The 67,955-nt window shown below is 46.6% G+C and overlaps 1 protein-coding gene across 6 annotated transcripts; it reads left to right on the top strand.

The window, feature by feature from the left end:
• The first annotated feature begins 7,650 nt into the window (after window positions 1–7,650).
• PDE9A (phosphodiesterase 9A) lies at window positions 7,651–60,324 on the top strand. Of its 6 annotated transcripts, XM_063344938.1 has the most exons (18): window positions 7,651–8,035; window positions 20,833–20,903; window positions 24,828–24,905; window positions 25,246–25,289; window positions 32,631–32,685; window positions 33,642–33,712; window positions 38,392–38,476; window positions 42,549–42,630; window positions 44,953–45,027; window positions 48,106–48,192; window positions 51,342–51,446; window positions 52,590–52,672; window positions 53,549–53,705; window positions 54,891–55,004; window positions 55,680–55,784; window positions 57,245–57,373; window positions 57,563–57,658; window positions 59,388–60,324. In XM_063344938.1, exons 1-18 carry the CDS (start codon window positions 7,967–7,969, stop codon window positions 59,436–59,438), a joined length of 1,557 nt encoding a protein of 518 aa, XP_063201008.1. In that variant the 5' UTR covers window positions 7,651–7,966; the 3' UTR covers window positions 59,439–60,324. The 6 variants fall into 6 exon arrangements, with proteins under 6 accessions (XP_063201008.1, XP_063201034.1, XP_063201053.1 ...); XM_063344955.1 differs by lacking the exons at window positions 7,651–8,035; window positions 20,833–20,903; window positions 24,828–24,905; window positions 25,246–25,289 and adding exons at window positions 30,348–30,791; window positions 30,874–30,989; XM_063344964.1 differs by lacking the exons at window positions 7,651–8,035; window positions 20,833–20,903; window positions 24,828–24,905; window positions 25,246–25,289 and adding an exon at window positions 30,210–30,314.
• The last annotated feature ends 7,631 nt before the right edge of the window (window positions 60,325–67,955 follow it).

The following is a 67,955-nucleotide window of genomic DNA, read 5'->3' as shown; positions in this document are numbered from 1 at the left end:
AGGGAGGTATGGGCTGAGACCCAGCACCCTGGTGTAAGCCTGGGCTGTGCAGGGCAAAAATCGGTGGAAGGTGGAGAAAGGGTAGTGAAAAATCTTTACCAAAAAAAAATAAATACAACTTTCATGTGAGGCACTCCTTCCCCCTGTAAGCTACTTCCAATTTAATTTTTTGTAACACTTCATTGCTGCCCTTTCTCCTGACCATGCTGTTAATTTATGATATTTACTGTTTTCCTCAGGAAATGGAGTCCTATTATTACATGAAAATCTCAGTTCAATTTTGTTTCTTGATGAAAGTTTCTGGCTTTCAAAGTTGTAGAGGAAAGCTCACGTACGTGACCTGAACGAACAGTCAAGTTCAGAAGATAGGAGACAAGTAAAAAGAAAAAGCAGAAATGTGTTATTTGAAAGCAAACGCTAATGATTTCTCATCCAATCTTTTGAGTTTCTTTGGTCATGACCTGTGATTTTTAGAAACGGTGACCATGCTAATAGAGAGACGTGTGATGGGTGATCGTCTAAGTAACGCTCCTGGGGAAAAGCATCACTGAACTCAACGTAATTTTGGAAACTGCAGGAATAGTTAAAAGTTTCCCCGTTTCATGCAGCCTTCAGTATTCTGGTAGAGCGGATCAGGCACGCTCAGTGCTACCTGAGGCTTTTGTCATCCTTTTCACACAGTATCTGTGGCTCTGTTCTGGCCTTCCATCCTAAGAGATGAGACTCTTTAATCTCTTTATTGAGAAAATGCGTTTCTGCCCATTAATGGAAACGGGACTGAATGATCTGTGCAAACAGAACAAATATGAGAAAATATGTACGTTATAGAAAAATGTTGTGTATTTGAGGTATTATCTAGCCACCTATGAAGGTCTGTATTTTAATAATCATGTTAAAATAGGTCTAATATTTTATGCACTGCAAAGAACTATGCAAAGTCCCTTCATGTTGACACCCACCCCCTCCCCCCCCGGAATTCACGTGGCTAGCTCTGATTTTTATGGGACGCAGGCGTGATGCGGTTGAGGTACAATCTCCCCACCCAGGGTCTGAACTTTGCCGATGCACCTAGCCTGCATCAGAGAGAAGGCCGTGAAACGTTTCGTAGCCATTCCTGCTGAGGTGACGGTGGGTCGGCGTTGTAAGGAGGGGGCGAGCGGCAGCAGCGCGCAGACGAGGCGGCACCCAGGGATGAGTCACGGATGCGGCAGTGATTGCCTCCTGCTCTGCCCATGTCAGGTCCTCGGCCCAGACACAAATTCCCCAGGCCCCACATCTCGTGAACGTGTGAAATACGTTAGGCCAGGCTGGCACCAGTATTAGCAGCCCTGCGTTAAGCTTCGGGTTGCCAAGACTTTAGGGTGTCTGGTGGCTGCTTGTCAGAAAGCTGGAAATAGCTGATTGTACAGTGAGTCACTGAACAGCTCTGAGCTGCTCAGATGGCAGTCTCCCAAAACAGGCATCTGAAGTTACTTCGCTTTCCTGCACCACATAAAATGCCAGGCAGTTTTCTTCAAGTCGAGCCATGTATCGCTTCCCTCCCGTTTGGGAGCTGGGGCTGTGGCCCCCGCTCAAGCTTCCCTGCCAAGAGCATGAGCCAGCCTTGTCCAGGAGAGGGAATTGACTTTTCCACTTCTTGGCTATCACCCCTCTGAGTGATCTAGCGGGTGACTTCAGACACAGTTAATTTAATTTTTTTATTTATTTTTTTTTTCCTCATCAGCTCTTGAAAGTTCCAATTGGGTCTGCTAATTTCTTCCATAACCTTATGAAAAAGCAGCTTTTTATAGCTGGGCTTTCCCAGAAGCTCTATACCAGGGATCCAGCAACGCTGACTGCGTGTGTCGTTAGCAGCTAGTTAGAGTCTGTGTGCGTACGTATGTATTGCAGGCTTCATACCGTGTGTACATATGTATTGCAGGCTTCATACCGTATACAGCAGTGCCTTGGGCAAGATTGCAAGGCACTCTGCTACTCCTGGCTCCATGCTGATACTTTAAATTAAGGCCTAGGAGCAGATAGCTGGGTTGCAGAGATGGGAGGAGAGTGAGAAATGCAGGGAAGAGGTGGAAAAGGGAGAGCAGAGAGGGAAGGGAGCCTGAAAATCAAGCAGAGAGGTTGCAAGGGAAGAGAGTGCAGCCAAGGCTCTCCGTAGGCAGCCGACAGCACACCGCAGCGGGGCATGGGCCACGGCGATGCCCGAGGTCCTGCTGGCTCCTGGCGGGGAGAAGAGGTCGCCTGGGGAGGTGATGCAAAGCGCTCTCAGCAAAACCAGGACACAGGCGTTGCAGGGCCTGTGCCAAGGACCCGATGCTGGCCCGGCAATGAAAAGAAAGGCTTGCGGAGGCTGAGCTTCCTCCACACCCGGCGGGGAGCAGGGAAAGGCGACGGGTTTGCAGCGCTGGGAGACCTTCAGGAAATCAACTTGGGGAGCTGCCAGGTGTTGCGAGTGCTTTAGAAAACAGATTACTAAAAAAAATGTTGCTAATGTAGAGCTGGAGAAAGAAGGTTTTTACTTCAGTTAGACAAAAGAGGAAAGTCAAGAAATGCCAGATGCTGTAATGGACACATGCTTTCATTAAGTGGAAGGATCGCCTGTGGCTTGAGACTGCTCCTTCTCCAAGCCAGTACTGCACACACGGACAACTATGTGTGAGTTAACAGGGTTTGCTGGTTTTATTTTCCCAAGATTTGAGCCTATTAACTGGTATGTGCGAGTGTTGAGGCACAAGCAAGAACTACTGGTACCAGAATTCTAACAACAATTGTAAACAGAATAAAGGCAGTATTATTGCCGCGGTGGCCAGCATTGTGGGATTAAAGAGCAGGTTCCCGGGTGAGTAATACTACGTCTTCAGCCCACGGGGCTCTGTATCTGCACTCAGGTGCCCCGGACCAACCATCTTGGGAGATGCCGCAGCTCTCTTCCAGCCCACGTTCCTGGCGGTTTGCCATGGAAACCGGGATGTGGGTGATTACGGCTGCAGCACGTGGATTGGGGATGGGGATGGGGTGAGCTATGGATCCAGAAACGGGGCTGGAGCCAGGAGCAAGCTGGGGAGCTGCGCTGCTGCGCGGTGAAGGGCCAAATGCAGGCTTTTAGGGCCCTTATAGACAAATCATATAAAGGTCTCAGTATTAATAATTGGTTGCTCTGTAATTAGCATTAAATGTGATCATTTCCAGGACCAGTCATGTGGAAACCTGGCACTGTATAAAAGAAATGTGCGAAGAAACGAGCTAAAATTTCCATATACAGCAAGCCATATACTTTCCATAGGCTTTTGGAAAGGAGTGAGAGCTGGACTGAAAATGTCGGTCATGCTCTCCAACGGGCACGATGGAGGAGCTTACACTGGCATGGCCATCGGTTCAGCTGTTAACAGCGTAACCGCCATGAAAAGTTAATTCCTGCATAGGCTTGACCCTGACTTACATGTTTCTGGGAGAGAAAGATCTAGAAGCAAGAGTGGTGAAACACCAAAGACGGTGAAAGGAGGGAGAGAAGACTGAGTGAAATAGGGAGGGGAAGAGGAGCTGGGGGAGCGAAGGGGAAACCCTCCCAGCTCCAGGGGCAATCGGGTGTTCCGGTAGGTTTGAGGGAAATGGCATGGAAAGGTAAAGCAGTAAGACAAGGCCCTGTGGGAACGTGGAGACAGACAGACATGTGCAAGAGACCTTCAGCCGAAGGAGGGGACCTGCAAGGGAAGGGATTAGTGGGCAGAGGAAGCAGCTGAGAGACTTAGATATGGAGTAGGTAAGGAAAAAAGTTGATTTATTTAAATTATTATTCTCTGCTTTTTCTTCTAGGCAAAATTTTTTCAAAATGTATCGCCTTCCTTAAAATACTTGGCTTGACTCATACTCCGGCTGCCCATCCCTTCAAAGGCCAGGCTGCACCTTCCCGGTCTCAGTGGACCAGGAAGCATTTCCAAATAAAACCCGAGTCCCTAATTAGCCCCCTTCACAGGCACCAGCGTACTTTCTGTGCTTTGCACAAAACCTAAGGTTTTTCCCTCCCCAGTCTCCACCACGGGCACCTCTCCCTGCCCCTCTGGTGGGGGGGATGAGCTATTTGGTGTTGAGTCCAGCCCTGCGCAGCCTCCCCAGGGCACAGGGCAGGGACAAGCACTGCAGGCAGGGCACCAAGAGGTCCGTCGTGGAGGGCAAGGAGAGCCAAAGTACGGGAGAGAGTCAGGAAACACGGTTCAGTGACGACTGGTGGAAATGCGTTTCTCTGAGGAAAAGTGAATGGGGGATTATTCACTGAAAGGTTTAATTTATCTGGCTTCCCCCCCCATCTAAATCCCTTTGAAGAATACTGCCCCGCACTCCCCCGGTTTGGATGTACATTTGCAAGGAGCACTTGATTTCTTGAGCAAGAAAGCTAGGTTTTAGAGAGGCTAGGGGTCATGATCTGCAGTGGGTGCCACCGCGTGAGCACAGCTACTTCAGGACGGGTGAAGCCATCCCTGGAAACCCCATCCCATGGCTGTAAATAGGTGACTGTTGTTGAGGGGGATGCTTCAGAGAAAGGATGGATTTTGGGAGGCTATTGCAGAAGGATGTTGCCACCTCGAGACGCGTCTGAGAGGGGCAGCTCCTCGGAGGGGCCACACAAGCTGGCAGGCCATGGGAAAGGCAAGCAGAGGCAGCGGCGGTGCTGTCCCTGCCTTGTCCTTGACAGCTCGCTGCCTCTGTCCCTTGCAGCTGTGAGGAGGGGGGAGAGAGCGGAGGGGGATGGTACCATGTCACCCCATGCCAGCCCTGCATGGAGAGTGGCTGGGGCAGCCCTCTTCATCCCTAAAGCTTTACACTCTCCCTGTAACCATGGTTTGCAGCAGGGGGGGATCTCGACCTGTGTAAAGACAGTGTGGGTGTTTCGTGCCTTGACAGCAGTGAGCCCGAGTGCAAACCGCGTGTGATCTGAATATCCTACAGTTACACCTTGGAAACCCTAATAAAGCTGTCTCTGAACCGCATACGTGGAGCAGACACCAGGACCAGGAGACAGAGGCACCTTTTTTACTCCTTGGGAGCAGCCGCTGGCGTAAGTGACATCTGGCTGGGGCACCGCCAGATCGGCGGGCCAAAGGCTCAAGCCCCACAGCCCTCTGAAAGCCACATCTAGTTTTAAGGGTTGTGTGTACAAAGTGGTGTGTGTTGGCCTCAGTAAACAACTTAGCAGAGAAGGCAAAGCAGAGCTGTGCAACACTTGATGTGCCGCCTGCGGTCTGGGAGATAATAGCTTAGTGCTGCCTGTAGCTGGTCAAAATGCTCCTTTAAGGCATTTTTACCAAATGATGGAGACACATCGCCTGGCCGTATTGCCAGGATTTGTCCCAGCTGATGAACTGTCGAAGGGTTGAATAAGATAGGATAATTCTTCCAAGGCATTTTTGTCCCATGTTGCACAGTGTATAATGAAATAAGGAGATTCAGGAGGGTTAAACCAGCTAAAGGAAGGCAGCCATCTCACGGAGGTGCACATCCCCTTTGATGAACACCATCTTTTGTTGCCTTTGAGCTTTTGTAGATTGAATTCTACATGAAAAGTTCTTGAAAAGTGCAGTAGTCAGCCATTTTTCCAACAAGTATTAATGTAATTAAGGGGGGGCGGGATGTGTGCTGGAGCTTAAGAAACACAATTTAAATACACAGGGATAATAGATATGGCAAGAAGGATGGACAGGCAGGAACAGGATCATCACCTGGATTTATGAGCCTGTCTTTTTGCTGGCTGGAGAAGCTGGTCGTTTTTTTAAATAGAAATCAAAAGGTGGATGCTCACCGGTGTGATATTCTGATCGTTAGATGTTTCAGTGATGTGCGATCAAATCCTGCAGTGACCTCGTCTGACTACTCGTGTGAGTGGGTCATCACGGGGGAGATCTCAGCCTCCTCCTCTACAAGACCAAATGCTCCACGTGCATCTCCCAGTGTGAGTGCTTTTGCTGCCTCCTTCTAAATGGCTGCATTTTTGTCGTCATGGCCATCTTCCTCAGGTACCTGCTGCTTGTCAAGGTCAATCAAGTCACTTGGGAGTGAACCATAGTAAAACAGGGTTAAGGCAATGCTTGGCAGAGCAGGGAATGAAATGATCTCTTGCAGAAGTCCCGACCGATGCACAGAAGGAGTGGGGTTGATGTGGAAGGGCTGTTGCAGTGGGAGAGGCTGCGCCCACCTCAGAATAGCCATGGGGATAGCCTAGAGCACAGCCTAGGGGATTAGCCTCCAGGGTAGCTTACAGGATGGCCTATGTGACAGACTGCAAAATAGCCTAGAGGATACCATAGTGGGTAGCCTTCAGGACAGCTTATGGGACAGACCGTAACATAGCCTAGGGCGCTGCTTACGGGATAGCCCCACTGTGGCAAGGGTTCTCTTCTGGAAGACCAAATGCCTGCTCCAAGCTGGCAGAGGAAGGACGTGAAGCAAAGGCTTGCACCTCCCAAAAGAGTCACCTTGCTGCTCGCTGGCTCTGAGGGCATCAGAAGTACCACTCGCTTTGGTCCAAAAGGCCAGCCTGGCTCTTAATTCCACACTGGCTCCGACTTCCAGACTGGCTCCAGGACCTATTCAGCCCTGCCGGCTCTTAGGAATCCTCTTCACCCAGGGAACGAGCCCTGCCCGAGTGTTGCAGGGGGCAGCCGAGGGTGCACATCGTGCTGTGCCATAGCCCATAGGGCCACACTGGCCTCCTCTGCAGGTCAATCGTGCCTCACTCATGTCACAGTGAGGGCCTGGGGTGGGCAGGGAAGGCAGGACCAGCCCCACTGCCAGAAGCCCAGCTCTCCCAGACTGCAGCGCAAAAGAACCCAGGAGATGGTTTTGCAGCTCCTCCATCAGAAGCCGCAGAAAACACCCAGAACTAATGCTCGCAGGACGAGCTGTTTCCAGCCACTGTGCGTGCTTGCAGCCCATCAGGCAGCTTCTCCCCTGCGAGGGCGGAGGAGATGCTGCCTCGAAAGCTCTGTCCCCCTCCGTGACCAAGCGTCACCCGCCGCCGCTGCTTTGGCTCCCCGCAGGCGCAGGCACTGCAGCACGGCACAGACATGCAGCAGATGGCATTTGGCATCCACTCAGAGAATCAACTGTCGGATGATTTGCTCTCCCTCCCAGTTTTTGGCTGTGCCTTCCCATGGGAGATGCCTTTGCCAGGATACTTCACTTACTTAAATAACAAATTCCTTCACTCCGGGGGTGGCACAGAGGGTGTTGGGCAAGAGCATAGGCTTTATGCTTTCTTCATGCTTCTGGAGCTTGCAGAGGAAAAAAAGCCGCTGCTTTTTCTTTCCGTCCTTGTAATGGTAACAGGAGGGATGTGGAAATTAAGCTGCCGAATTTGAGCTGAGACAGTCCAAGCCCCGGCAGCAGCGGGTGTCTGAAAGGACACTCCCAGCACAGGGCACAGCTGGGAGCCTGTCACACCGCTTGCAGGGTGCGGGCAGCTCACCAGAAGGGTCGCCACTAATTAATAATTACGGTCCTATTTCACCACAAAACCAAATGACATCTCTCACCAACCCGATGCAGGAGGTTTCCCCCCACTTCCGGGGGGATAAGTACCACTTGGTGTTGTGTGTAAGAGGAGGTGGTCAGCCCCAGGGTCAGAGCCACAATGCGGATGCCCAGCAGCTCCCAGCCCTAAAGCCAAGAGGGGTTGTTGCTATGGGAATGGAGAGGGCACTTGCAGACAGCATCTGGAGCCCGTGTCTTTCCCTGTCCGAGGCAGCTGGATGTGGAAGGAAGCAAAACTAAAAGGAGGTGGCAGAGAGAGACAGAGGCACAGCAAAATGCATGCATGTTAGAGGAGGGACCTTCCCAGAATGAGAGTACAGTGGGATACAGAAGAGCGGGGACACCAAACTGTCAGGCAGCGGTGGCTCAGCTTGGTAGCATAAACCTTATTTTCTGCTCTGTTTCACACTGGAAAAAGGTCCAGTGAAAGCCCAACAGTAACAAGATGGGATCTGCCTCCTCAACTTACCGGCCCAAGTGTATTTATTTGGATATTGATGGAAGAATTCAAAAGGTACTTTTGCTGTTTTTCACAAAGTAGTGTCTCCGGACGCAGCAGTGGCTGCGGGCTGTGTTTGCTGCACGACCTATTTCTGTAACGCGAGTTAGACGCGTGTTTGCATTCAGCGCTGTGGCGGGCTTCACGTCTCTTTTTAAGGGGAGGGGGGAGATCTTGAGTGGCTTCTGTTTTGTACACGGATGTTTATTTAAAGGGGAAGGGGAGGCTGGCAGCAGGGGAGGGCTGGGCGCTGCCAGCTCTCGCTGCCGGTGTGGGGATCCTTGGTTTAGCAGCCGTGTAGGCTTCCTCTGCGGGAGTAAAGTCGCAACGTGTTTACAAAGTTTTGCCTGTGGAGAGGTTTTCACCCAAGCATTGGGAGCTGGAAAGCACGGCGTGCCGAGTAATTTGGAGATTGCCTGCCGGAGTGGGGTTTAGCGATGGGCATTTTCCTATTGCCAAGCTGACCGGCAGGCAGGTGCCTGGCTGTTGTGCGATGGGGGTGTGCCGACGCATCGCCGGGGGGCTGCAGGGTCCCTTTGCCAAGTTGTCCGTAAACGGCGATAAATGTTAATTAAAACTTTCGCTTCCATTAGCCTGCCTTGTTTGCTTAACCACGGTTCACAGCACAGGGGAAACTGCGGGAGAAATGTGCTCTGGCTGCAAGGGAGAGCTCGCACACTGTCGAGCTGACAGCCCACTGCTTTTGAACAGAAACAATGCCGCTGCATTTTTGCAAGTCGCTTTTTTCTTCTTTTTGTCAGCAACTCTTTGGCCGCAAACCAAGCGCCCTTTTTTTTTTGTAATAGAAAGCCGCTGCGGGGCTGAAGAGCAAGTAAATTCTGACTTGCAGAATTCAAATCTCTCTCTCTCTCTCTCTCTCTTCTTCCTGCTCTAAATTTTAATTTCACCCAGCCTCGCCTTTTGTTTCTGCTTTAAGAAGAAACAGCAAAGATACCCTTTCCCTTCCCTTCCCATTGCTGTATGAGTGACCGCAGAAACGAGGTAAAGGGAGAGCCGATACTTACAGTCCTGTCCCACCACGCACGCCTCCATTGCCTACAGTCCCCTCTGACAATGCCCTGGAGACCCACCGCGACTGCCAGAGTCCTGTCCCAGGAACAAGACCTCGGATAATCCAAATCTGCGCCAGGTCCTCCACAGCAGGCTGCTCCTCTTCATACACCTCGGGGCTTAGATGTGACGGTGGTCCCTCTGCCGCCCTGGGCTCCTCTGTATCGGTGGGCAGAAGCGTGCCGGCTCTACTGAGCTGAAGACGCCGCTTCTCTTTTGCCGGGGCTTAATGAGTTGGTTGCCTGGTAGCCCTCGAAAGCAAGGCTCGTACGGAGCTCTCTGGCACCTTTACTGTTCATTGCGAAAATGTTTCGGTATTTTGAAAGGGTGGCAAATGTTTCCGTACATGTTGGTAAAGCACATCGTCTGTCATCTACTCTGTTTTTTTAAAAAAGTAGCATTTCGCAGAACCAGTCTCTGGAGAGTAATTTTGACACTAAAAACGCAGAAGAGGCACAAACACATGAGCAAGCAAATGCAAACCCAGGCGGCAGTAAGGTTTTTTTGCTAGATAAACGTTATCTGTTTCTTTTGTCAGATGTGAAATTCCATCTGTGCAATGTTTGGAAGGATTCCTGCAGTAAAAATGCCACGTAAATGGGGTTCACCCAGGGGTAAGCAGGGCATAGCTCAGATTCTCATGCCTCCTCAGTAACAACTTCATTAGAAAGAAAAAAAAACAAAAAAACAACCCGTAATCTTCCAAGGAATGCAGTATTGGAAGCTTCTAAAGGGAACTCGTTAAATCAATGCTAAGCTACTCGTCAACCCAGTAATGAGGTATGAGCTTCATTATAACAGCGCTTGTTGAGTTTGAAAGCGCTCAGCTCCAACTCGCAACTGGCTTGCTGGACACCGCGGAGTCATGCAATAGAACTGGGCATCCCCCCATAGCCCCATAGCACTAGCTGCGATGGCAGGTATTCACAGGTGATTCTGTGTGTCCGTGGCCTCATCCTGAATTTCCACCGGTGCGGCCGCAGGGCGTGCTACTGGCTTTGGGAGAAGGCGTCTTGCCTTGGCACTGGGGTAAACGAAGGGGCGCAGCAGGCGCAGAGAGCCACGTGCCACCTCCCCCGGGAACCTGCACGTTGCAGACGAGCACTTGAAAGTGCTCTGCAAACGGGAGCGTTGAATTCAGCGTAAGTAGGTTTGTGTGTCAGCGGGTCCAGAGGGGCACAGCGGGGAGAGCAAAGGAACGCGGTGATCGCCGGAGGAGAGTTTGCTGGCTTTGGAAGCCTTCTCAGCAACTCTTGAAATAAAGGAGGCACCAACAGCAGGGGTTGAACCCAGGACCGTGCCTGAGGCCATCATGTCCCAGAGGAAGGGCTTAGGTCCATACCTGCAAGGCCAGCGCTATGAACACCCAGGAGTCCCGTGGCCTCCTGTGGGAGGCTGGGAGCAGAAGGGATCCCAGCTCGGTGCTGCTGTGCATCACTCCTTCACCACACTGGGGAAGCCTAGTTCTCGCCTCAATAACGTCCTCGGCTCCTGCCCTTTTGCCTCAGCCCCATCCCACCTTCACCCACAAAGGCTCCCAGTCATTTGTCACAGATTGATAAACTGACCTTTCAGAGGCATGGGCAGTCTTCACCAAAGCTGACCACAGGGACGGGCTCTCCTCCAGCGGGCAGAGTTGTCTGAGCATCTCCCCATGCTTGGGCAGCACGGGCTCTGCTTGGGAGGGACATGGAATAACCCACCCTGACCCAGCAGACACCAACCATGGAACCCCCCCACAGGCACCTGAGTTCAAGATCCCCAAAGGGGTGGCTTTTGTGTCCACCAGGGGAAGGCTTCAGGCTGCTGGTACCTGTGTCCTGGCCAAGGGGCAGGTGGCCACCTGCCAAGCTAGTGGAGGTAGAGCCAAAGGTGAGGCAGGAGATGAAGGGAAAAGCTGTGTCAGGGCTGCTGGAGAGGGAAGATCAAAGGCTTTGTAGCATTACAGCTGCATGCTGAACTGGGGCTCTATGCAAACTGGCTTCAAAGAGGTCACTTGTTCTTGGAGCTGGTTGAAAAATGAAGTTATGTGCTTCCTATCTAGCACCTACATAAAGGGGATGCACGCCTGGGGGAAACAAGCACTACTCGGTTTATTTATTTTAAAGGATCCTCTCACCTGGAGACACCCAGCAATTCATTACACGTTTGCCTGGACACACACCTCCCTCTGCACTTCACACGCATGGCTGGGGCTTAGCACACCCGGGAAACACGTCCCTGTCCCACCCCTGCCACAGCCTGGTCTGCTGCCAGGCACAAGAGAAGGTGGTGGGATGGGGGAAGAAGCCATGGCCGTGTTTCATATAGGATAAGGCGATCTTGCAATACCACCGTGGACGAAGTCTCAGTTTTTTCTGGAGTGCCACTAGATGGGGTCAAGCACCCAAACCCCCAACCTGCCGGCAGAGAAGAGAGGTTTGCTCTAACAAACTTAAGCTGGATTTGGAGTCTTATTTTCCTCCATAACATTTTAACCCTTTGGCTGCATTTTTAAGAAAAATTCCTATTGAATCTGTTTCAAATTAAAAATCCACCATCAAGAAAATGTTCCCCAGCCCATGCCCAAATTTTTTCCATGAAGACACTACTGGGGAACGTTTTCTTTTGACCTTTGAGATTTAAATGGTAGCAGACCCAAACCAGCCAGTGGCTATATGCCCAGATGGGTGGCTTCATGCCTCTCGTTTTCAAATGTCACAGGTAGTGGCTTTGCTCACAGAGCTGTAAGGAGTTCCTCTGAGAAAAATGCTTAATTCAAGAGGATTTCTGTTTCCAGTGTCTTACTTAGCATCACATTTGTAAAAAGAATGGAAAGTCCGAGGGGTACAGAGCCTGAGCTGATTGGAAAAAAGAAAAGGACTGCTGCCTTTGTAAAGGATTCAAGGAAATCACTTGGTGGTATTTTCTTTCTCTTCAGAGAGCAAGTAAAGAATTTTGGAGCCATTTTGCTGGCTGACTGAGTCATTTTGGATGCCAAACAGAGAAATGACCTTAGTTTTTTCTCAAAGAAATGTATTGAATTCAACTTTCTGGGGGTCTACTGTACTGACCTGTGGAGCAGGACACTGATCCATCCACCGCCATTGTTCCTCTTAGCCCAAGGCCCACAATGAACAGTACAAAGCTAAGACTGCACTTTGGTGCTGTGGTTATTGCATTGAAATGTCAGCGCATAGAAATCGTTTCTGTCATGTGAGCTTTTATTTTTAATTAGAGCAACAGCAACTGTGGTATAAATGCAAACCCAACAGATTTTTCCAAAGCTCGCCATGCTATTTTTAACACGCCAAACTGGATTCAGATTAAAAACAAAACACAGCAGAAAAATAACGGTATGATGATCAGTTCAAGGAGATTAAATATTTTTGCATCCCCATGACTCTCTTGGCACAGCAGGGCAAACATGCTCTGTGGTGCCCATGGACCCAATTCCCTGTCTGTTTGGACCAGGGATTTAGGGCAATATTCTTTCAGCTGCTGGCCATCGGACGGGTGCACAGAGAGGGGGGTTCACAGGCAGTCAGGACATGGACACCTCCGGGGGCCACTCTGCCTGGCCAGTGTTCGCAGGTTCATCCTGCACATAGAATCATAGAATGGTTTGTGTTGGAAGGCACCTTAAAGATCATCCAGTTCCAACCCCCCTGCCATGGGCAGGGACACCTCCCACTAGACCAGGCTGCTCAAAGCCCCATCCAGCCTGGCCTTGAACACTGCCAGGGATGGGGCATCCACAGCTTCTCTGGGCAACCTGTTCCAGCGTCTCGCTACCCTCACAAAGAAGAATTTCTTCCTAATACCTAATCTAAATCTCCCCTCCTTCAGCTTGAAACCGTTACCCCTCATCCTATCACTACACTCCCTGATAAAGAGTCCCTCCCCGTCTCTCCTGTAGGCCCCCTTCAGGTACTGGAAGGCTGCTCTAAGGTCTCCCTGGAACCTTCTCTTCTCCAGGCTGAACAACCCCAACTCTCTCAGCCTGTCCTCATGGCAGAGGTGCTCCAGCCCTCTCGTTGTCACATGGACAAGCCGATGCCAAAACTCTCTTTAGCATGGTGAGGCACACATATGTTTTTGTGGGATCAAGGCCATTTTCTTAGTGCTGGTAGATCTCTGTGGGCAAGGGAAGGTGCCTGAGTCTGGCCAGTGGTCTCAGCTCACCTTGGCTCTCTGATTTTAGCTGGCCCGGGTGAATTCAAGGCGGCTGCTAGATGTTCTCATTGTAAAGCAGCAAGAAATGGACAGCGGGTTCCTAAAACTCCATCATGTTACAGGACATAAACATTTTAAAGAGTAAAAATGGCTTAAAACCAGACTTTTAAAAAAGTGAGAGAAAATGTCATACTTGAGGCCTTTCTCTCTCCTGCTCCCCCTTCTCCTTCCTCCCCAGCGAGGGCTCTGCAGAGTGTTTAGAGAGCCAAACCATAATCCTAGCACAGCTCTGTAATTCCAGCATAGCTCCATAATTCCCCTGCAGCCATCACCCGAAAAGGCTTGTTTACTGCTGTTTATCTTTCTGAAGTCACATGCAGTCTACTATAATTATTACAGTTTGTGCTCACGTTAGCCAAGACAAAGCGTAGGCCTAACGGTCTCCAGCTAGCCTTACCTATGGATTCAAACAAGCCAACTGTAGCAACCTATGCTCCTCACAGACAAACTCTTCTGTCTTAATACAAACAAGACAAAACCATTTTGTTTCTATCACCTTTCTAGTGAACTGCAAATGGGCCTTTCACAGGCCTCTCACCGTACCTGCTTTTCCTTACTCCCTTAACTGACATTATTACCCTTTTGACAGTCCTGTATTATCAAGCCTGCGGTAATGTCAGGCATTAATTGTGTGAGTAGTTTTGAAACAAGCAGCCCAGCTTCACTCACATTTAGTGAGGACATTTGGTGCTGAAGCATCCTTATTATCGAGTTTACGAAACATTTCAAGCTTAATGCATTTATGTGCTACAGGGTTAATTGCACTTAGTACTCCATTAGCAGCAATCGTGTGCCCTTTTTGTGTTAAGTAAAGCCAGAGTATAAACGTTTCTGTTATTTGTCAAAGCTTGAAATAACTTTTAAGTCATCTACTGCAGAAAATAAGAAACTTTCAGCTCAAGCCTCTCACAACCAGCCTTGCTGGTTCCTGGTTACATTCTGCCACTAATCATTGGTACTGAAAGACTGAATAGTAGCAGTATGTTCCTTAGTATAGTCACCAGGCTGCACAAGGCTCTCTTTAATGTAACCTGGATTCCTCTGCAACCCCAGTGACTCTAAAAAGTAATGAGATCATTCCTTGATCATAGTGACAGAGCCAACCCCTGCCATGCTGTCCCTCTCAATGGGCGTCCAGGATTGCCCCAAGGGTCACACGAATGAGTGTATCGTAGATGTTTTCTCTTTCCTGAAAAAAGAAAAATCACTTTTCCCATAGTGCTCTGTTCAAGGATGTTATAAGGATGGGAACTGCAACTTACCATATAGCCACGTGCTTTGGGATCCTGATACGTTAGCTCTGCCTGGCAGCTTCTGTTTCTCATTTTAGGGTAGTGTATATAATTGGAAACTAATGGGATTCACCCCACTTAACCGTTAACCATAGACATCTAAAAGTTAGTGATGACTGCTCCAAGCTAGTCACACAGTTTCCCTGTAGTCACTGGGGAGGTGGGTGGTACCTTCAGAGGATGATTCATCCCATCTTAAACTGGGTTTTGGAGACGTGTGGGCTGATTTACCCTCTTTCTCTACTGGCAAGAGAGGGAGTCTAGCAGCGCCCCATGCATGAGATGCCAAACTTGTAGATGTTTGAAGTTACGTCAGGTGAATCCCACCCGTACATTTCGCTTAGGTGTCGTGTTGAAATGAATGTTGTTAAGCCACATCACTGCCCAAAGTTTAAGCGTGAATCAGCAGGACTGCAGACCTCTGGCTGTTCGAAGTAAAACATCTACCACACTCCTCATCCTCTAACAGAAGCGGTGTTTGAAGAACTCGGGGGAGCCTTCGTTTTCACTCTCAGCTGAGGGCTCTCACGCTTTCGTCCCCACACATGGCAGATGGCAAATCTGGAGTACTATTTTTAATACTGCTAAACATTTGAAGCTCAGATAAATGGAGTGGTTTTCCTAATATCAGCTGTTAATTGGTGCGAGAAATAAAAAATAGGTATTTTGGATATAGCTGGGCTCATGCTATGCCTGTATCTGAATTCAAAGAATAAGAAACCTGGGAGATGTTTAGATGTGGGGTTCTAGCTAAGACCTCTGTTGGATGTTGGGAACTATGACTGATAAGGTCATTTATCACCCTTTTTTGAGGAAGACCTATTTGACTACGTGTATAGAAATAAGAATTCCTTCCATTGATTTCTACAGAGTGGTATCTAACAGTTCTGGATCCTGCTTCATTTTGATATGGACAACAAAGGCCACTGGAGAGACAGGGAAAATCACAATGAAAAATTTCACATTAGCCTTCTGCCTTAGCAATTCAGAAATCCTCAGTGAAAGCTGCTGTTACAGAAGCAGCAGCATTTTCACAGTCCCTGCAAGATACATAACTGAGTTTTACCAGACTCTTTTCTGACACACTCTCCTCCAGTCTCATTAGTGAAAGATTATCGTTTTAGATTGTTTCAACTCTGCACTTTCAGCCCCGACTCTGAACATTGCTCACTGAGCTGAATCAAAGACATCACCAAGTGCTAAAATTCTTGAACACAGCCAGTTGAGACCAGCAAAAGGAAGTAGGACTGGAAACTGAGGATAGGCTGGCTTTGAAAATATGTCTGCATTATTTATTTAGGAATTTTACTAGGGTGAAAAAAAACCCAAACACGAGTTAAATTCTTGGAAGAAAACCCAACTACCAACAACAGATCAGAACAGGATAACATTTTGGACAGGGTTTATAGTTTACAGAGGGGATTAGCTGTTCTGAGGATCAAATATAGAACAGAAAATGGACTTGTAAGCTGTGTTTTTACCCATCCTATCTGAAAGGAAAATATAATGTGATTAGTTGTAAGCTGGTGGGTTGCAGAGTATATGCACTATAGTCCCTTAGTAATATCTCCATCACAATCCTTAATATTGAACTGCTCCTCTGAGTGCGAAAGTCAGCCACAGTAGCAGGGGTTTTAATCCCTGCTCTTTCTGAGAGGGCTTTTAAAATCCTTGTCCTCAACCAGAGGTGGACACTACGGATTAAGAGACAATGGCCCCTTATTTCAGAGGAAGACGTTTCAAAAAAATGCAGAACTGTCTCCAGGAAAGAAACCAGTCCCACAGAAGTGAGCTCTGGGCCAGGAACCAGGCATCCCCATCGAGTCACGTTGTCCTACTTCGCAGTCACTGCATACTTCATCAAAATATTATTTCCACTCCAAAAAGCCTCAGTTATTATTCATTCTGCTTTTCCCCCCTTTGCTTCATGTTACTTTCTAAGGCAGGCAGGCAGCGTTCCCCACTTAAATCAAATGGCTGCTTCTTGGTCTTGATGGAGAATTATTGAAATGATCAAGCTGAGCACTCAGGGAACATGGTTTCCTGTCATTTTTTTCTACACAGGGTAGAAGTTTTGCTAACAGTAACATGGACAGAAATATGACATAATGTTAACTCTCAAACAAGGGAAATGAATTGTTTGCAGATGCTGCATCATTTTTGAGGAGTACATTCGTCTTCCTCCTGGCACAAATCCAAGGGAAATGCAATTAACAGGGTTTATATGTGGCTGATTTTCTTTGTGGCATTTAGTCATCAATCTGCAGGCTGAAGCAGAGGCCTCTGTTTCGCTTTCCCATGTGGTGTATCACCTCTGTGACTCTGCTTATATGATTTTGGCTCTGCCTTTGCTGTCAGAAATGACGCTGGCAAATGAGTGTCTTGTGTTGTCCAGTCTTCCAGGAGCCTCTCATACCACTGGGCAATAGTGGAGTCCCTGTGTCCACTCTTTCTCACAGGAGTTGTGTCAGGAGCTGCACCTTTGGCTTTTTTGGGCTGTGCTGACCTGCATGACTGTGCACTTTTTTGATGTGTATTATGGGGAAACCTGCCTGTGCCCTATACATGCATGATCTTAGCCCACTACTACAGCTGTAGAAACTGCCGTGGTCTCCTGCCTTTGACCTCTATTATTCTCCATAGCAAGGTCTCAGTCCTGTCCTGTCCTAAGCAGTGATTTCTTCCATTGAGGGGCATTAATGCATAGAATGAGGTGCTGAGACATGTTGCAGCAGTGTCTCAGCTGGGATAGGAACCCAGGGATAGGAACAGGGACGTAAGCAATATGGTGACTGTGGGTCAGAGACAGTTGAGACAGGTTTGAAGGAGGAGCCCCATGGAGACCTGGGCTGAAGAGCAATTGTTTCAGAACATCTGCCCAAGTAAGGACATCTTCACGGGATGGGGTAAGATGCTCACTTCTTCACCCAGTGCCAACAGAGCTGCCTATCCTCAAAGCTGCGGGTCAACCCTCTTCCTTGGTCACAGGAGAAACCATGTGTCCCATCTGTCTGAAGTATGGCTGCAAGCCAAATGTCACTGTATTGCCTTCATGTTGCTAATGTCCCTGCAATGATAATGGACTTTAGGCAAATAGGATTCCTATACTGTGCCAGAAACATCAATAGTGCGCATTACTGTCCTCCTGTCTCTCCAAAACACATTCCAATCATGTTCCATCAGCACAACTGACATCAACTTTATTGGGAACATAAACCTGCAGGCAATAACAGGAACAATTGCATATTGCTGGGAAATGTCTGAGGCTGGCTGCTTTGTTTTAGAACAGAAGGATGTTGGTCAGAAAAGCTCAGCAGGTTGCAATAGAATCAAGAAAACTTTAGTACCATATGCTCTTTGATTAAAAAAAAAACACAACCAGCTGAGAACAACCATCCTGAGATGAGTATTAAAGTGTGGTGGGTGATTCACAAATCCACTTTTAGCAAACTTAAGTAAAAATACCAAGTATGGAAAGCTAAAAACCATGTATGGAGGCAGCTCATAATCTAGAAAATAGTATCTACAGTCTTAGTTTTGCTTCCCACTCTTTCACTATTACATGGAGTAAAGGAAGCATTAAAATTCCTCCTCAATGCATTGAAAGGTCCTGCTGCTTTCTATGAGTCAGGCCGGCTTTCTTCCCTTTAATGTTTTTTAATATTTTTTTTTTAACCTTTTCCTCTCTTATCTGGCCTGGTCAATAATTGATTTCCAGAATAAGAAACCTCAATACCTGAAATAGCACTCCTGGCACATCACAAGCCTTTACCTTCTGTTCAGCCGCAATTAACGTCATCTCCTCAGCTACTGCATGTACCAGTTGTTGTATCCTTCAATACTCTGTCAGCCAATTTTAGCAGCTATCACTCCAGTAGGATGCTGTTCTGCTAGGAGTGGTGTTTCAGCCCCATCTGAACTCAATTGGCTATGTTTTATTGCTTTGTATATTATTACTGCTGTATTTTAATAACCAAGGGTCAATCACTGGGCAAAGCAGGCTTTTAAAACACACACGGGTATTAATCCCACCCATTGCCCTGGTAGCGGTTACTAGCTACCTCAGCAATCACGTGCCTTGATGTTTTATAAAGTAAAGATATCACCTGGTGTAATTTCATCTGGGCCAGAAAACAGGGAAGGTGGGTGTACATGCATGTATCAGCCACAGCCACCTCTTGAGGTGACCAATATCGCCCTCTTCTCTACCACAAAACCCCTGATGCTTCCCTCAAGAGTAAGAGGGCTCTTCACCACCTGTAAAAACTGATGTCTGAAGTCTTCCTTCAGCATCAGTTCTAGTGTCACAGCCCAGGCACAACAGGACACAGCCACTCTGGTCAGATCTTGCCATTTTGTCCTTATGCTCCCATTACTTCAGGCTCGCGGTGTCCTGAGCTGTGAGCAGGCATTAGCAGCTCCTCACTGGCAGAGCGTCCCACAGTCTCTCCCATGGCTTCGCCATTGCCAGTGTCAGAGGTTTGGGTCAGCACCACAAGACAACTCTGAATGAGAGATTTCCCCTGGGGTCTGAAAGGCACCTTAGAAAAGGCTCATGGGAACCGTGTTACTGCAGCGTTATTATGATTGAGGAATTAAAGAGCTCAAAGGCCAAGACTGCTGGAGTGAGGCTGCAGGCTTAATTAACTCCTGGCACCTACGCCTTTCAGAAGAGTCTTTAATTAGATGATGACATGCTATTCCTCTAGCGTGGTCGTCACCTTACAGAACACATGGGGCCTGCTCAACTGGCCAGATCTGGGGAGGGCAGTGGCAGCCCCCGCTGCCTGCAGCCCCCACTGCCCGCAGCCCCTGCCTCCTCCTGGCAGCATGAGGCAAGGCAGTGAAAACAAGCCATTGGAAGGACATCATGGGTGACATGTTCCTCATTTTCTGGGTCAGCAGCATCGAGGATGATCTGTGTGCAGGCACATCCCCTGTGCCCGCCATGGACAGCAACGGAAACCGTGCCTGAGAATATGGGATGATACGGGTGGTTGTGAGGGGTGGAAAACAGTGTTTCTAGTGAGGCACCCACAAGGAGAGGAGACTTTTGACCTTGAAGTCCCTGTGCCTCAGACCTCATCTGCAAAATATAGCTTTCCTGCTCCTCCTGAGTTTTGCCATTAGGTCTCCACAAGTCCCTTTGAGCTGCTGCATCCTGAACCCAGAAGCTCTTTGGCTATTTCTTCTTTGGGAGTGTGAGGGAACTGAGCTCCAGTGCTGGCCAGGAAAGCTGCCCTGCTCCACACCAACACCTCCCCACTGCCTGCAGCCACCCCGTTGACACCAGCAGCCCCCAGACAAATCAGCCCCAACGCTTGCTGTTGTTCCTGGCTTTGAGATGATGAGCCAGGCGCAGCTGCAATGAGGCATTTTATTTCTATGGTGGTTTCAAAACCTCCAATCAAAGGCACACAGAGAGGCTTTCTGTCCTGCACCCTGGCTGCAGAAGAGCTCCTCAGCCATGGATCACCATCATCGATGTGCCCTGAAGGACATCGGAGTCTCAGGGAAAATCGTGGCATGGGGTCACATCATTGAAGGCCACATCGTAACAGGGGTCAAGGGGATGTTGCTCTCCCAGACCCACCACTCAAACAGTCTTCTCCACATAGAGGCTGCCTGGTGTGCATGGAAGGGCAGGGGGATGAAAAGGTGTTTGGGGGTGTGGGAAAGTCACAGTGGCAAATTTTGTAATTCAAGGTCAGAGCTCTGCTCTAAGAGCAGGAATGATATAGCCTGACGGACTGTAGGAAATTTGGCACAACTGGTGGGGCAAAAACCCTCTGTTCTGTTTAAAGCTAGCTTACGCTGGTGTAGTTGAGAAAGCAGTGCCCTTTTATACCATCCAAGGACCTCCCCAGATCTGGGCTGTTTTCTTTGTAGATCTGGGCTCTTACATCTTTAAATTTGCAGCTCTTATCATCCTGCAGCCATACTGCATTATGAGATACCTTTTGCTCTCAGTTCACATACTTTATTGCTCTACTTCTGAACAGTGCAATTAGGTCTCCAGAGCTTGCTTGCTTTATCAAAAAAAGCACAGGTATTACACGGGAGTAGAGAAATATTCCAGCTCACAAGTCAAATCAGATAATTGAAGTAGTAGGATAAGCCTTAAAATTAGCCCAGTTCATGCCTGAATAGAGTTCATATCTCACTGGGAACTAACCGTCCTTTTCTCTTCTTTGTCTTCATTTTTTTATCCCCTGCTGCTGTTCGGTTTGGAAGGTGATTTTTAGTAAATATTGCAACTCCAAAGATATCATGGACCTCTTCTGCATTGCAACAGGGCTACCAAGGTAGGTCTTTCTTTTCATTTGTGACATTCATTTCACTTTTGTTGCTTTACTTCTGGGGACAATTTAAAGATAGGCCCCAAGTGATGCATTTACCTGCTATTCAGGCTTCTTTTTTGTTCCAGTGTATTGGAAGAAGAAATCGGGGCAACCCAGAGAGCACCAGCTACAAATGTGCACAAAGCTCAGGCAGGCATTGAACCACCTCAATGCCTGAGAAACAAGAGTGGAATAGAGTAGAAGAGATGTAGTATAAATAGATATAGAAGAGATAAAGTCCTGCAAGTGCCGAAGCCCAGCACTACATTTTTGCCCATATCGAGTGAAATGCAACCCTATGTTTAGAACCTGGTTTTAAGGGAAAAACTTGGGGCCAATGAGAAGCATTGCCACTAGATGACAAGCTTTGTATTTAGACACAGTACAATCTAATCCCAGGTATGTGATATCCCAGCAGAACCATTTTACAGAAAATAAATATCCCCAAATCCATTGCCCAGGCCAAGCATTTCCCTATTTGTGTTGTCCAGCAAAGTCCATGCATCTCTCCTGCTGTAATTTCCTGTAGGGCTTGCTTACCTTAACCCTCAACCTAGAGAACAGCATCTGACTTAAATTTCTGTGTTGTGAGGGATACAGGGTTGGGTGTTGGTGTATGTCGAGGTGGGAGAGGCCAGTGCGTGGTGGAGGGTGCCATGGCATAGCACCCAGCCAGGTGGTGGTGCAGGGGGAGGGAGGGTCCTTAGTCACAGCTAGAAGGGACCCTCTGCTGTCTGCAGACAGGCCTTGAGCAGCACAGGCCAGATGCACAGCAGCATGCAGTAAGCCATAGTCTTTACTTTTGTATATGCAGGTTTACAATACAGAATAAAAACACAGGAAAAAAATAAGCCAATCCTTTAATCATGGGTTTATTGCATGACTCCACCTCTGGGAATTGAAATATAAAATTGTCTATATTGACTCAGAATTTGCATAAGCTGCTGGACATAATTAATGCCCTTTGCTGTTTATCCTGGCTGTTTCCTCCAGTTTGACATTAGAGAGGTTAATAACTGTCATTTGCATAGGAGAGTCAAATACTTCCACTCCATCACCCAGGAAACTTTGTTTAGCAGTTTTAGTCATTCATGAACAGGGTGTTCACTGCATATTTGTCATTTTATTTTCATCAGAAGACTTCTACAGAACTGTTCATTTCAAGCAAGCTCCTGGAGCCACAGTAAACCTCCAAGGTTTACATCTGCACCTATAAGATCACACCTAGCACAGTATAAAAAAAAAAAATGGCCTCATATTCAGCAAGGAATTTTTTTTGTTTGTTTTGGTAAAGGAATAACTAGAGACATTCATAGCACCGGTAGTCATTTGTATAGTGTGAGTCAATATGCCTTTATACAAATGCACGTAGCATGTCTCTATGCATGATAGCATAAACAGAGTCATAGATGTTCACACGCCTGCAGGGCTATGACCTCATTGGTTTTATGGAGACGTGGTGGCATGGCTTCTATGACTCGAGTGTTGGAATGGAAGGATACAGGCAGGCGAGAGGAGGAGGGGGTGTCACCCTCTACGTCAATGACCAGCTGCAGTGCATGGAGCTCTACCTGGGGATGGATGAGGAGCCGATGGACCAAGAGCTTACAGGTCAGGATTAAAGGGAGGGCAGGGACAGGTGACATTACAGTGGGGGTCTGCTACAGACCACCCGACTAGGAAGACTGAGTGGATGAGGCCCTCTATAGACAGACAGGAGCAGGCTCATGTTCACAAGCCCTGGTCCCCATGGGGGACTTCAGCCACCCCTATATCTGTTGGAGGGACAACACAGCAGGGCAGAAGCAATCCAGGAGGTTCCTGGAATGAATTGATGATAACTTCCTTCTCCAAGTGAAAGAGGAGCCAACAAGGAGTGGTGCTATGCTGGACCTTGTTCTCACTGACAAGGAGGGGCTAGTGGGGAATGTGATGCTCAAGGGCAGCCTTGGCTACAGTGACCATGAAATGGTGGAGTTCAAGATCCTTAGGGCAGTGAGGAGGGCGCACAGTAAGCTCACTACCCTGGACTTTAGGAGACCAGACTTTGACCTCTTCAGGGATCTGGTTGGCAGAGTACTGTGGGATAAAGCCCTGTAGGGAAGAAGGGCCCAAGAAAGCTGAGGTACTCAATGACTTTTTTGCCTCAGTCTTCATCGGTAGGTGCTCTAGCCACACTGTCCATGTTGCAGAAGGCAAAGGTAGGACTGGGACAATGAAGAACCACCCACTGTAGGAGAAGATCAGGCTCAAGACCATCTAAGGAACCTGAAGGTGCACAAGTTCATGGGCCCTGATGAGACAAATCCACAGGTTCCTGAGGGAACTGGCAGATGAAGTTGCTAAGCCACTATCCATCATATTTGAGAAGTTGTGGCAGTCCGGTGAAGTTCCCACTGACTGGAAAAGAGGAAACATAACCCTCATTTTTAAAAGGGGGGAAAAAAGGAAGACCCAGTGAACTACAGGCCGGTCAGCTCACCTCTGTGCCCAGCAAGATCATGGAGCAGAACCTCCATGGAAAGGCACATGGAAAATAGGGAGGTGATAGGTGACAGCCAACATGGCTTCACTAAAGGCAAATTGTGCCTGACAAATCTGGTAGTCTTCTACATCGTTGAAGCGTCTACAAGGTTATAACACTGGTGGATAAGGGAAGAGCAATTAACATTATCTACCTGAGCCTGTGCAAAGTATTTGACACTGTCCAGCATGACATCCTTGTCTCTAAATTGGAGAGTGTCAAGGTTTAACCCCAGGTGGCAGCCAGAACCACACAGCTGTTCACTCACTTCCCCCTCCACCCCCACCCCCTGCAGTGGGACAGGGGAGAGGATCAGAAGAGTAAAAGTGAGGAAAAACTTGTGGGTTGAGATAAAGATAGACTAATAGGTACAGCAAAAGCCACACAGGCAAGCAAAGCAAAACAAGAAATTCATTCACTGCTTCCCATGGGCAGGCAGGCGTTCAGCCATCTCCAGGAACACAGGCATCCATCCCGCATAACAGTTACTTGGGAAGACAAACACCATCACTTCAAACCTCTCCCCCTTCCTTCTTCTTCCCCCAACTTTATATTCTGAGCACATTGTCATATGCATGGAATATCCCTTTGGTCAGATGGGGTCAGCTGTCCCAGCTCTGTCACCCCACAACTTCCCATGCATCCCCAGCCTACTTGCTGGTGGGGCAGTATGAGGAGCAGAAAAAGCCTTGATTGCCTAGCAACAACCAAAACCACCAGTGCACTTTCATCACTGTTTCTCGTTCCAAATCTAAAACATAGCACTACACCAGCTGCTAGCAAAAAAGTTAACTCCATTCCAACTAAAAGCATGACAGAGAGACATGGATTTCATGGATGGACCACTCAGTGGATAAGAAATTGGCTGGAGGGTTGCACTCAAAGAGTTGTAGTCAGCAGCTCAATGTCCAAGTGAAGACCAGTGACAAGTGGCGTTCCTCAGGGGTCAGTATTGGGACCAGCGCTGTTTAACACCTTTGTCAGTGACATAAACAGAGAGACTGAGCGCACCCTCAGCTGCCGAGTCGATGTATCACAAAACATAGCTTTTTAATAGAAATTATTAGTTGATGAGCCAACAGAATACATGAGTTAGCAGGGAGCAAAATCTGCTCTGAGACCAAAGATGATCACTCTTAACATTTTGCCAGAAACATCTCTGGTAATTGAAACAGGTGAAGCATCAAGCCTACCCCGTCCTGTGCTTTGACCCTTTCTGCACCAAGGGAAAATGGGTCCAAGACAGTGCCAGGCCAGGCCAGGAGTGCTGCAGGAGAGAAGGTGGCTACGCACCATATGCAGCAGCACAGAATTTCAGACAGCATTTCTAGGTCAAATAAACCTCTTTGAAACATGCTTTTCAGGAACACAACAATCTCCCTTTTGACGGCAGACAATTGTATGGTATCCATTGATCCGACAATGCCTGCAAACTCAGAGAGGTAAGCCTTGCTGCAACCTGCTCTTTAAAAACGGGGTCAGGCCCAAGGGAAGGGGTGGTCGTTGCCTGCAGATGCCTTTTGTGTGCAGCGGGAGGTGAGAAATTCCCTGAAGGGAGGGAGATGACAGCAAGAATTGCATGCTGGCTTATAACATTAATGTCTGCTGGTTTTGAAGAGTTTTGCTTGTTATTAAAGTAGGAGCAATTGTGTGAGGATAAAATACCGCTTTTAAGTGTTTAATGTAGAACATCTGTTCCCCTCCCACGCTGTTTGCTATCACATGTGAAATACAAACCGCTTTCTGAGTGTTGCAAACATCAACCTTCTCTGACTCTTCCAGGTCTCCATACAAAGTGATACCTGTTGCCACTGGGCAGCTCTCAGGTAAAACGATACTTTTGAACTGAATTTACTAAAGCTGAATCTGCAAACATTTGCCCGTGGAAATTATGTGGCTATGACGCAAGAAAGAAAGATGATGGTGTCACGGTTGTAGCTATGGCAGAATTGGAAGTGTTTGATCACAATGTTCCAGAGGAAAGCTAAGAAAAAGTCCCCAGATTTCAAAGTATTTGAGGATGGTGTGGAATGGCTGGGGTCCAGGGGACTTTCACAGTGCTTAGCTCTGGTCTGAGTCAGCACCACTGATGTCCTGGGGAAAGTCTCACATGGAGCAGCGTTTTTGTTTTTTTTTTCCCAGGCAATGCAGGCAATGTTTGAAAGCCTATCCTGCAGTGTTTTGTTAAACTTGCTTATCTCTCAGCAAAGCTCTGCTGGAAAGCTGAGCACAACATTTGAACCCCATGTTATTTCCAAATGGCTGAGGAGAGAGCATAATTTCTGTTGTGGGCATGGCAGCTCTAAGTGTAATAAATATTTAAATACACTTGACAAAATTAAAGAGGCCTTGATGAAAGAACATGTCTGGAACACATTCCCCAGCGTACAGCACTGTTCTACTCCACAGGCAGGACTGAAGCAGCACTTCTACCATTTCTCTTTGCCTACCAGTGTTACGCTCCAGCTAGTAGCACTCACACACTGGAGCAGAGCACTTGCTTGGGGCAATTCCTGTAGAGCATCTGGCTCACGGTCTCTCTCATCTGTGTAACTGCAGTTATCTCCTGCCACTCGCTCCGAGGCAGCCTGAGCAAGAGTCCTAGCCTGTACGCTGTGGAGCTATGGGGAAAGGTTGGCTGCTGAGGCAGCAGGAGGGTAGGAGACATCAGCTGGGGACGCAGTTTGGAGCGGTAAAATGAGAAGATAGGAGAGACAAGGGGCAAGAGGTTAAGATATCTTGGAAATGTACACTGCACAGAAAGAACAGCAGGGAGCCAGAAAGTCTGTGGCTGGAAAAAGGAGTTCACAGGAATGGGTGAAGCTCTTGGATCTAGGGAAAGGCAGTTTTGCTGGTCCCACCTCATCTTATTGTTAACGCTGATTGCAGGTCCCACCTCTTCTTGCTTAGGCTCCTGTGTTACACAAGAACACACAGGGTCTCACAGCACTGCCTTTTTTTTTGGATGGGGAGGCGGAGGGAACCAAAGCCACTCTCTGAGGTACCCACGTCTGCTGCGGCAAAAACATCTGTGGGAAAAGGGCACAGCAAGGCAGTGCAGCAGGATGTGCGGAGAGGGCAGAGAGGCAACAGCAGGGAGTTTGTGCATGCAGCGAGCAAAGACAAACGGAGAGCAAAAGAACAAAGAAGCTAGGAAACGAGGAAGAATTTTATCACAGTAAGTTTGTTACAAGCCATAACCAGGTCCCATGTCAGCGACTGCCGTTGTTGCCAGAAGGAAGTAGGCAAAGCCGAGGGACATATGCAACTGCCAAGGGAAAAGAAGCTGTCTCCAAAATTATTTCCCTATTGTAACAAACTCTGCTGGAACAGCATCACTCTTCCAGTCCAGGAGTACACTATTTGCATTATCAGATCAGAAAAGGTGGGGTTTTAGCTGCAGCCTGTGTCTCAGTGTAGAAGCTGGCGTGAGTAACCAATAGCCTTTTGGCCCAAGACGGAGGAAGAGCAGTGAATGGAGCCCGTGAGGCTCCACCGGGGAATGCCACTGTGTTATACCAGCTGGGAAGCTGGTCAAAGGGCTTTCTAGAAAATCTGACTTTTTTTTTTCCTAACATGAAGCTAACCGTATATTTTTATAAGACCATGTATGACTTTTCTCACTCTCCCAGGGACCTCATTTTTCACCCCAGCTGACAGCACATGGCTCTGCTTTGTGCAGAGCGCAGCTCACTCTGTCAGCAAGGTCTCTCTTCCCTCCCTGCTTTTTATAAAATAAGGATTTCCAAAGATCTAAGCTGAAAAGGGCAAGAAAAATTCTGGAAGTAGCTTGCCAAAGCATAAGACAGAGTCTGCTATGGAAAGAGGAGGAGAATTGAACCAAGTGTGATGGAACTAATGTTCCTTGGTATCTGTTTCTCTTTCACATGGATTGTCATTAATCTTAAGCATTCCTGACATTTTGCTGAGAGTAGGAAGAATAAACAGAGTGGGAAATTGTTCCTCTTCATTAAAAGAAAAAAAACCAGCTCTGTTCTAGTCTTCACTTCTTAAACAACTGTGCCTTCGTGATTCTGCTTCCCAAAGCAACTCAACCAAATACATGCCAAAAAAGGGGTCACCCCAGTTTTCACAGCAGTGGGAGGTAATGCACCTCTTTTCAGCAGTATCCCAGGCAGCTGGAAAAGAGTGACGCACGCTCCAGCGGAACAAAGGCTGTAAAAGGTGAGACTGGAAAATACGATCCTTTGGGAGGAAAATATAAGCAGTGGCTTTTATCCAGCAGAGCAGATATCCACCGGAGTCCTGTTAAGAAAACGTTCTTCATTTCCTGGCCATAGTCATGGGAGGGGGTTGGAATTAAAAAGAAATTATTATTCCAGTGAGTGTCCATTGGATGCATCAGCGATCGCCGTATCACCACGGGGTCAGCTGTCTGCAAGGCAAAGGCGGGGGCCCAGCTGGCCGGCTCTGAGCCCGTGAGGCCGCTGCATCACGTGCTGTCCCTCCTCCTGCAGCCCCGGACCAGAAGGCGCACGGCTATCTGAGCAGATCATCAAACCCCCAGTGCCAAACCCTTCCTTCTCTCTGGGGTGTTCAAACTCCCACGTCCATCGAACGGGCAGCTTCTCTCTCCCGACAGGGGAATGGCTCTGGTCTGTGTCCTCGCAGTGGAACAGGCTCAAAACTCACAAACTGATGTCTGTGTTGTGTCTGTAATTAGCACAGTTCAGGCACTCTGCAATATTGCTGGAGATGCCAATTAAATGAAAAAATCCTACTGGCAGCACACTCTTGAGAAATACAATTGAAGTCTGTTACGTTTCAGAGAAAGGCGCTGTTGTGGCGCTCAAGTGAGCCTGATCCACCATGGTCCTAAATGGGGGAAAACATGTGCAGGGGCTTTCCTACCACTCCAAAGTTAGAGCAGCAAAGGACACAGGTGGCTGAACGAGCCCTTATGGATCTCACCAGGGATGCGACCTGAGAGAGCATGACATGTGCCAAGCTCAGCCCCAGCTCTGTCTACACCTCTGTCTCCAGCTTGTTCTGGTAGGTCCATCAACACAAGCATCCCCTCATCCCTGATGAAACGGGTGAGGAAACCCAAAGACAGCGGTGACCGATTGGGATGGAGGCCAGCATGCCAGGACAGCTCGCCACTTGCCATTTCTTGCTCAGCAGCTTCAGTGCCGGGGAAGCCCGCCAGTGTCAGAGCTGCTTGGCCAGGCTGAGGCTGTAGGCAGAGACTTCACTTCCCACTTCACCTGCCTTTCAGTTTTTTGCCTCTTCAACTAACAAGCTATCTAGTACAGAATAAATCCCATGGTCCCTACCTAGGGATATTGTCTTGTAGTGGGAGAGCTAGCTCGACCAAGACCTGTGTGGCTACCTGCTAGAAGGCCCATGATCTGAATGGGTGCTAGCCCTGCCTTGCCTGCTGCTGAGCCCACTGGCAATGTGTACAGCTGCGCCAGAGGTCTCCAGGGACTGCTTTTTTTTTTCCTGAATGATTAAATACACAAGATCTTGTGCAGATTGCTATTGGTAAAGTGACAGATGCTTGTCATTATGTCTAAATCTTCTTATTCAGGGATCTCTCTCTTCTCCTTTTGGAGGCATATTCATGCTCATAGCTCAGGGAAGAGGGAAAAAAAACCCTCCTGCCTGCTGCTCCTTACACGCATCCCACATGGATGTGTGCATTGGGATGGGGGCAACTCCGTCTCCTGCTCAACTGCTTCAGGATTACTCACATAAGCAGGGACTTCCATGCGGCAGCCCAAATTAACCTGAGCTGCCAAGCGAATTTGGCGCTTGGTATGACGTGATTCACGGATGTGGGCTTGGACTTGAAGCACCCCCCTTCCTGAGGCTTTTGTCCACCTGGCTGGTTTTTTTGTGTTTTGTTTTTTTTTTTTTTAAATTCCTCTGACTGCCCAGATTCAAACAAATTGCAGAAAGGGAAATACAGACGGGGGCCTGAGCCAGGAGTACAGGCACACGTGAGAAAGAGACCGTGTGTCAGGAATTCACCAGCCTCATGCTGGCAAGGAAAGGCAGACGCCCACGTCCTCACAGCTTTGCTTGGCCACTGCAGAAAAGACGATGGGGGGTGTAGGGGGGGGGTGGAAACCACCCTGCCCCCACAACCCCATACACTCTCTGTTTCCACCTCGTTTAGGTTGGCAGGATGTTGAGGGGAGCCAGGGAGGGTGGGAGGATGGAGGTGTCTCCCCAGCCGTGATCCCGCCGTGTAAGATGGGAGAGGAAGAGTCACCGCCAAGCAGGGCGGTGTGAAGCAGAGGGTGCACGCCAGTGCCATCTGTGTCCGTGCCCACATAACCTGAGCTGCCCCAGCGTGTACCTAGTCCCCGACTGGCAGGGAAGGTGAGCACTCACTGCCAGCTCTCCGATCCGGCTGCAGCAGGAGCCACAGGAAAAAAATGCTGCTGCCCCATTCCCGCGCACCTGCCTGGACCTGCTGGAGATGGGGCTGCCGGGGGGGAGGGCAAAATGGCTCCTTGCTTTGTGATGTCCTGGCCAAGCTCCCTGCTGAGCTCGGCAGGGGCCAGCAGGTGAGGAGCCAAAGTCCCTGTGCCTGCAGCGAGCGCGGGAACAAACCCTGGGAAACCTGGGGACGCCTGAGCTGGCCTGTCCCCTGCCCAGCATTACGCTGTTGCAGCGTCTTCTGGAGGGTTTTTTCCTAATTTTCATTTGTCAGCTCTAAAACACCCTGTGTATTGTGCAAAAATCTGACTTGCTGAACACCTGTATTTGCAAACATTGCACATTCACGGTGACAACAGGGGGTGAAGCTGAGAAGAGGGTTGCTGCTGCGCTGTTGGCTTCTGGCTTGCTGCAGGCAGGAGCTGGCGATCCTCAGCAAGGTGAGCGGATTGCCTCTGCCCATGCTATGTGCAGTAGGATTTCCTTTTCCCAGAGGGAATCGCAGAAAAACCAAAGAAGCAACAGAGGGAAAAGGTAGCTGCGTGCACCTGGGGTATCAGCCCTGCCCAGAGGTATAAAAAAAAAAAAGAAGGCAGAGGGTAATGAAGGGAGCGAAAGGACACCTAGTCTTCCTGTTTTTCAAAGGAGCGGGCAAGCGCAACTGAATGATGTTGGCGTGATGTCTCATTTCTTCAGAATCAGGGGTTAGCAGAGGTCTTCCCCTCAGAAGGGAACAGGGCAAAGAAATGGATCTTTGTCTCTTTAAGATGAGACGAACTGCCACTCTTAGTCATATATCTTTACTGCACCCTAGGGTTATAAAAACATACATCTTCGTTTTGAAAGTCTTTTATTACATCCATAAACATCAGATTGCAGCTGACTGTTCCCTGGATGAGAATGTCCTAGTAGTCCAAGTGAGTTTTGACAGGGGGAGGGAGTGAAAGTAAGATTGGTTGGTTTTTTTTATTGGAACGGTGTTTATAGGGAACTTGTCAGTCTCTGGCATGCTACAGCCACTGTCAGAGAGCTGAGCGGCACCGAAGTGAGAGGACACGGGTTTCTCTGCTTATTCTCACTGTTGGACTCGGGTACCATCCCAGGTGCGGCATACGGTAAGCTTTCCTCCTGTCTTAAATAGGATGCAGTGTTTGCTTTGTTTCAGCGCCTGGGTTTTCAAATGGGTTTTGTGAGAAAACTGAAAAATGGGTCTCTGAAAAGAACTAATCCCTTCATTTGCTCTTCTAGCCGCTCCGCTGGGAGTCGGAGTACAGCAAAAAAAAAATAAAAGAGGGAATTAGATCTGAGACTTTCAGAGCACAGAGTGCTTGCTCCATTTTAGAGACACAGGGGTAACAGCCAAATTGTTTTGACCAGAAAAGTGAATGCTCTTGACAAGTATTTCTGACATCTCTAATGCCTGAGGAATTGCAAATCCTTTCAACAGGTACAAGAGCTATTATTTAGCAATACATTGTAAATGCTGAGCTGTATTTCTGTCTGATATGTTTTGCCTGGGTGATTGCACTCGTGAGACATCATGCTCCCTCAGGCAGGTAGCTTCAGAAATGCCACCGGGGTATTTCTACGTAGGGTATAAATGGGTGTTCTATAACCTGCAGCGTGTATATGAGAGCATGCAACGTTTCCGCTCCTTGAGCATGAGAAACCAAGAGTACATCCACATTGCAAGCATGAGAACGACTGCAGCACAGTGCAGTTTAAATTAGCTGGTGGGGGAAAGTGGGAACAATCTCGAAACAGCAGCTCACAGCTCAGCAAAGGCTGAGTTACGCTTCCCCTGTCTGTGTGAATACAGTCTGGACAGACTGAAAGATGGGAAAACATTGCTATCGTACTTCTTCCTTCCTGAAGTGTACTGTCCCTTGAAATCTGGGACAGTAAAACCCTTAGTTTAAGGACTCGTTTGCTTTTCCCTGCATTAGTGTTTGCAATCCTGTGATGGTCTTGGGAAGGGGCTGGGGCTTCACCAGGCTTGCTTATGCTGGCTGAAGCACCCCAGCACTGGAGTTGGCAGTGGGAGGCGAGGAGCTGCCGATGTGAACGCTCCCACTGCCGCAGCAGCTCAGGCAGCAATGGGATCCCCATGGGATCCCCGCAGTGGGTCTGTCCAAGTTATGTTCTCAAGGAAAAAGGGGTTGGGAAACTTGTGCCCTGCTGCGTCCATCCCACAAACCAGGAAAGGCGGACCTCATTCGGCAAAGGCAGTCACTTTGGCATTTCCCATTTGCCTGAAGTTTATGCATAGCAGTACAATCCTTAAGAATTTGCACCAAAAAATTGGTCTCCAGGATACTGTCCCAGTGTACATCTGAAAGGCAAGCTGGGTTTTCTTTTCAGCATAAGCTGTTGCATTGGTGATGGGCACCCTGGCACAGTGTGCTAATGGTGTAGAGGCAGTCCTTGTGATCCAGACCTTTCAAAAGTGGGCGGCGATTCTGGGTGAAAGGGGTCTCCTTTCCAGAGAGTGCTGCCTTAAAACAAGCCACCTCTCAGAGACCCAGCACCCCCCAAAAAACTTCTGAGAAACCTTGGCTGTAATCTCCAGGCAGAGGAAGGCAGGTGAGAGGAGGAGTCATTCACAAATGCTGTTCACTGTTAAAAGGACCAGAACAACTTTCTGGTTAAATGCCTCACCACCACAGCTGGAAGTCAGGATGTCACTTTGCAGGGGGGTTGAGGGTGTCTTCTTTCCTCTATCATTTTCTGTTATGTCTCCCTCCTATTTCTTTCAGAGAAGGAAGAATTGTTCCAGAATTTATTAGGACAGATTGCCGAGCAGTTCTCGAGGTAAGAAGCTGAACATCATTATTAATTTAAAATGTTATTTCTTTTATCAGCCTGAAGTGAAATTTTCACAGGAGGCAGAGGGGTATTTAATATCTCTTTCAAATCCCGCTCTTCCTGCCAATTTTAGACCTGGTACACACGTTATTTCCTGCTGACAGCAATATCGTAGCTTAAGCCAAAAGTGATTTTGGCAATTATCTTTGATCTAAAAAGGAGAACAAGCAGTAAATATAAATGTTCTTATTGTGCTCCTGCCCTCTTAGGAAGCAAAAGATATGCTTCTTCATTGAACAGTCAAATCATAGAATCATAGAATCATATAATGGTTCAGGTCGGAAGGGACCTTAAAGATCATTTAGTTCCAACCCCCCTGCCATGGGCAGGGGCACCTCCCACTAGACCAGGCTGCTCAAAGCCTCCAATCATCCAATTTGTTTCATTTTTCCCTTTATCACCCAAACATCTCTCTCCTCCAAGAGGATTTCTCAACATCTGTACAACTCCTTAGTTTATTCTAGCTGGTTTCAATAAGTCAGATTCAATCCCACAACAGCTCAGCAAATCACTAGTGTAACTCAAAAGGAGGAGGGCTTCAGAGCGTGCAGACACCAAGATGCTGCTGTTAGGCGAAGCATTATCAATTTAGCTTTGCTTCCCTGGGGGGTACAATAACAAGTCACTGCCGAGAGAGGGGGTGATGAAGTGTTGCAGAGCTACAGTACATTCCCAGGGCCATAACAAAATCATTTGTTGTTAATTTTTCTGAAAATTAAACCCGGGTGTATCTTCTGCACAAATTTTAGCAATTCCACGGAAAATTTTCTTTTCCTTACGGCAACCGCGTTGGACAGATCAGTCCTCTGAAAAATATAGACATTTCTAGCAAAAGTCCTTTGTACCTAGGGTAGGTACGGCACTGAATGTATAACATTAATACATGAGGGTTTTCTTTTCAGGGTTTTTAAAATCAATGAACTGAAAACGGAAGTAGCTAATCACTTGGCAATGCTGGAGAAAAAGGTTGAATGTGAGTGTCCCTTTCTTCATATTGCAGTGGGAACCGGTGTCTCAGACCCCCCTCTCCCCCACCTTGCTGCCCTCCTTGTACCCCGCTTCTGCCCCGCTCCTCACAGCCCCTCCGCTTTCTCCAATCGCTCATAATTTGGCCAGCCTGGAGCCCGAAAGGCCGCAGGCCAGCCTAGGGTGAGGCATGGGGACGGTGGGAGCCCATGGTGGCACCCACCGGCAGGGTGAGGCCGGGGAGGGACCAAGTTGCAGGCATCTGAGCACCTCCCAGCCTCCTCTTTGAGGGGCCGTCGAGCCCTCCGCCAAGCTTTGGGCTCGGGGGCCACATCCTCCTGCTCCCACGTCCCTGCAGCAGAGGGTCTCCACCACCCGCCTCCCCGTCCCCCAACTCTGAGCCCTGCCATGTCCCCGCCACGTCCCCGCCACGTCCCCACCATGCCCCAGCAAGGGGGTGACCCCCCATGCCTCGGCAGGGGCACTGCCCTCACACAGCCAGGCCCTCACCACCATTCCCCCCTCACACGCCCGGGCCCTGGCGCTGGCTCCTGCACCCTGTAATTAGTTATACAGGAGGGTAACGCCGCTGCCTGCCTTCTACTTTAAGTTGGACATTTGTGCAGGTTGAACACGTCTCACAGAGGGACTTTTCTCCCTTCAGACATCTATGCAAGCGGTTGGGTCGGTCCTTTACTGCTGACTGAGGCCCCGCGGCCAGCACCGATACCCGACCGTGTTTCTGCTCAGTGCCAGTCGCACCACCTTCCTCTGCCGGGAAAGGGCCCGCCATGGGGCGAGGCCGCTCCCCGCGGCACAAACAGCGGCGCCAACGCCCAGCCCTCCATGGGCAGGCGACACGTGAGCCAGCGCCTGTGGAAATACAGCCGGGCGGGCCAGGCAGCGGCTCCTGGCTGCAAACGCGGGGTTCACCCCTGTCTGGCCATGTTGCCGGCCGGACTGCTAGGCAGCATCAATTTCCTCGCTTGTTCAGTAACACAACCCTATTCAGTTACTGTGCAACAACCAAGTTCAGTTCATCTGGTCAAAGAGATCCCTTTCTGGTTTTCTGGGGGTTTTTTATTGTTTCCACCCCCCACCACCACCACGCAGCATCTGACTTGCTGCTTCTCAGTATCTTATGCAGAGCACAGGTCCCTGAAAGGCAGGGAGGGGGTGTGGATAAGACAGGGAGGGGGTATGGATAAAGCACTGTCACCCAGCACCATTTTGATACCAGAGGCCACATCCTCACGGATACGCAGCATTTCAGTCAGGATCAGGCAGGATCTTCCCCAGCACTACAGCTGCAGTGACAACTTACTCACTAGAGCTGGTTGGGGGGAAGAAAAAAAAAAAAAACGTTTCTGGTTCGTGGAAGAAGTTGTTTTCTTGAAATTTCCCCTGACCAGAAGCTACCTTGACCCTGCAGCTGCTCAGTGAGACTGATGCCTTTGTCAGCATGAGAGGAAAAAATGTCCTTATTCAAAGAGCAGCTGCAGGGGAACCCCCCCGCAGGGGCCACCGCAGGCGCAGACTCCCAGAGCGGTGGGAGCCCTCTGGCAATGTCCACGAAGTGGGCACTCTATGGTGCGCCTACCCCCAGCACAGACCTCTGCACAGAGCCCAGGTAGCAACCCGTCCCAGTCTGCTTGGCTGCAGTGTACCCAAGGCTCCGCTAATTTATTCTTTTGTCCAAAAGAGGGGAAAAAAAAAAAAAAAAAGAAAAAAAAAGGAGGGGAAAAAAAATTAGCTCCGTCACTCTGCATTTTCTGTGAAACTTCTGACCAACTCCAGTCCTCGGGGCTAAATGCCACGGGCTGTAGCAAATGAGGCAAGCATTCCTGTAGGTCTTCCTATCTCCTTGGCAGCCCAGGCAAGCAGCTAATCCCAGCCAGCTAGGAGCTGCTTTTGGCCGCTTGTTCTCCCCAGTGACCCTCAGCTGCACCCTTGCACACACGCTGCCTTTCAGCACTGGCACAGTGGAGGGAGATAACAAAGATTTGGAGATAACAAAGGTTTGCATGCCACCGCAGGTGGGGAAGAGTTGTGCACTTGCACTCTCCGGCACTTTTTGGCTGGTTTAGGGAAGGCAGCCTACCCAGAGCTGCCGTGCCATGCGGGTGAACTGAATTCACTGGTCCCCAGATGCGGCTTCTTTCTGTAAGTGGGTCTCACCGCTGATGGAAATAGCAGGAGATATAGCAATCTGCTGCCATTCTGCCTGAGCGTTCGCGATCCCATCTCCAGCAGCCTCAGCCTGTGGGAAGGAACTCCCTGGGTTGCCTGTCTACAAGTGCACCCATCTGCCCGAAATCGGACTTCCGGAACTTGCAACAGGGCCAAATCTGAAACATTTTGAGATAATCGCAGGCTTTCATGTTTAAAAAGCAAAACTGTGAGAGAAGGGAGTGTCCAGCCTCTGTCCTCGAGCTGGGTTCCTAGAGGTTGCTCTAAGAGCTGTGCTTCAGTGCTGGATTCAGCCCAAGGATTTCTTTAGACAGCACAGGGTCTTTTCAGAAGGTATTTCTTGCTGCAGAATAATATAATGGGCCTTTAATCAGCGTTCATGACAAGGCCATTTATCATTTACAAGCCAAAAGTGAAAAGAGTTGTGCTTTTGTTTTGCCTTTCTCCTGCCTCCTTCAGAGATCCCTTTTCCACCACTTTCACATGTGACCTCAGGATTTCTTCCCCAGAGGGGACGTGTGTGGGGGGATAAGTGCTCATGACAGCGCTACATCTGCACCTCGCATAAAATGTTCTCAGCTTCCTTCCCGTTACTGTCTAGAGACGGCATCACAGAGATGTGTTTTCAAGGAGCCAAATCTTTCAACTGATTTTGAAATCCCATCTAAAGCTTGTGACTTCCCCTTGGAAAATGGGAATGCTTGGTCCCATGGCTTGACTTACTCTGTATTCACACAGCAGCCCACACACGAATATGGAAGCTGGCAAAACCCCTTTACAATTTGTAAGCATCTCACATCTACCTTAAGAAAATAATTATGTAAATTCTCTGCTCCCCTGGAGAGGTTTTGGAAGTAAACTAAAGAGACGCAATACAAAAAAATGCTTAGGGCTGCCATTTTGCACTATCACTCCTCTTCTCTCTGGAGTTGCCTGCCCCACTACCCTGTCAGTCTGATAATTCTGCTTTGCTCTCACTGCTTCAAATAGGCACCGGCCACCATTTAGACAGTTTGGCAAATGGGCTACCCATGAACTTCTCCCGGATGAATGCACCAGGGTGGTACCTAGCAGCGCGGGGCCTGCAGGTAGTGGCAGCTGATCGTCGGCAGCTGAACAGGTGCCCAAAAAAGTGCAGACAGATAGCCAGAATGAAGATATTGAATAAGCAGGACAGCATCTGGCCTGTATCATCACATTGTGATCACCCAAAGAAATTGCTTGCAATTATGCTAGACAAAAAAGCATTTATCTGGAAGTGGGATTTTTAAGTGGAGGGTATTCCTGTAGTCAAGTATAAATCAAAACCCTTTCCCTTTCCTCTCCTAATATGTGGCATTTTGGACTTGGTTCATATACCTGTTTTTCCCCTTTCCCAGTTCCAACAGCAATCTTTGTTGTTACTAGCATAAAGAAAACAAAACTGAGGTCTCTGCTTATCTACAGAGTTGTGCCCTTCCGAGGCAGTTTTTTTATCACTTACATGCTACCCTCCAGATAAGTGTGATTTTTACTATTATTTTCTAAGAAAGTCACTGAATACTGATTGTACGATTGCACATTCCGAGTTCCCTGAACCACAGCTTCTCCGTGCAAACAATGAGTTCAGTAAACAAATGAGCTGTGAAATGATTGCATGTGAGTGACATGTACTTAATAAATGGTGCTGTATTATGTCCTTGAGCACGCTGATAGTTCAACGAGAGGGAAAGAAAAGGGAGAATATTCTCATACTTGCAGTGCGTTAGGTTCTCACGGCTATGTGGAATAAAGTGCATTGCTGCATAAACAGACAATCAAACTATTTGCCTTGTGGCCCTCATAATTACATACAGAAGGGGAATATAGGATTTTTGTGCCCTGTGCAGAAATAACCTTTGATTACAAAATTGATTGGCAAAAAGAAGTGACAGATTTTCAATAGTTAAAAAAAAAAAAATTAAATCAATCATTAGAGCAAAACTTTTCAACATTTCTGTCTCTCTCTCCTGCATTCTCACTTTGATTTCTCTGTATCTAACAATGCTGCTCAGAGCTCCTTAACGCTCTGCGTGAACTTCCAAATTAAAACATTCTATCTTAATGGGAATTCTAATCCTACTGGGACATGTTTGCTGAGCTGCGCTTATCATCCCATCACCGGAGGGGTTTTTTTGCTCAGGATTTCCTCTGATTCGTGTTCTACAGCAGAGAAGTGAAGGCACTAGAACAGCTGACTGCTGCTAACAATTGTGGAAAAGCTGAGACGTTATAGCCGTTCTGTGAATTAAAATATTGTAGCTATTATCTAAAATTGGCAGCAGAGAATTCCTATGGGTTTTCAAGATATATGGCTTTGGCAGCACCTGCATATGTGAGAACCGGGGCAGACTGTAAGAGCTTGCTGGCTCACTGGATAACCCCACTGTTAAAGCCCTTTGAAATTTGCACAATTGTGAAACGAGATCCTTCGACTTTCGCCATGGTAACACCCCTGTTGTTTTCCTTTGTTGACAGTGGAAGGCCTGAAAGTAGTGGAGATTGAGAAATGCAAGAGCGACATTAAAAAGATGAGGGAGGAAATGGCAGCAAGAAGCAGCAGGTAAGTTCTGCTTTGGACCTAACCAAAGAAATAAGCATCTGGTTTCAAACCCTAATGCGTTTCCGCAGAATTGAGTTACCTTCTGGGCTTAGAAATAAAGGAACAAGGAAACCAATAACCATTAAGGACAGTGGCTTTAATTTAACATTTGAACATCTATAGCCATTCATCTGTTAACATAGCTGGGGCCGCGGGAGTAGAGAAAAAGGTCTTGCAACAGACAGTTATTTTTCACCATACAGAATGAGAATTCTTCATCCAGATTTACTAGGAGAGAGGGAAAGGGAAAAGAACTTCTGCAAAGTGTGGTATTTGGTTGGGAAACAGCTAACTCTCAAATCAGCTCCAATATATTCTGGGAAAATATCAAATAAATATGTAGCAGCTCTTCTAATGATGATCTCATGCTATTATAAAACATACGTTTCAATTTCAACAAGAAATTGGGAATTTAATTTCTAATTCAAGGGCTCACTGTGATTGTGAAGCTTGGTTTCGCTGTAATTATTAAAACAACAGCAGAAAAAACTGCATTTTGCTCAGTATGCGGTCTCGGCTGGAAAGTCTGCCCCCTGTGTCACTGAAATACCCCGTTAGGACAAACAAACCATCACTGTGAGATTATGAATACTTCTGGGAAGGTTGCTGAAGAGGGATATACTGCGGTGCTCAAAGTGCGGGTGAAAGGGATTTTTCTCAGCAAACGTAGCTATGCTATCTTGACAGCCTCTCTCTTTTTCTTCATTTGGGGTCAAATTCTCTGACCTTTAATCAAAGCTATTTCCTATTAAGGGCAATGGGGGATTTGCTAAAAGAATTAGGCTTTATAATCACTCTTTTATAAATTTTGCTATCAGATATGTCAGGAGGCACAGTCTTAATACATCCCTAAGGCCAAATTCAGCTGTCATACTAGCATAAATGCAGAGTAACATTATTAACCTCAGATTTGCTCCAGACTTATACCAGTAGGATGGATTGCAGTTTGCCCTGTGACTTGCATCACTTCTTGTTCAGGTGTGGGAGGAAAAATCATTAGAAAAATCAGAGCTCAGATGGGAAGCAAATGCAAAAACATGTACGCTGATTTGTGCTGGGTGTGGTGTGAATAACGTGTGTGCCCGTACTTTTCCTCAACTGTTGTAGGGAGCTGGGAGAGCTGCATTTATAAGCATAATGACGCACAGGCAGGTAGGGAATGAAAACCAAAAAAAAAAAAAAGAAGTTACAGCAACTTCACGTTTGCCCAGTTGCTGCCACACACATCAGGAAGTATGAGATTGTCCCAGCAGCAGCCATGACTCATTCCTGTTCCAGATCTTGTCACCTTACAATCTATTTTTTGTAGTATAAACAGCAATATGTTAACAAGAAAAACAGGAATGGGGAGTGTTACATTCGCCCAGTGCAGCCAGCTCCAGCTGAGGTGTAGTCTTCACTAAGGGCTTGTAGTGAGATATGACAGCCGCCAAAAGACAGAGACCAGCACGGAGCGTGATGCTGGAAAGCTGTGGTAAAAAATGGTGCAGTGCTCAGCAGCAGGTAGTGGTAGGCACAGATGCTCAAGCTAGCTTGCTCTGAGCTCACACCGCGTAGCTGCTTTCGCTGAAGCAGGAGCCTAACTTGCTCTGCTCAGCATCAGTTTGTGCCATATCCGTGTGGGAGCCACCTGTCACAGCTCTTCTTGGTTGCCTTGAGCTGGGTCTTCCTCTTCCCTGCTGCACAAAAGCTCCTCTTCCTTGCACACAATTCTGCCCATGATTATCTGTACCCTAAGGGTTTGGGTCTCAAAGCAAGCAGCTAGATGTGGCTAGGTGCAGTGTGTAACCAGAGATGGCTATGAGTCACCTCTTTTTGCTGCAGGAGTGAGGAGAGGATGCTCCTTGGTGGCTGGCCATTAAGAGGGACCCCATCAGGAGCTGATAAAGAATGAGCTGTGGTTCTCTATTCCCGAGTGACCACGGCTCCACAGGAGCCATGCCACTAGCCCGCAGTGACTCCAGCCTACAGGTGCTTCACCCCAGAGCGGCTGAGCAAGCTCTCTCCCATTGGCGTGAGATATGTCCATGCTGTGGGGGGGAACAGGGGCATCCCAGAACAAGTGGAAATGGTTTTGCTGCTATTTAGACTCGTCATCCCCTGTGCAATGTCATTTGCTAGATAATGCCTTACAGTTGCAATTAGGGATCACATTTAATTTTAATTAATGTCAGAAGTGTGTGTGAGTCCATAGATTCCTTCAATAATATCCCAGTGTACATAGCTGTATTCTTGTATGTTTACATATTCTTAAATTCGCTGTTACATTACCAAACGACAGAGTAAGGATGAACAGCTAGGTTTATAAAAGTCACCACGCAGTGTGAATTGTGCATCTCTCCTCTTCAGAAGAGCAAAGCAGCCCCACTCACATCCCCTCAAACTGCTTTTTTTGCTAGTCTGCTTTTTGCGCTTACCACCAGCAGATGCTAATAACATTATAGTGTCATTTAAATTCATGATCATTTGCAAATACAGTTTTACATTTGTAAAGCTCTAATGCATCCTGGCTCTAGTGTGTTCCTCAGTGTGGTAGGATGAAGGCTTCAATGTCTTACTACAGCTGGGAATTAGAGATAGTTGGCTGACCCTCAGCTAACCCTGGCAACCTGCTCCAATTAGGGCAAGGAATGCCCCAATCTCACTATTTTTATCCTACTAATACCCCTCACAGTGGAGTTTTGAGGAAACAGCTTTAGAAAAGATTAAGATGGCTTTTCACCAACTGAGAATCTCCTTAAACAGGGCAGGAAATGGCAGCTGGTTTGAAGCCAGCTGACCACCATGAATTGTAAGATGACATAACTTTCGCAGGATTCAGACAACACCATCAGAAATTACAGCAGACATCAACGTTAAGAGGAGAAAAGAGACCTGTACCAATTCCCAACAGAGAAGAGAAGCATTAAAAAGAGATGAAATACAGAATATGCAAAATAATTTTAAAAGGGACAAATAAAGTTAATGGACTAATTTGTTTCATTTCTTTTGGGGGGGGGGGGGGGGTCTTTTAGCTTCGTTTGGCAGGAGGCTCGAAAAATGAGAAAGGATAATCCAAATGTTAGGACTACAGGCATAAATGCAAAATGCAAGCAGATCAACCTCACATGAGAGTTATTAAAAGTCCATGTGACAAACTACCTGGAGAACACGTGCTGAGTTAAAGTATCACGAATGCCATGGGTGATCCTACAGACCTCTTAGTTTTATTGTGCCCCCCGTGGCTGTAAGGCAAGAAGCCGCTCTCACATTGCAATGCAGCAACCCAGATGTTCTGCAAAGGTTGTAAGGCTGGTGTGCACCTCCCACCGTCATGGTCCTCTGCTCAGATGGGATAGCATCAGCTTGGCTCTTCCACACGCAGAGGAAGGAAGACCAGAAAACTGCCAGTGGGTGCTGGTGTTAATAACCAGGCAAGTGTTAATTATCTATAATTGCTGGCAGCAGCTCCCTTCCTCCATGACCGGGGAGCCAAGCAGACTGTGTCTGCTGAGCCTGTGCCTCACTGCTGTTGTCCTGCCTGAAGGGCAGCAGACAAGATGGTCATGGAATCAAAATGGATGGTCTTACCCAAGCTTTTACGAGGCCTGGAGCTGGGCTGCAATAAGCCATGGGCTCAGTGGGTGCCTACACTAGTGAATAAGCACAGGCATGCCAGTGTCCATACGCAGCATGGCCCCTGGCAGGGCTTTGCCAGGACCACTATGCCTGCCATGGACAGCAAAGAAAGGAAAGTTACTTTGTTTAAATAGAAGTGATTGGGTATCCATGGATACACGCCTGAAGACAGACGCTCCTCTCTTGAATTCAAATAGACGGAGAAGGGGCGACGAGGGTGTTGTACAAGGGGAGAAAATCCTAAAGAGGATCCCACTTTTAAAGCATTTGAGGAACACCACACTGGACAGGAAGAGGCTGGGGAGTGGGGTAATTCTCCAAGCGATGCCTCCTGAGAGACCAGAGTACTTCCGGCATTTTTCGAGGCACTGCGGTTCTGTTCCTGCAATGTTAAGAGCTGAATATTTCATTTCAGGACTAACTGTCCCTGCAAGTACAGCTTTTTGGATGAAAACAAGAGGCTGACTCCGCGTCGGGATGTACCATCCTACCCAAAGGTACCACTCAACGCTTGCTCTTCCCAGAATCTTACTGCGTGCTTGCCATCCCGACAAGTGCTGGTTTACAATTCATGACTCCCTAGCCATCGACCGCCTAGTTATTCTAAATCCACAGACTGATCCAAAATCCCTTGAAGCTGATGGAAAAAGCTGTCCTTGCCTGCAGTGACTTAAAGTTGGATCCTCACTAGTCTTTAATACTTGAAATCTCATTAGTGTTTGAAATGTTAATGAACATTTTGCATTCGTCAACATTTAACGCTCTTTTGTCTAGTTATATTTGTTTATTCTCCATGCTCATAGTGAACAATCAAAAATAGCCCATGATGTTGTACTCAAATTGAAAATAGTGCTGCTGCCTGTTTTCTCCTGATGGATTATTTTTTAATTTAAAAAGTAATTTATGGGGTTGCATCACCTAGGGAAACAAAGGGAAAATGCGACATTGGATTCTCTCCAGAATGATTCATTGTCTCTGTGAAAATGACTTAGTGTATTTGCTAGAGAAAACAGTAATGCTTAAAGAAAAATGTCTACAGGGCAAGTACGAGCACAAATCCACAGTGATGAATGAGGCTGAAACCGTGAAGCACACAGGACCTTTGGTCCTAGCACCGGCAGTCTTTGCCCACAGGAATTATTCAAAGCTACCAGGTTACGTCTGCCCGGTGCCCAGCTCACACCTTGACAAAACACCAGCTCACACGTGTGCAAATCATAGTTCGACAGTGGGCGTTTGCTCGCACACGTCAAAGCTGGTTCAGCCACTCTGAAGTTCACGTGGCCCCGTGTGATGCAGGTGTATGATATGGACGTACACCCCTGCATATTTGTCTTCCGAACGTTACAGAGCAACAAATTATAAGTTCTGCTGTTTATTCTGCTCTGCCTAGCAAAAGTGACCTCTAGGTCTCTGAAACAGACATCACGAGACTTACATTTCTTTTAATTAACTTTTGCCCAAGAGGCTTGTGCTCCTGATGCTAACACATGTTTTCACAAAACGTATCAATTCTAAGCCAGATTTTTTCCTTGATAAAAGATATGTCAGATCAGCCTTTGATATACTGCTATGATATTAGGATCTTGAATTAACAGCAAGCGCTACAAAGAGTTGTACAGACTGGCTGCGGAATAAACTGGTAGTCCGTATTTCTCTATTATCCCTGACCAAAGCTCATAGGAGTTTTGGTTTTAGGAGTTTGGGTTCTGTTTGACAGATTTTCAAAATTTGTTATCAGTTGTCAGCTGCTGGATTTCGAGTACACTGAAAGATGTCATTACAGCACTGTTATCAAATAACAAATCTGTACTGCTCATTCACATTTCCCTTGCAGAACGTCATATTAAATGTACATTATATATGCAAATGCAAAAATCATTGCCTTCTCAAGAAGGAAAATTAATCTTCAGTGTTATTCTTCCTTGGATTAAGTATCAACAATTGGATGGCTCAGAAAATTTCATACACCTGCTTAGTACAGTAAGCCCAAACTAATTAGAGACAGCCATGGTAAATGGGCCAATCAAAGCTACAAGGTCTTTGTATCCCAGAAAGACCCCGATCAATAGAGTGTTGAGAAGATGAATCGGTAGAGTCCAGATCTCCCTTGGTCTTTTAACCCTCCACATTCTTTTTTTTTCATTTTGTATACAAATTGTAACTGGCCGATGAGATTGATTTTGTTTTAAGCCTCTGAACGTAATGATAAAAAATCACTTGAATCTTCCAGGCTGGCAACCAATTTGAAAATGTGGGCGTTCTTGAAAAATACTCAAAATGAGAGCATAAATCATCTGAAAGTAAATATATCATAGCCACCAGCTAATTTAACACTGTAAGCATAGACACTTCACACCATGCAGCCATGACTGGCTGCATTGAATGACGCTGATGCTCTGCAGGCAGCAGAACCAGTGCAGCTGGGGACAGGTCTGTGCCCTTTAAATCCCTGTGCTGGATTTACCCACAACCCCATCCATAACAATTCCGCTCTCCTCCTCTTTCTCCCAAATCCTCCACTTCCCTACTCTGCAAGCATCTCCAGCTGCACGCCAGCTGGTGCCATGGCAGGCAGTGGGCCACCTGGGGGCTTGCTGCCCACCAAGCTTGGGCATCCTGCCATGACCACGAGCAGCCCGTTGGGGAGGGTTGAGGGGCGTTGGGCAGGCAGAGGGAGAGATCAGTTGCTCTCTCCTTGGGAAATATGTCTAAACCCTGTGTGAATGGGACCCCAGGATGCCCAAGGACACGCCAAGACCAGGTTCCATGCCAGGGTGGGGGACCCTTACTTATGCTGACTGCCTTTTTGTCTGCAGTACATGCTGTCCCAGGAGACCATCGAAGCACTACGGAAACCAACCTTTGACGTCTGGCTGTGGGAGCCCAACGAGGTAAGGTTGCCACGTTGGCTGGGTTAGCACTCTTCCTGAGAGCCAGCAAGGCCAGAAGAGCCCTTTGACATGGTCTGCAGGGCTTTCCCCCTTTTCTGCCCCTTGCTCTCTATACTTTTTTGAAATTTTCATATCGCAACAGAATACAGTACTTTTTCCTAACATATGCCAGATAGATTATGATAATTATCATATCCTGACTCCTCTTTATTTTTTCTTTAATCTCTTCCTAGTAACATCCCACAACAACCGATGCACTATTATCGCCACATAAGTTCTCTCGTGTCATTTTACCTGAAGAAATCAATCCCTAGCAAAGTGTATGATTAAGCATATCACCAATAACTCCGCTCGAATCAATAAAGCAGCGTGCTGCTGTGTGAAGCCAGGCAGAGGTGCATGCATTCATTCACAACCTTTTAGGCAAGGGGTTTTCTGCGATGTATTCTGAAGAGGTTGCAAAGCTGCATGCAGAGCCTATTAGTATTTTCTTATTGCTATTGCTGTTTTTCTTATTGCTATTAGAATTATTCATTGCGCATCACTTGTACTGCAGAAGCTTCTGGAAAGCCCATGTGTAAACCTCTGTAGAAACATGAAGGAGAAGGAAGTTTCTGTAATGGCCAGTTTATAATGTAAAATGAGATTCAGCAAATACAGCAAATCTCACCTAGGAAAAATGTAAGGGAGAACAGGACTAAACCAGGATTTTAGTGATGGGTTTTTCCCAAGGGAAGGATTGGGTGGTTCTAGCAGCACTCCCAGCAGCAATCACCTTAATTACCTTCTCGATCAGATGTTGTGCGTACAAGTGTCATTCTGGCTCAGCACCTGTAGATCAACACGACAAGGAAAAATACCCCATACCCCACCCATAGTAACAGCATATTTCCTTCAGGATATTTCATCTGGCAGGACTCTCTGGTGGCTTTAGCTCCATCTCTCATTCACACAGGCTGGCAGATCTTCCCTTGTGCGGACCATGCCAAGCAGAGGCTGGCGGTCTGCAGTTACTGCTCCCTCTCCATCCCCTTTTCTCTGTACCGTGGCCATACAACTGCTCAGGCAAAATTACTCACCCCTAGCTCTTGAATGCCTGTCAGGTCTTTGCAGCAAGAGAGAATTACGACCTGCCAGGTGGACCATAACACTGTTGGCTCATTGTTGTTCTGACTATTAAGAAAGAATAGGAGACACAAAAACCATTACCCACGGATTCTTGTGTGCTGAGGCATAGTATTTTAGCACAGTAACTCATTTAGAGTACTAGGAAACACTATATGGTGGCATGAACGAGGCTAACAAGAGGGTGCAGAGATTAGACATGCCCTGCAAGGAGGCGTGCTGCTCAGAAACAAGATACCGCACAGACTCTGGTGAGCCAAGCACCATATGGGTTTATGTCACCCTTTAAGCTCTGGTTTACGTTTATAGAGAATATTTCAATTCTGTCAGTGCTTGTTTAGCAATGAATGTTTGCCCACATGCTCAATGTAGGGGGGCAGGTTATAAACCATAGTCTTCTGTAAGCAAATTAATAACGTTGTGCTCTGCAGCATCTCAGTAAACAGAGCTATGCAGCAAGCTTGCATTCTTGCTAAATGCCCACTCACTTTCAAGCCTCAGAAAAGTCCGATATTCAAGCTTTTGTTGTTGACCAAGAAAGCTAAAAATGAAAACTGAGATTCTCCTGTGTTCAGGGGCAGGAGCTTTGGGACTCAGAGTCACCCTGCCACTCACCCAAAGCTCTCTTGACAACAGCTGGAGGGAGACAGGCGTTTCTGAGGGTAATTCAGCCCTTCTGGATCAAGTTTATTGTCTCAGAAAGTCTTTTCTGAAACTATTGCGAAACATATTCTCCCTCAGGGACTAGGAACAAGACAAGGTGGTCTACAGCAAAATGCTGGCCTTGTGATCTGAGCACAATTCAGCTCGTGACATTGTCCCTCAAGCCTTGCAGGAAAGTCTCTTCCTGTTCAGCTGACTCAAAACCAGCCCCCTTGTTACTGCATGAACTATGTATATTCCCTGGATAAATATAAAGTTTCATTAGATGAAATCATTTTTCTGGAGGGTTTTTAAGAGCCTAAATAACAGAACCCTAACTAAAAATGCCTCCAAGGCCATATTTGTGACATTACACTCATCACATTAAAACTCCTGGATCAGTCTACAGTCTAAGAACTGCATCTGCTAATGTAATGGCTACATTTCATCCCCTCCAGATTTTGCCTTCAGAAATGGGAATGCAGATACATAAACTCCTGAACTCCTGGAAGCCTGCTCATTCCTGACCAGCTGTTAAGTGCCCAGACACCTCAGATTGTCAATACCTTTCTCTTGCGATATTTTCAAACCCAGAAGAATAACCGGGAATGGTAGTGCTAAACTACTTGCACCCTGCTTCCTACCACAAAGCAAATGTTGTCTCAAAAGAGCAGCCTGCCTTTGCATTTCAGATACAGATAACTTCATAGTTACAGTTTATGGGAGTGGATGGTCACAAACCTGTTGCAATTGTGTAGTGTTATGACGAGAGTTCTTTTGTTAATCAAGAAATGTCAGTTAAGGTAGTGGATTTAGGAACTCAGTAGAAGTCATAAAGAAAGAAGACATTGATACATGTCTAGAATAAACATTTCTTCAAGGATCTCTTATTTTCTGCTGTCATTTTCTATACAGCTAGGGCCTTTGGAGTCAGAGGAAAAACTCCCTCTGATTTCATTGAGCATTAGAACATATCCCAGCTGAATTAGAAAAATGGCAATACTTTTTTGTGAGAAGGAATCTCTATGATACACATGAATCACAATTACTAAAGAGAGCTGGTGCGATTCAAAGCCCTGCACAAAACCTATGAAGTCAACAGCAATCTGTCTACTTCAAAAAGCTTTCAGAACCTCTCTATCTCCCCTCTTGCACTATCTTTAATCATGCAATCTTTGAACATCTTTCTTTCATCTTAACAAGAGGGCTCTGCAATTATTAGATGCTTGCAAGAAGGAAATTCACTCTGCAATGTATCGTGAAGTGAAATGATAGTTACCAAGCCAATAATCTATCGGTCTCTGGCTGCAGATGCTGAGTTGTTTGGAACACATGTACCACGATCTTGGGTTGGTAAAAGACTTCAACATCAATCCTATCACGTTGAAAAGGTGGTTGGTAAGTATTTCAAATTACTGATATTTGCAAGTTTTCATATTCAAAAATCAATAAACAATCCATTTAGTCATGGAATTAACTTGACTCACATGAGTAATCCCACTGAAAGCAGTCAATCTATACAAATTCTTAAAATTTAAGTACTTCAGCAAATGTTTGCATTCTTGTGGTGACAGATGACTTTTTTTTAACTGTTTTACATGTTCAACTGTTTTACATTTGCTGAGCTTTCTGTTACTGAAAGCAGTTCATTTCTGGTGAATGCTTTTGGTACCTAATGTAAATGGAGACAAGTGTCTTCAGACATGGCCAAAAAAAGCCAGTATGTGCAGAAATCATTAGGTGTGCTAAATCACAGGGAGTAAAAGAGCAAGGCAGGAAGGAAAAGGAATTGCTGAGAAGTTAAATAACTTCCTTTGCCTTGGTTTATTAATGTTGAGCAAGTTGCAGAACTGCAAGACATGATAAAGATGAGATCATACCAAAACTATGATGCCTAAGGAAGAAACACTAGAGTATTTAAAAATCAATAAGGTATCAGGTCCACGGGAGAGCATAAGAAAGAATTTGCTAAAAAGCTGAATAACATATTTGCTTTCTCAGAAAAACCCACCATGTTCCTAGAGAACTGTAGAACTGTAAATATTTTACCCATTGTATAAAAAGAAGAATTTTAGTTAGTAAAACTGAAGAATTATAGTTAGTAAAACTTACATCTCTACCTGAAAAACCAGTTGAAACAATAATTAAAAACATCATGATATGAAGTTCATTATACAGATGTCTCATATGATTCCCGTAGCGAAGAATTATATCTCACTAGTCTCTTCTAATTACTTGAAGAGTATGGACAGAACAGAGGGAACTGTTTTACATGATTGATGTAGACTCCCAGAAAGGCCTGAACAAATTCCATGAATTCAGAAGCTGGCTAGAAGACATAAAGGAAAACACTGGATTCATCCTATCACGAAGTACAGCAAGAGCAAAAAGCACCTGAGCACCAGCGTATGCAGGGCAGTGACGGTCACTGCTTGGTGTGCTGCTGCCAGCTGAAGCTAACAAGGCATTAGGCTGATCTGGAATAAGGGATAAAATGGGCCGATGTTACTCTGTGTCCATAGAAGGCATAAGGCTTACCTGGAATTTATGCCGGGTTAAGGACTGGTTAAGTCTTTTTAGAAAAATTGTATGACTGCATTAAAGGAGATATAAAAAATGATCAAGACCTAGGAAATCTCTCCCCAAAGAAGGTGGATGAAAAGCTCAGTATTGTTGACCCTAGAAAGCAGCTGAACAGAAGGGGTGGGATGAAACCCAATACAATCAAGGCGAGCACAGGGTAGATAAAACAGAAAATTTCCTCCTCCTGTCTCACAGCCTGAAAACATGGGAAGCAAGGTGATATGTCAACACACACCAACATGCCACCCACAGGCATTACTGCAGGCAGTTTCCTGTTAGCTTCTATCTCCAAGTAATTTGTTACCGCTAGCATTTAAGACAGCCTCGTTCTGAACAACAATGCGAGTTTATTACGTATTTTCTACATAGGTAAGACAGGGTGAGGTTTCCTTTCTTAAACATTAGCTTCACAGAAAGAAAGATGGTTAAAAAAAGCCCCAAGGACTCTGCTTCAAACTATGATACTTCCCCAGGCACAGTATGGGCACCAGTTTGAACTTAAGTGGGTGAGAAAAAGCCACCTCATGCATATGTTTACTTTCTTGCTCCCACATCCACTGGCTACAGAAATGTTCCAGAAAGGGGAGGAAAGGATGACTAATACAACCCAGTCGTTCCAGCCCTTCAGTGCTCTGAGTCAGGAGTCCCCTGGGATGCTCTGGGCTCCACTGCTGGATGTATATGTTACATCCCTGCAGTGTTGTATGGTGCCTGGGCATGACCACAGTGTCCGTGTGGAGGCTGGGAGATACTGCCCACCACCTGTGAGCCTGGCTGTCAACCATATTGTGCCATTAGTTATTCATTTTTAAATAACGTAATATATTTCTAAAGTCCTTGCTGCAGAATAGTCCGAGCTTTTGCAATGAAGTCCCCAAATATTGAATAAGCTTTGAAAACCCACAGTTCTCTTCACCTCATCCAGAACTTTGAGGCTTCCTAGAAGTCAGGTCCCAGGTTGAATGGTTCGATCCTGATGGGGCTTGAGGACTCTTAATATAAATTCACTATTTAGCTGGAAAACGGGACACTGATTCTGTCCTTGTCATTTATTCAGGCTCAGTAATTGAAAGCATGTGCATAAGGGCTCTCTAGGGTCCAGGCTACGGATGATTCAGTAGAAGGGGACCAGCAGTGCTGCTGATGCTTGGCTGTTTTGTGCGGGACAGGACACCAAACACACCAGTGCATTGGTAGAATGATTGTGGCGTGTGTTAACCCAGCTGTGACAGCTTCACACAGCAAGCCTGGCTTACAGCAGGGAGGACACACGGAAAGACAAGCTTTAGCTTGCATTTGTCATGAGGACACATAGCCAGGATCTGTAGAAAGTTAAAACACACAAAAATCATTCCCATGTGCCTATATGGCTAAATCTTTCCCATGCTGTCTAGCATAGGAAATCCACACAGGTATGCTACTGCATAGTGCATATACACTCACATCTTCACTTTGCCAAGCAACACTCCCCAAAGTGCCACCTCTGAGCGTTTGCAAATGAAACAGCAACTACGCTTCAGCCTTGCAGATTTCAAAGCTGCAATTTGCATTCAGCAAGAGAGGGGAACAGGGATGTACTTTACATCTTTAGTAACCTGGGGTTCTTTACACAACCCAAAGTCACTGTTTAACCACCTCATGATTTGAAATACAAATTCAGGATGAAAGCAGAGAATCGTATCTCAAGACTGAGATGCACTTGCGGCTGTGCTGGGATGTTTACCCATTGCTAGCTGGTATGAGAGAGAAGTTGCTATGAGGTTTATCTGCTGACAGATTCTTGAAAGGCAATAATCTCCCACCCTCAGAGTGACACTCTGTCCTTGCAGAAAATAATACTGGACTCCATAGGACTTCTGTAGGGATTCTTACGGTGCTTCCAGGGAGGCTGGGAAGTGTATGTAATCATGTTTTTCTGAAAAGCGCCCTCCTGTCTCTGACTGCTTCATTCCCTCTCTCTGCAGCTGTGTATTCATGACAATTACAGAAACAACCCCTTTCATAATTTCCGTCACTGCTTCTGCGTGACCCAGATGATGTACAGCATGATCTCACTCTGCAGCCTCCAGGTATGCCCCCCACCTCAATAGTGTCCCTCCATTTCCATAACGGGGCACATGTTCGTCCACTGGGCACCACGACACCTGTGCCACTTTTCTTGTGAAACAGGCCATTGGCTTTGTGGCAAGTGATGAGTTTTGCAGTAGCTGCACATGTTCAGTGCCTGGGGAGAGGAGGTGAGGTGTTGCATTTCCACTTCTGGCTGCCCGTTCATCCATCCCATCCCAGACCCCAAGCACCTTCCCAGCTTTCTGAGGGTGCTGGGAAGCTACCTTCACCTCCTGGGTATCTCAAATTTGTACACTGAAGATCTTTTGGCACTCCAATAGTACGAAACATCTATGCATCAGATCTAAAAGCCTACTGAATTATGGTCCGTGGATATGGTGTTCATCTGTGACACTGTATGTTCCAATTGGAGGTTATCTCCAAATGTGTGCTTGCACCTGGCTGAGCTACTGGAAATAACGCCTTGCATGTACTGTATGCAAGATTCACATTCAACCTGTACTTTGCCCAAAACTATAGGCATCATCTGTTTTCACTGACTGGATAACCTGTGTTTATATATTCATTTCATTTCTGTACAAAACAGATTTTAAGCAGTTAAAAACCCCCTTTCTTCTCCATAGTTAAACATCTCAGTCACTAAGTCCATTTTCTTGCCAATAAGACTATGAAGGAAAACTTGCTTTAATGGAAGTTCATCCTACCCGGAACCTGTGGGAATGCAACACTTACTTAATTTTTCTCACTCTTTTCATAACTTTAGTTAATGCAGACTGCAATGGCAACTAAGCTATCTTCCAACCCTCCCTTAACTAATCAGGATGCTCAAATGACTTGTAAGAGACTGTACTAATATCTCAGTGCTTTTACATGATCTCTGCAGTAATAGTAAGTTTCAAGCAAATTGCCTCCTCTGAGCTGCAGTTATTTTAATGCAACAAAAGCAAATCTGACTCATTTTTACTGGAAGGGAAGGCAGAATTCTGTCTTGACTGAAGTAAACTGATCTATGAAAAAATACTTCGTTTTGCTCTGATTTGCATTCTCTAAAAAGTAAATGTGGGTTTTTTTCATGTATTTTCATTTATGGGGATAAAGGAAGTAGAAATTGTAATACTACATTAATGTTTTGTATTTTGTAGGAGAAATTCTCCCAAATTGACATTTTGATTCTCATGACTGCAGCCGTATGCCACGACTTAGACCATCCAGGCTACAACAATACGTGAGTCTGTCCCTTGCTTGCTTTTCCCTTGTAATATATTGGGAAGGTAATACCAGCTGGCATTTTTTGGTAGATCAGGTTTTCCTTCTCACAGCTTGAGCTGGCCATGACCTTCCCCAAGGCCCTGCTGTTCACTCACACGTGGGCCAAGGCAGAGCTTCATGCAGAAAACTCGGGTCTGCGTTGAGGTTACCAGCTGTCCTTGGCTCTGTAAAGGAAAATGCTTTTTCAGGTTTCTATTCCAACACTTTCTCCCACCTCTGAGAAAACAAGGTGAAATGTTTTCAGCTGAGAGGGCATAAATGATTATAGTTCCATTGACTGAAATGGAATAATTACACTGAAATGCAAAGAGTGATTTATCTTAAACATTATGTCATAAATCATGAAGTGGATGTTATTCCATTTATTATCATGTGAGGAAATTAGAATTGTTGACCCATGGACACTTTTGTGTGTGTGTATGTGTGTACGAAAAAGAGAGAGAGAATCTAATTTATTTGTAGCCATTCATTAAATAAGGGCAGAACCAAATTCTGCCTGGGATCAGTGAAAATCTCTCCGTTGTCATTAGTGGGGGTTGAATGAAGCCCAGACAGTTCCTTCTGTGTTTGTTCTATGTCATTTTAAGCTACAGAGACTTGGTAAAATTTAAAAAGAAAACAACAAAACTACAAAACTACAGGGGAAAAATGCCTGAGATGATATTAAAGTAATATCTATCTTCTCTAAAAATCTGATTTTGTATTAACAATCAAAAAATAAACTGCAGCTAATCAAATAAATATTGAAAAGAATGTAAATAAAAGTAAGCAGCACGGTTTAGAGCAGCTGGTGTGTGTCTGCAGGAGTTCTCATTGTTTTTCTTCACATCAGCTATCAGATAAATGCACGAACTGAGCTTGCGGTACGCTACAATGACATCTCCCCACTGGAGAACCACCACTGTGCTGTGGCTTTCCAGATCATTTCCCAGCCAGAATACAACATTTTCTCCAATGTCAGCCAGGACCAATTCAAACAGATAAGACAGGTATGAATGCTGCTCCCATCTGTGTCATACAAACTGTTCCTGAAGATGTAAGCACGCACAGACTCCCTGCTGTACGATGCGAGTGAATCATTCTCCCTAGAGGACAGGACTGAAAAAGCCCCTCACACTGGAAGGATCCAAGAGGGATTCTTGGAAAACTTCCACAGCAGCACTCCCTGGAATGTCTTGCTGAGAAATAATGAGTGCATCCTGACTATTAAAGCCTATGACATTTTTGGGGTAGATATTTATATTATCGAAGAAGCCAATTAGCTCTGACTGGGAAAGGATTAAGCTCTCATGGCAGAAGTTTATGCTTTAAGAGAACATTGTATTAATTGTAACAGGGGCTTCAAAATGGGAAAAGATCTGCAGCAGCAGAACACTGTACTGTTGGAAGAGGCTCTGGTGGACTGGGAGTCATCACAGCTATCTTTGAGACAGTGAACTATGCTACAATTCCCATTAGAGCACTAAGGGCCAAAATTCAGTCATAGTTCCACGTTACACCTTCCTTACACACCAAATGAAAAAGCAGACCAATGTAAGGGCTCAGATACTGGTCTGGCTGGAGTTACTGATTCTGACAGTGCATGGGAAGCAGGCATGGGCCCAAAATGGATAGACCGGTATGAAAACGCACAACTTTAAATTAACCACATGTTTTCCCATCATAAACTCTGCCTAGCAGGAGGATATGGAGCTCCTAACACATTGGCTGCATCTGGGTATTTCAAAGCCCTTAATCCAAGGAGGATAAGCACAGAGGATATCCACATCTACTGATCTTTGTCTCTTCTTAGGGCCACTAAGAGTCAGCAGCAAAACCTATAGTGCTTTCCAAGGAGCCAAAAGTGGATCTTGGCAAACAGAGTGTAGCTTTTAACATCCCGTTGTACAGTTTGTTTTTCCACAATTAGTCAATGAGAAAGGAAAAACCTCAATGCCTCTTGAATATCACACCAGTGTTACAGATCGATCCAGCCATGATTTTAATATACCATGAACTCCTTGTAACCCTCTTCCAGTTTGCTTGGCAGTTTCAAGTCAGACACTTCCCCTTTCAGTGTTAACAATGTAATGCATTTGGGGCTTTTTGTGTGTAAGAAAGACCCTACTTTGCTCTGCAATAGTAGACTTTGTAAAGAATGTCAAGTTAATATGTGAACACGTTTTCTTTGCTAGGGCATAATTACGTTAATCCTGGCTACAGACATGGCGAGACATGCAGAAATACTGGACTCTTTCAAGGAAAAAATGGAAAATTTTGATTACTCAAATGAAGAACACATGACCTGTGTAAGGAGGTTTTGTAGATTATTATTTTTCTGTGCGTAATGTTAAAGCTTGTAGATTAACATTCATTTGTTTAAAAACCAAAATTCAATATACATTATCAAAAATTAATCATTCCTACATCCTCTGCCCCACCAAAAAGAATTACAATTTGGAAATGCTCTATATAAAATAGATTATTCCAGCTTTAGAAATCCTGGAGTCCCACTGAGAAAAAAAATAAATTTACTCTATCAGGAAACAAATTCTTATTGTCCGTTACTGTGGGGCAAAAACTATCCACAAGAGTACAGACTCTAGTCTCCTTGGCTTCCTAACCCAGTCATCTTTGACATCCAGGGAAGCCTCTCCCCAGCTGCCTCTGAGTGCTCCACAAGCAACTTCGTGGTCATTTGTGGCTGAATCTCTTCATGCAGCAGATAAGGACGTGTCCTACTCTGACACATCCCAGGGCCACAGACAGGGAAAGCGAGGCAGAGAGGGGATACAGGGTAATTACACAGGGTAATTGAGAGAGTGCAAAAGAATCCAGATCATTTAAGGCCTCGGATTTAATTCTAAAACTGTCCTTTCTGCTTGCAAATATTGCCTCCCATTGCATTTTAAAGGCATAGATTCTGGATAGGGGAAAAAGGGCTGGTGATGAGACTGCAGTATTAAAGTATTATTCTCTTTCAGCTGAAGATGGTACTGATAAAATGCTGTGATATCTCCAATGAAGTCCGCCCGATGGAAGTAGCGGAGCCCTGGGTAGATTGCTTACTAGAGGAATATTTTATGCAGGTAAGAATGAGGGAGAAATGCAGTTGCACAAATTGCTGCTCTTCCTGAATCCCACCTCAGCTACAGGTGCTCTGCTGTCTGACAGCCCAGTCTAGCTCTAGGATGGAAAGGCTTCTTTTACAGAAACTGGGAGAAGGATGTCAGCAAGAAAAGCTGTTCCAAAAACAAGTGAATGCAATTGACTGTAATTTGCAGATGAAAGACAATAGCAACCTAGAAATCCTAAAGCTAGCAGGCTGAAGCTTGTTCTCTGTAAAGTGGTTGCTTTGCAAGTTCATTTGACGTATAAATGATTTTGAGCTGAAAGGGCAAGAGCGCTGGCAAGAGAAAGTTGTCAAGTAAATGATATCAAATTTCACACAGCAACTACTTAAGATCATTTTCACTGTGTGTGAACATTTGCCTAAAGAGAAAGCAGATGGCTTGCTGAGGTGTGAAAAGTCACGCTTTAAGGTCCCCAAACCATTGCTCCTCACTGGATTCCCAGCTGGACACAGTTTCTGATTGCTTAAAAAGGGATCCCTGGAAGAGCATCCCTCAGCTGCCTCCGGCACTCGGGCTCCCAAGCAGTGTGTATGTGCTGCAGCAGTGGGATCTCAAGAGACACACAGCTGCAGTGCTCTGAGGAGGAGATGCCAGAGCTTTCTTGTGTGTTTTGTCTCCGCGTTGATAGGTGCATGCTGAGGAGGTCTTCTCACATGAGACGGACACCTTAAATGATGTGTCAGAAACACTCCTCGCTCACTGCATCTGCAGCTTTTTACTCAAAAGTGCAGTATCTGTGTGCCATACTGTTTTGGCCACCCAGCAAAAGCACTATGTGCCAAAAGATCCAATCATTGAGAAATAAAGTCTGCTACAGGATATCCGTTTTGCGCGCCCAGTCTGTGACCTCCTTGCACGTGAACCCACATAGAAACAGTGAGTCAAGTAGGTAGCTTGATGAACTCATTGCAGTCAGTGGAACTGTTCTCCATTGACCTAGCTAGCCAGAACTAGTTTTAATCATTATTACAGAAGGATATGTAATTTCTGGTTGAACAACTGAAAATAATCACCCTCTAGGGAGTGATGAGGAAATCAAAGAACTTCTCTTCCAGAATGGCATAAGCCATTACCACTTTTCTGAATGCTCAGAAGTATTTTACCTCACAAGTCCCATGGGTTTGCAAAGGGAACCAGGTGGCCTCATTGTCCTGTAAAGCCTGGAGGTGAATGCTTTCATGCCAGAACTGCACAGATCTAACTGAACAGAGTTCTCTCTATTCAGATGCTTGCTCTTGACAAAGCAGGATACATTGGCCCGAGGGAAGCATATTGCTATTCTGTGCTATCTTCAGACACCACTGAGATCTGTATCTGAAGGCTACTGCTCTTTTGCTAGTGATCTACTTGGTGCATTACTCTCCTCACAGACTTCTAGCTGAGATTAATATTTGTTAACTCTGGATTTGTTCCAGAGTGACCGAGAAAAATCTGAGGGGCTTCCAGTGGCACCGTTCATGGACCGCGATAAAGTGACCAAGCCGACAGCACAGATTGGCTTCCTGAAGTTCGTTCTCATCCCCATGTTCGAAACAGTAACAAAGGTAAGTCACCCAAGGCCAGAAGCAGAAGTGGGGGAATGCAGCGCTTCAGTGTTTGCTCTGACAGGTGTTTAATTAGCCAGGGAAATGGGGATGTACAGTTCACACCCTGTCTTTCACACCATTTCTAACATGTACAAGTTAATGAGTACAAAAGGAAGTGTTGAGACTCTCTTTCTTGTTTTCACCTAGCTATTCCCAGAAGTGGAGGAGGTGATGCTCCAGCCCCTTTGGGAATCCAGGGACCGCTATGAGGAATTAAAACAGATAGATGATGCTATGAAAGAGGTAAGATCTAAATATCTCTTTGATAAAGCAAAGGTTATGATTGAATAAGTCAAACATTATCATTTTATAGCCACTTAATTCCAAAACCGTAGGAATGTTTATGGCATAATCATAATCATGAGAAACACATTCATTACACCTGGCTGGAGAAAGGCGTGTGTAAGTCTGCAGTAAGTCTGCACAAGAGCATGCCCTTGCAGAGTCGACTGGGCACCACACAAGTATGGATGTGGGAAGGGAGCTGCTTGCAAGAGAGAGACCTCAAGACAAACCCCGGGGATAACCACCCGAGGGGAGTGTGTTAGCAAATAGCTTCTTCCTGGAGGGAGCTGCCTTCCCCCGGGACAGAGTTATCCTGGGCTAGATTGCAGCAAACTGTCCGGGGGTTGGGCAGTTCAAGGCATTGCACTACCAACGCATAAGTTTATTTTCTGGGCAGAAACTTCCACTCACATGTCTATCATCAAGGATGTGCTGGAACTTCTACAAGGAATTACCCTCTAATGCATAGCACCCAGTAGGATTAAAGACACGACCAGTGGAGTCATTTTATGTCCCAGGCTGAGTGGGGACCTCCATTTGCAGAGCGTCTCTCATTTTGACACATGAGACTTAGGGGAGATAGGATGTACATGTAACCACGATTGGTCTCTCCGGCTACATCTGTGTTGCCTGACAGGGTGGAGACCGAGGCCAGGCCCTGGGCGCAGGTGCCCCATGCCCACAGTGCAGCAGCCGACATGCTGGCTTGGGTCCTGCAGTGCCCTGCAGCCTGTGACGCTGGGCCTGCACGCCTCTTCCAGCCCTCCTTTTCCGTGCCAAGGCACACGACAAAACCTGCTCAAATGGCATCACCGTGTAGGGGTTTTCTGACATGAGCAAATTAAGCATGGAGACAGGATGCTATCAGTCACTCTGTCATTAACATAAATTAGGAAGTGCCCTGGAGCACTAGTTGTGCTGGTATTGTTTCATAGGTGGGAAATGAAAGTTCATTCACTTGATCATCCCTGGCTGGATGCAGGGAATAGTAGCTTTCTGGTGTAGCTCCCACCTCGTCCCAAGTGCTTTGGAGGAAAAGCCCCTCAGCAGTACAAACACTAAGGCTGGTTAATCAAAAAACTAGATGGGGTTGGACTAGATGATCTCCAGAGGTCCCTTCCAACCCTATGGTTCTATGATTCTATAAAAAAGCACATGCTTTGAAGGCACTAAGTTATAAAGGAGAAGAAAGTCTTTTAGGCATTCTTCAGTTTAGTGTGGAGCTTTTCACAAAGGAGAGAAAACTACTCAAATATGACTGCCACACTTTCTGAGTCCCATTCATCTTTCAAGTTGAGCCGAGATTTTACTTCTGGTTTACAGAAGCTGTCAAAACAGAAATTTTACACAAACTGAGGGAGCTTTAATTATGGCATATGGGCATAAAAGGCCTCATGAAAATAGGAGATGCCTGAATTCGTGAATATCCTGAAACAGGAGGAGTTAGTTAATAATCTGAGGGCCTAGCACAGCAGATGATGAGAAAGACTGAGTGCTGTTTACTCAGGACGTACATCCAGAGCTGTTTAGATGAAAAGGTGCCAGTGATATACCAAGCTTCTGCCTGTTATTTCCCAGGAAATGTTGCACAAGCGTTGTAAAGAGATGGGTGTTTGACTCACAGCAGTGGTGTAAAGCAGCACAGTGTGAGTCAGGGGTATTAATCCTGCTTTGCTCTTTGTTTCAGTTGCAGAAAAAGAAAAGCGAAAGTCTGACCACCAGCAGTACTGAAAAGTGAGACGAAAAAGCCTTTGAGCAAAACATAAGCCCTAAGGTTATTCTGGTTTTGAGAAATGCTGTATTTGCCAAACAGACATGGTGGCTATGTCAAAATCCAACTGGGACGATGTATGCGGAGAGGTGGCAGGCATGGATGCCCTGCCTGCCTGCCCGCCCGCCTGCCTGCCCAGGCACCTTGTCTACAGCCTGCTCGCACAGGCGCTGCCGCCAGCCATCAGGCACCGAGGGCTCCTCTCACTCCGGCAGGCCCATCGCAGCCCCCCCCGGCAGGACTTAACCCTGTGGACATTGCAGAAGTTGCAGCAATGCTCAAGTCTTCAGCAGATTTGCCTTTTCTGTGACCACACTGACCACAGTCTGTAGAGACAAAGCAAAGTTTAGCTAAGGAGCCTTTTCTGGAAAATGCAAATTTTTCTGGCATCCAAAAACAAAAGAAAAAATTGTTTTAGTCAAGATACTGTGTATATATATATGTACAGCAGTATGCTAATTACAGCATAGCTTAACAGATGCTTATATTCTGACCAGGGTACTGGCATTTTATTTTTTTTTGCCTAGTAGGCCCTAATGACACATTTCTCTGTAATATTCTCTGAATTTTATAGTGTTCATAGTACATGCAGAAGCCCAGCATAGTGGATGCAATTTTTTTTTGTTTTGTACAATAGAAGAAATCAGAAGAAACCTTCATGAGTTTGCTGTTCGCTTTGTGGCCTGGTGCAGCTAGTTGTCACGGGATCCTCAAGCACGAGCAAAGCAGGGAGCACAAAGCTGAAACCACTGTGCAAGCATATTTTTATCCTCATGGATGCAAAAAGCAACAACAAGAAAAACGTTCAAAGATGTACAGTTGTTTTTTTTTACTTTTCAACTGATCTGCTAAATAATATATTCTTCTACAGAAACGGGTGTTGTACTTGTTTTCTTTTGCGTATGCATTCAGGTGAGAACTGGCTCTGTTCCTAAAGACAAATGCTTTCACAATGAATACAAGGTAAGGGGCTGTAAAGGAGAGGGGACGGTCAGTTCTCCTTAAGAGGAGAAGCTTTAGAAACATTTTTTGTGTTATACTTGCATCATAGCCACAATACTGAAAGAGCTTCACTTCCCTTGATGACTTTGTAAGGGTTGGGAGCCAAGCTCTGCCCGCAGTTGCAGTCATGCAAATGGCCAGCAGGCAATACTGTGATGGATTCCTGTGCACTGCCTCGCCAGAGGGGAGGCTGGGAGAAATCCCCCGTAGGCGTGCAGCCAGCGAAGCATCCTACATGTTGCTCCAGTCCTCCTTGGCTCATCTCCTGAGGCTGCCACATCGACTTTGCTAGGTGTGCCAGCAGTAAAGGTAACACTGGTGCTGTGCCTCTGCAAAGGCCAAAGCCGCCTGTGTTGTCTTAGCTTGTTTTTCAGAAAGAGACAAGCAGGTGGGGGACAATCTTGCCCTCCATGAAACACTTTAGGAAGCTCAGCCTCTCTGGCAGGTGTCTAGTACAAAGCTCACTTCTGAACAACAAACTCTGCCTCCTGCTCTGGAAATTCAGATTTATTCTCCTGTTGTTTCCGCACATTAACTGCAATCTTAACTCTTATTTCCCCCCAGTGCCATTTCCTGTGTTTGGCCTCTTTCCTTTGCACAAAACTGTATTACTTCAGCCGCTCTCCAGTCCCTCAGGGAGATCAATGTTACCTTGAAACATTCATCCCTCTGCCCTATTCCTTCTTGCACGTTTTCAGGACAGACCCCCCAGCTAGTTCTCTCTGCTGGTGCCTCTTTCTGCCCAAGCTGCCTTCTCCTTTAAACAGCTTTGTGTGTGGTATGGTTTTGGGCTTTCTGCTGCAAACCAGAAAGGCGTCTGATCCCTGGATTTGAATAGTTCTGGAGGACTCCAAGAGAGATGGGTAGATCCAACCAGGCACAGGGTCAGCTCCAAGCTACACAGATATCTTCATGAATGGATGGACTAAGCCCTAGTATTGTTTAACCTCAGACATTCGATGCTTGAAAGTTGGATCTGAATTATGTGGTTTGGGCCTTTTTTCTGTACTAAATCTTAAAATCCAAAGTACATGGTGACCCAGATTGTTCTGCTGTGGAATTCTTCACTTCTTTTTCACAAGTAAATCAAATTTACCATCTCCATTCAGGCAATTTTCTGACACAAATCAGCTCCCAAAGCAGATGAGCTGTGCAGGAGCTATAAACAATTGCTTAAGGTATGCCAAGTCCTGCATTGAGCTAGTTACAGTAGATGAGAAAACCTGCTGTAGGAGCTTGACTGCACCCTCCTCCCACTAAAAGTGTTTGAGTTAGATCCTGATAGGAAGTTTTGTTTCAGTTGGAAGGATTTTCTCGGACCATAAACCCTAATCCAAAAAGTATTTATGCATGTGCTTAACTCCCACAAGCCTAGTCACGGACCCTGGCGTACAGTAGCTAATTGCATAATGCAGGAGTTTGAGAACTGATGGCCCTTGGTGCTTGTTTTGGCTCCATCATTTTTAAGAGTAACCCGAAATCAGTTTATTGATGATCAGAAGACATTGGTAAAATCCCGCTGACTTTATTGGAGCTGCATCAGAAAGATGGAGAAGGGAACGCGACCCATCCTCAGGGCTGCACTGGTGACTGCCACGATGCTGTAACGCGCTATGCAGCTTATTGAAAGAATAGGCAACATCCAGGCTGCTCTTCAGAGACAGCTGTAAAAAAGACTACATGCAATCACAACCAGCTATTGGTATAAATGGGAATACCACAGCATTTTTAATCTCATTTGCCTTTGTAGTATTAGATTTCTAAGAGACAATCCTCCCAACATATGTTTAACCAAGAGGAATGCAAGGCATTCTCTCATAATTCTAGTTTCTTACACTTTTTCCATAATATTTGATGCAGTGATTCATATGCAAATTAACAGATTTGAGAATCTCGGCAATCAGCCCATTAAAATGTGACACATTTTCAGGCTGACATTTTAAAACTACACTTAGCGTGAAAAAAATATTTTTTGAGGCAGCCAGACAGATGTCTCAAGTGTGATTTAATCTTTTCTCTCCCTAATCCAATGAATAAGAGTGACTATTATATCTCAGTATATCTCAGTGTTGTTGTTTCAGGTTACAGTAGATGCCTTGCAAAGAACTTTCTATGATCTGTTGGATGCATGTTTTCAGCATCATGACAGTGCCACATGCATCCCAGCCTCACAGCCCTACTCTTACACTTGTGATCAAAGATGAACATGAATCAGGTTATAACTATTCCACACCATTTAGCTCAGAAAGCTAATGATGAGCCCTGGGATTTTACTGATTTTTTTCAAACGATGGGATCCCACAGCCCCATACTCACTTCATTTTTCAGTATGGCTTTCATAATCGGATCAAACTAAGGCTAGAGTATAACTGCGTGTCTTGGGAAGGAAACCGCTTTTTAAAAATGTGAATACCCCCACAGCAGCCGATTTGCAATGAAAATTTAGTGTGTGTTAAATACACGGGTTATGTAATGCCAAAGAAGTATCTGTACATGGAGATTGTTAATCTCAGTGCTGCCTCTGAGCAGCAATAATAACAGCATCTGTTCCATATGGGAGTGAAGCAAAGTGCTGGTGCAGAGCATGATCCCATCAGGAGAAGCACTGTCAAGGAGTATTCCATTTTCCTGTTTAAACAGTGGGCTTTTACTGCAAACTACCCCTTCTGTCTGGAAACACCTGAAGAACAAGTCTTACCTTTCCGTCTGCTTTGCAGTATTAAAAGCACACACATACTTCATTTTATCCTTCTAGCATATTGTGCTGGGGGATTTTGTGAAGGTTTCTGTGAGAGCACAGACACAGTAGGGCAAATGACCCACCCTACTAATGCAAAATCTCCCCGTATTTACCTCTTTCCCACACTATCATCTCCTTGATTTCCCTGTGGCAAGTTGGGGTATAAAACACACCTGTAGGTGACAAGGAGCACTCAGCCCCAGCCTGCAGGAAGGACGTATGTGAAAGGACAGCTCTGATGTAGGGCCATCCAGCCGCTGCTCTGACTCCCAAGGTAAAAAAATTATTTCCCAAGAGGTTGCTCTGGAGTCAGGCACATCCCAGCTCCAGGCTGTGATCCAGAGGACACCAGGCAGGTCCTGCTCTCCTGAGCCACTCCCCTGTGTGTGCAACCCCCTGCCATGCAGCACCCTTGCGATGAAGGCTGTTCAGTGCTGGCAAAGTGAAGCAAAGACTTTCTGAAGTGTGTTTAAAACTGCTTGGATGCTGCTTTTCTAGGAACATGGCAGTGCAGCGGGCAACCTCTCCTTCCTCTCAGCTTTCCAGGGGAGTGTCTAGGCAGAGGTAAAGTTTGTACTCTGAAAAACTGGCGCATTGGAGTCCTGGTCTGTGTGTGGGTGCTATGATAGCACAAGAAACCACTAAGTCTTAATAATAAACCCAGCTCTACCACTGGCTCCAAATACCACCTGGGGCGAGTCACCAAGCCAGGGCTTTCCTCTCCTTTCAAACACAGACCCACCTCTGTAAAGCACCTTGTGGTATCCGGATGTAAAACGCTCCTCACTGCAAGAACCAAGAGTTACTATTTTCAGAAAATGTTACTTCATAGAAACTTCTAGCCAAAAAAGACTTGTTAGAGGTTCTCACGAATGAAGAAGCTGTAACTGACAAGTCAAAAATCTCTTTCTTTGTGAGCATGTTGTAGTAGATACAGCTCTTTGCTACAGCTTCTCACTATCACACACACACAAAAAGCTTTCTGACTATTTTGGCATGTTATCAGGAATTACAGGTGTACTCAGGCACATACACACACACACACAAAATGGCTATCTGTAGACACTTTTATAATACCACTCTTGGCTCTGTTGCAAGACAAACTTAGAACCAGGAGGGTTTGGAAAGTGTAAACTAGTCACAGCCAACATTTGCTATAATGTCTCTGAGGAAAAAAAAAAAATCTCTGTTTTCCAAACTGTGTGGAAGCACGCTTACTGCCTGGCTGACAGACCCGGTAGATCCTCTGCCCTAAAGGAAGCTCCAAGGTGACAGGCACTTGGAGCAGCTCAATTTCTTTCTAGAGGAAAATAGCTTGCTCTCAGCCCGCTGATGGTGTTCTGGGCTCAGGACAGCTGGGACGTGCTCCAGGCTGAAAAGCGCAAGAAGAAAATCAACACGAAAATATATAAATCCTCCTCAAATCTGTGTGCCCAAGCCATGCCTTCTAGCATGCTGAGCTAACAGCTCCCCTGGTTAACCCCTGCAAGCCAGATGCCTCTCCAGCTCGTCCCACAGCTCTCGTGCCGCCGGAGGGCTGCCAGGCTCCGCAGCCACCCCAGAGTACACAAGGATGTTCTAAGGCACCCGTAACAAACGGGCCTGTGTACGGACAACTAAGCTGTAAGCCATTAGATACGCATGCATCTCAGCGGACAGGCAGACCCAGACCTGTCCATGGCCTGGCCTAAACCAGGAGAGCACACCGAGTCAGAGGGATGGGCAGCCAGGTCACCGCGTGGTATGGGGACATAGCATCCCCTTCTAATTGTTCAGCCTCATATATTACAGGGTTTTTTTTCAGGCTTTCCCAGTTAGGTTTAGTGTTTAGCTGTGCGTGGTTCGCCCCTGGCATGGTGCCTCCAGCTGTTCATCTGCTGCCTGACCTCCCCTCTTCCCCACATCTGAGAGCTGAAAATGTCCCCCCACAAAGGACTGTTGTTGACAGACACATTGGGCTCTGACCACTGTGGCTCTTGTGCCCAGGCACGACCACCCTCAGCCAGCATTGCAAGGGCTTCAACGTAAATGCAAACGACTGGGAAAGTGAAGGCCACACAAAGGGGACGATGGCTCTGAGGCTGCTCTGCTCCTTCCGGCTTCGTATCAGGGAAGCTCTTTGAGGTTGCTTTTTGAAGGGGAGCTTCTTTTTTGGGCTGGATGGGTTGGTATTTTTCAAGCACTATTCCACCTGGCCCTGCAGCACTTGGTCTGCTTTTCAAATTAACGTGCTGGAAACGTGGCGGCCATGTTCACGTACTGCTGCCATCAGTGCCGGGGGATCAGCCAGGCCTTCTGTCACACAAAAGCTTGTCGGGCCTTTACATTTGGGGCCACATAAAATGGCACCAGAGGCCGAAATCCCCTCTGGTAGTCTAATTATAAATCATAGAATCATAGAATGGTTTGTGTTGGAAGGGACCTTAAAGATCATCCAGTTCCAACCCCCCTGCCATGGGCAGGGACACCTCCCACTAGACCAGGCTGCTCAAAGCCCCATCCAGCCTGGCCTTGAACACGTCGAGGGATGGGGCATCCACAGCTTCTCTGGGCAACCTGTTCCACTGCCTCACCACCCTCACAGGAAAGAATTTCTTCCTAATACCTAATGTAAATCTCCCCTCTTTCAGTTTACAACTGTTATCCCTTGTTCTATCACTACACTCCCTGATAAAGAGTCCCTCCCCATCTCTCCTGTAGGCCCCCTTTAGGTACTGGAAGGCCACTATAAGGTCTCCCTGGAGCCTTCTCCAGGTTGAACAACCCCAACTCTCTCAGCCTGTCCTCATAGCAGAGGTGCTCCAGCCCTCTGATGTAGCCTACAAGTGGGCCTGTGGCTCTGGAAAGCATGTGGTGAGGCAGAGCCAGTGCCCAGGCCATGCAGCAGCCCAGACAGGGTGGCATCGGTGGCAGCACAGCCCTTGCCACAGGCACCGAGCCCCCTGAGGGATCACAGGGAGCAGAGTGCCTCTAGGCCACCATGGGAGCTTCTTGGTTGCTGGCCCCAGCCTTCCCCCTCAGCCACACGGGTTGGTAAATGAAGGGAAGGAGGAGAGTGGTGGGTAGAAACTCTCTGCCGGCCATCTCATGTCTTCGGGAAAAGTGTTGGGGGGGGGGGGGCGGGGGGGGAAGGGAAGGATAGAGTATTTCAGTTGTAAGGGACCACAATGATCATCTTGTCCAACTGCCTGACCAAAAGTTAAAGCATGTTATAAAGGGCATTCTCCAAATGCCTCTTAAATGCTGACAGACATGGGACACCCATTGCCTCTCTAGGAAGGTGGAAAGATTTTCCGTTTTGATGAGCAAATTCCCCCCCCTCAAAAAAAATATTCTGTACTAACTTGAAAACTTGAAATTTCATTTTCTTTACTAAAAAATCCTCAGCTAAATGAAATGAACATTCAGAGCAATGCTTACGTGTTGCTTCATTTTTGAGCTGTTGTTTCCCTTCCAAAAAATGTTATTAATTTCAGGTGAAGTTATCCCTGAAACAAACAAACCCATGATGTCCCCATTAGAAATGTTTTCCACTGTGTTTGCTTGCCCTGCTTGGAAACAACCTGCCCAATTTACTTCAGCCCACAGGCAATGCCATGGTGGTTCTTAGCAGCGTCTGGGATCCCTCCTCCGGCACCCTTGGACCCTATGGAAGATGGTGGGGAGCAGAGGATGGGGCTCAGGCTGTGGGAGCTGTGCTGGCAGCGGGTAAGCACCTTGCACACGAGGGGAGGTGGGCAAGAGCCTGGGACGGGCACTGGTGGGCCCAAACACCACTTGCAGCAGGAGCTTGGGGCCTCCTTTCCCACCAGCTGCCATCCCCCAACTGCTTCCCAGCACCCTCCATGGCACCTGGACTCGCAGCGGGGCTGGCCGTTGGGGTTTGGCTGCAGGGAGATAGCTGCTTATCTTGGGGAAGAGCTGGACAAATATGTTCCCAAAGGTTACAGGATAACAAGTCTAAAACACCGTGTACTTCAGAAAGTTCACCAGGGCGATGTGCGTGTCATAAATGACAATTTCATTTCTTCCAGGCTCTATTTTTTTTTCCTCCTCACTCAAGACTTTGATCCTTCTCATATTGCTGGCTACTGTGTGTGTTGCCAAGGGCAGATCTCCAGCTGCAGTGACTTGTCCTAGCTCCTTTGCTTGCAGAGGACATGCCACTCATTTTAGGAAAGGTGAGCCAAAGTTGCATCACCCAGAGCCGCCGGAGGCTGGCCACGCTCTGCCAGAGAAGAGCGGCGAGTTTCCTCTCCATCTGGAAGCCAGCCTGCATCCAGAGGGATCCTGGTTTGTAGGATTTGGTGGAGAAAAAGTACAGGAATCTCCCCTTTGTTTATAGTGTTTCATTTCATCCTACCGACTGTTTCATTTCTTCATCCTGTATGGTGATTTACTCATTGACCTGTGCTTCACAATTCCATTTCCATCCATGCAGAAAGCATCAGCTGCTGCCCGATCTCTGCACAGTGCCAAGCACCTTCGTGAAAGACTGGGCTACGACAGGTCACCCTGCTTCAGCTGCTGGCAAGTACATTTAAAAAGCAGCAAAAATGCATTCATCTTATTTTATTTATGTATTTATGTAACTGTTTTGACTAAGGGGAAAATTGTGAACACGCAGATAGTGGCACCCACAGTTTTGAACCACACTGAATAGCTTCCTTTAGGCGTTGTACGGAATCGAGGCTCAACATGTGCCTTTTGCATGAAAATAAATAAAATTAAATTGAAAAAGT

This window comes from Chroicocephalus ridibundus, chromosome 1, assembly GCF_963924245.1.
Source record: "Chroicocephalus ridibundus chromosome 1, bChrRid1.1, whole genome shotgun sequence".
NCBI classification, from domain to species: Eukaryota; Metazoa; Chordata; class Aves; order Charadriiformes; family Laridae; genus Chroicocephalus; species Chroicocephalus ridibundus.
The sequence above is the reverse complement of the archived record's forward strand: the minus strand, read 5'-3'. Positions and strand labels throughout refer to the sequence as shown.

Coding starts and splice junctions, on each gene's coding strand:
- PDE9A (XM_063344938.1), top strand. CDS start 7,967: ATGGGATCTGCCTCCTCAACTTACCGGCCCAAGTGTATTTATTTGGAT. Junction 38,477..42,548: donor ATGGCAGCAAGAAGCAGCAG/GTAAGTTCTGCT, acceptor ATTTCATTTCAG/GACTAACTGTCCCTGCAAGT. Junction 57,374..57,562: donor TGTTCGAAACAGTAACAAAG/GTAAGTCACCCA, acceptor GTTTTCACCTAG/CTATTCCCAGAAGTGGAGGA.